The sequence below is a fragment of the Chrysemys picta genome, chromosome 1 (genome assembly GCF_011386835.1).
Source record: "Chrysemys picta bellii isolate R12L10 chromosome 1, ASM1138683v2, whole genome shotgun sequence".
Lineage (NCBI taxonomy): Eukaryota > Metazoa > Chordata > Testudines > Emydidae > Chrysemys > Chrysemys picta.
The window spans coordinates 48,447,393-48,519,481 of record NC_088791.1 but is presented as its reverse complement, the minus strand read 5'-3'; the positions used below and the strand labels follow the sequence as shown (position 1 = coordinate 48,519,481).

General features: G+C 42.4%; 1 protein-coding gene across 1 annotated transcript; it reads left to right on the top strand.

Annotated features, from left to right (window-relative positions):
• Positions 1–14,705: 14,705 nt before the first annotated feature.
• On the top strand, positions 14,706–59,650 carry TES (testin LIM domain protein). Its single transcript, XM_005285746.5, has 7 exons — positions 14,706–15,147; positions 39,495–39,580; positions 50,142–50,394; positions 51,726–52,061; positions 55,317–55,532; positions 56,061–56,219; positions 58,177–59,650. Exons 1-7 carry the CDS (start codon positions 15,121–15,123, stop codon positions 58,366–58,368), a joined length of 1,269 nt encoding a protein of 422 aa, XP_005285803.1. The 5' UTR covers positions 14,706–15,120; the 3' UTR covers positions 58,369–59,650.
• Positions 59,651–72,089: the final 12,439 nt, after the last annotated feature.

Sequence of the window (72,089 nt, the reverse complement as noted above, 5' to 3'; positions counted from 1 at the left end):
GCAGTAGTTATCGATACTTCAGTCATGCTGGAAGGGCATATCAAGTGAGGTCCCACAGGGATCAGTTCTGGGTCTGTTCAATATCTTCATCAATGATTTAGATAATGGCATAGATAGTACACTTATAAAGTTTGCGGATGATACCAAGCTGGGAGGGACTGCAAGTGCTTTAGAGTATAGGATTAAAATTCAAAGTGATCGGACAAACTGGAGAAATAGTGTGAAGTAAACAGGATGAAATTCAATAAGGACAAATGCGAAGTACTCCACTTGGGAAGGAACAATCAATTGTGCTCCTACAAAATGGGAATGACTGCCTAGGAAAGAGTACTGCAGAAAGATCTGGGGGGGGCATAGTGGATCACAAGCCAAATATGAGTGAACAGTGTAACACTGTTGCAAAAGAAAACAATTCTTGAATGTATTAGTAGGTGTATTGTAAGCAAGACATGAGAAGTAATTCTTCCACTTTACTCTGCACTGATTAGGCCTCAACTGGAATATTGTGTCCAGTTCTGGGCACCACATTTCAGGAAAGATGTGGACAAATTGGAGAAAGTCCAGAGAAGAGCAGCAAAAATGATTAAAGGTCTAGAAAACATGACCTATGAGGGAAGATTGAAGAATCTGGGTTTGTTTAGTCTGGAGAAGAGAAGACTGAGAGGCGACATGGTAACAGTTTAAGTACATAAAAGGTTGTTACAAGGAAGAGGGAGAATAACCTGAGGCAATGATGTTCAACCTTTTCAGACTATTGTACCCCTTTCAGGAGTCTCATTTGTCTTGTGTACCCTCTCCCCCCTCAAGTTTTACTTCACTTTAAAACTACTTGCTTACAAAAATCAGACATAAAAATACAAAAAGTGTCACAGCACACTATTACTGAAAAATTGCTTACTTTCTCATTTTTAACCATTATAAAATACATAAATTGAAATATAAATATTTTACTTACATTTCAGTGTATAGTATATAGAGCAGTATAAACAAGTCATTGTCTGTATGAAATTTTAATTTGTACTTACTTCTCTAGTGCTTTTTATGTAGTCTTTTGTAAAACTAGGCAAATATCTAGAGTTGATGTACCCCATGGAAGAGCTCTGCATCCCTCCCCCCACCCCCCAAGAGTACATGTGCCCCTGCTCTGAGGATAGGACAAGAAGCAATGGACTTAAATTGCAGTAAGGGTGTTTTGGGTTGGACATTAGGAAAAACTTCCTAACTGCCAAGGTAGTTCAACACTGGAATAAATTGCCTAAGGAGGTTGTGGAATCTCCATCACTGGAGATTTAAGAGCAGGTTAGACAAACACCTGTCAGGGATGGTTTAGATAACATTTAGTCCTGCCACAAGTGCAGGGGACTGGACTAGATGACTTTTGAGGTCTCTTCCAGTCTGATGATTAAGCTGTTTAGCATGTGGCAAAAGTGGCGAATATCAACATTGTGCAATATACTAACATGATATGTTTTCACAGGACATAATCCTAGTAGTCAAAGTATCTCACAAGTGATTATAATAGTTGGTCTATGTTTTCAAGTGAAATTTGCTGACCAGATCAGGTTGTGCACCAGTAGCAGTAGATTGCATGCCCATAGTTTGTACTTCTTACCGGGTGGACATGAATGTACATGAAGTCCTAATGTAATGCTTCTCTGTGTGTAAACTTTTGTACATAAAATGTAGCATCTACTCTGCCTGGTAAAAGATTTAAGTTGAAATTGCCTAGACATGCAGTACTAGCCTTTGGAATAATCTAGAAACTAGCTTTCAGTGACACTTATGCATAGATCAGTATTAGTGTTAGAGAGGACAATACTCAGCTTCATATTATAAATATGCAAGAGCTATGAGAGAAAGAAATGAACTAACAAGAAGACCAAAATCCACAAACCCCCTGCACTGAAGAGGGATGAACACAATGTTATAGCTCTTGCCAACCATGTCATCAACAATATAACAAACCCATTTGATTGTGAATCACATCCAGAGGTGACTTATGCACATACATGGAGTATATCTAAACAGACATACAAGAATCTCTACTGAAAAAGGCAGATATTGATGAAGAACAATGGAGAGATTTGTGAGAGATGCACTTTGATTCTGATGAGACATATGTCTTGATAGCTTCTTTAGCCCTATCTGGCATCAAAACATTTGCTGACATGGGCAAGAAGACCAAATTTAAGTCTGGCAAGGGACAGACTAACAGTTTATAAATTGTTTTTCCATAGAGGTGTGTCCATAGCAAGATGATATTTCAATGGCAACTGTTCTTTGTTACCCAATAGAACCTGTGCCTATGTCCCTCTTCCATGCTGATGGAACAATGAGGACAAAGTTGAATTAGGGCATCAGCTGGAAGTTCAAGCTGAAAGAATCCATGCAACAAAGAAACCACCGTGTGCATCAGAGATGCCATAGCTTTCACACAAATGATGGCTGAAGACAAGTTCCACAGATTCAATGAATTGACTGCTACATATTTGAGGCAGGTCCTAGAAGGATTTGACAAAGCTAATTCTGTAATCTTAGTCTTTCACAGATCTGACAACAGTAACTATGAAAACTACAAAAGATAACACTGGACATGATCTAAGGTTGTATGCAAGACATACCAGGTGATTGGTGGTTACCCTGAGCCTCCATGGAAAAAGTTTCCTACATGGCATCCAACAAGCAGTCACTTGTAAAATTCCTCTGTGAATATATGGTTCAAAATGCCCTTGAGAGTGTAGTAGCACACCCAACACAAGCACTCCTCATTGTAGGATGGTTTCCCAATAGTGAAGTCCATCACCAGTACAGGAGCTGGAGAAGCCCAAGACTTGTACAGTACTCAAGAGGAAGTGGACAGAAGGATGCTTCAGCCTGCTGTATGTGCCAATATGGCTTTTGGGTCACTTACTTTCAAAGGAATCAGTAATTAGGTCACCTAATACAGATGCTTTCGCCCTTACTGTTCACTGCTTCCAAGAACAGAATACATAGATAACATATTGAAACAGGCACTGTTAACAGCACAACTGACAAGCAAGTAATTTGTGATACACTCACTTCTGACTTCTGCAACATGCTTCCTGCTGTATGTGCATTAAAGATGCGACTCTCATCCCTATTTGGTAGTGGGAAAAGAAATCTGTTTAATGTCAAAACAAAGGGAGCTTACCACTTCAGATATCTCGCCAAATTGGGCTAGTGATGGACAAGCTAGGATTTCTGCAGCAAGGAAGTTGGTAGCAGTGCTGTATGATCAGAGTGAGAAAAAAGGAGACCCATGGAGACCTGTATTGCTTGTGTCTCAATCTAGCCATCAAAGGACAAGCCACTGGCCAAACTCCCACCATGTTAGGACAGTTTTGAAGACCATGTCAGAAAAGCATCTTGGCAAACAGAGATTTGGAGGTCTTCACGCATAGATAAATCAGTTACTGGGTCACCATCGAAACATGGGTGGAAAAATATGGATGATTAACCACTTCCTGTATTCTTCAAGGGCCTAATGGTTTCAGAGCTGCTACAAGACCTTATCTGTGCATGTACCAATAGGGGTTGCTGCACAATCAACTGTGTCTGTAGTCAGAACAATCTTCCCTGCACAGAAGTGTAAACGTGCCAAGGCCATGAAGATTATGGTAACCCCGCACTCTGAGATAACAATGAACAAATTAGGATAATGATGTGAACTAGAAGTGTCAACAGTGCTATTAAATTTCAATGATACTTGCACAAATTGCTAGATTTTGTTTTACCCTTTAAATTGTTGTGGTGTTGCTTTGAGGTCACGAAGAAATTTAATTTTGTGTCTTGAAATAATACAAAAGTAATTAAACTACCTGAAACTAATGCAAATATTCCAAAGTGGTCATTTTATCATGTTGATTACGTCATTATTTATCTCCATTTCTATGGTAACAGCACCACATCATACCTCCTCTTTAAATAGACATAAGCAGCTTTCAAATAATGTTTAATGTGCATATGCGCAGAAAGGGTACATTAAGTTAACCAAATTGGTGGTGTATGCCGCTCACCTATCAAGACAAAAAAAAAAAATCCGCTTGTCCTAGATGAAAGAATGATTGATGAATTTAAGAGAATTAACCCATTTATGGGATCTTGTCCACATATAGACTCATAGACTTTAAGGTCAGAAGGGACCATTATGATCATCTGGTCTGACCTCCCACATGATGCAGGCCACAAAGCCATCCCTACCCTTTCCCTTGACTCTGCTGTTGAAGTCCCCAAATCCTGTGGCTTAGAGACTTCAATTAGCAGAGAATCCTCCTGCTAGCGATCCCTGCCCCATGCTGCGGAGGAAGGCGAAAAACCTCCAGGGACTCTGCCAATCTACCCTGGAGGAAAATTCCTTCCCGACCCCAAATATGGCGATCAGTAAAACCCCGAGCACGTAGGCAAGATTCTCCAGCTTGACCCTCTTTAGCCATTATACTATTTACCTGCCATGGCACGCTGTTCCTTTGACTAAAATCATGTTATCCCATTAAACCATTCCCTCCATAAACTTATCTAGCTTAATCTTAAAACCAGACAGGTCCTTCGCCCCCACCGTTTCCCTCGGAAGGCCGTTCCAATATTTCACCCCTCTGACAGTCAGAAACCTTCGTCTTATTTCAAGCCTAAACTTCCCCACGGCCAGTTTATATCCATTTGTTCTCGTGTCCACATTAGTACTAAGCTGGAATAATTCCTCTCCCTCCCTGGTATTTATTCCTCTGATATATTTAAAGAGAGCAATCATATCTTTGTCTTTAGTACTGATTAGTCAATTTTTTCATTGGTACAACTAGGCAAAATTGGATAGGAAATATATCCAAATAGGGTAGCTGACTGAAAAGCCATTTTTAGTGGATTATAGTTTTATATTATAGAACTAGATCTGACATTTATGTTGTCTTTAATTTTTGGCTAAACATAGGTTTTACACCTAGAGAATGTATCAATTTAAATAAATAAATGACAAATCGTTCATAGATACATAGATTACAAGGTCAGAAGGGACCACTGTGATCATCTAGTCTGACCTCCTGTATAACACAGGCCATAGAAATTTCCCAAATAATTCCTAGAGCATATTTTAGGGGGAAAAAATCCAATCTTCACTTTAAAATGGTCAGTAATGGAGAATCCACCACAACCCTGGGTAAATTGTTCTAATGGTTAATTAACTAATTTCCCAGCTCAATCACAACTATTTCTGCTACATGATTGTTCAAGAAATGGGACTACAAAGGAATATCAGAATACATCACATTTGCCCTTGGTTCTGCATTCATCATTGGAAGGTTGGAACATGCTACTCTTTCAATTTGGGAACACAGAAAATGAGAAAACACTTTAGTGGCCACCTATGAAGAGTTTGGTGTAAGTGACACACCTCATATCACATAAAAACCTCTATGGCAGAGGCAAAGATAGTTTACAGTTCACCAGAGTGGCATCCATCCGTCTAAGCCACAAGACCATCCTTTTTTACCCTGCAATCCACTGCCTCATTCCAGGGATCCAACACACAACCTGGATTCATTATCCAAGCACCATTCATTCTGTATACTGAATGAGGCCATGACCCTGTGAAAAGAATAGTATGTGATCATGGAATCACTTTACAGTAAAACTTATGCACAAAGGGGCCAAATTAAGATCACATCAGCAGCCTTATTTCTGGCATTTCCTAACTTTTGAGTGCTTGGCTTTGCAACCTGAATGTTCTTTTAACGTAGTAGTTTGTATGTAATTTCCTAGGTCTTTAAAAAAAAGCAGACTGAAGTGGGGAAAGAAAAGAAAAAGACCTGAAATTCCATTAGCAGGGGGGTTTAAGAGCACTCCTTACCAGTCCTCAACTCCTCAGCTCACCAGTTCTTCATCTCAATCCTCCATCTTGGTCTTTACCACCACGACCCAGGTTTTGCCCTCACCAGCTCTCCAGGAATGGCTTTTTGACCTCTGTATTCCAGTCAAGATGCATGTGCCTTCCTTCTCCTTGCATGCTTCTTGGTTGCCAGGAGGGGTGCATTGATCATGGGAGATACAGCAGCTGGTAACAGCAATTGCAGGGAAAGTCCTGCTCATCCCCTGGGCTGGAGTAGGCTCAGGACAGAATCTTAGTAGAATTCAGCTGTAACAAGCTCATGCTCAGAGTAGACTTAGGAGGAAAACAAAGTATTTCCCCCATTCTCATTCTGAGAAACAGCTGAGATATTTTTGCTGAAAACAACAAATAAAAAAAAAAAAAGGCAGATATGAGGCAGATACCTGGCATGGAAAGTTTCATCCCAAAGGGATTCCGTATGGCAAAGTTAAAAGCAACTTGAAAACAAGGTCTTATAATGAAAAGTGTTTGGCAACTTTTAACTGCCATTTTCATTTATATGATTAAGGGTGAGGGGAAGGAGAGGAGGAAAGAAACAATGAGGTTGGCCTGTCCTTGGGAACACTGCTTCAACTAAATGTTTCCTTTCCTCATTGCTTTTTGTGTCTTTATCAGCTGTTTTGGTGATAAAGAACTGATGCTACAAAATTATATTTAAAATGTGATGGTTATGAAGCAATCAAAAGGTGGATGGGATAGGTGAGCTCAGATCTTAGTGATTCCTTTAGAGAGACAAGGGAATTTAGATGTCGTTAATAGAGCAGCACATGGACAAGGAGGACAGAAGATATGTGGGAAGTACAAAGCAAAGTATAAGCACATGTTGTGAAAACCCTTATTTTGACTTTATTCTCATCTTACTAACGTATTACAGTCAGTATTAATAGAGGTACGTAGGCACCTACACCCCAGATTTAGGCCCCTAAATCCCAGTCCTGCCATACCCCATAGGCACCAAGTGAGTTTAGGCACCTACGTTTTAAGGGTAAAGGTTCCCTCCACACTTAAGTATCCGCCTCTGAGCATGCACACTGCTGCCTCCCTCTAGGCATCCAGATGCTCATCTCCTAACTAAACCCCAGAGCAAATCACAAACCAAGGGAAGATGGGCATTTGGCTGCCTAGCTCATATGTGGGGACAGATTCAGTAGATCGCCTCTAAGCACACCTATCCAACCAGGTCCCATGTAAAGTCTGGCTGGAGGAGGAGGAGCTGCTCACCATATACCTTTTAGCTTAGTGGTTAGAACACTTTCTGGGGATGTGGGAGACCCAGGTTCAATTCACCCCTCTCTGCCAGAGGGGGAGAAACTCACCTCTTAGGAAGCTGCTCTAACCACTGAGCTATGGGATTTTCTGTTTTGGGGGCTCCTCCTTTTTCCCTTTTCCTCCAGCTGTTGTGTGTGTGAAGCAAAGCAGGCACCTAACTCATCCCCACAAGAAGTGGCATAGGTACCTCCAGGTAACAAGTATCAGAGGGGTAGCCGTGTTAGTCTGAATGTGTAAAAAGCAACAGAGGGTCCTGTGGCACCTTTAAGACTAACAGAAGTATTGGGAGCATAAGCTTTCGTGGGTAAGAACCTCACTTCAGTCAACAGGTTCCTGGATCACTAAGAAGAAATAGGTACCTCCCTGTAGCCCAAATTTATGTGCCTTTCTCTGAGCCAAGGCTTAGCAAACACCCCTCTTGTTGGCATTACCCATTGGTAGCTTAAGTGGCTCCCCGCCTAGCGTGCTGACTTTTGTGGATCACATTCATTGTATAGGGAGACCTGGTATCTAACTTGGCTTTGTGTACTGCAGTGATGTTCCTGTGATTTTCTAGGCATCTAAAAATTAGGTGTTGTGATCTTCAGCATTGCAAATGCCCAAGTCCTTTCATGGAGCCTACCTGCTGTGCTTAACTTAATGCTAGTCAATACTCCCTTTTAACTCAATGGGACTACTCAAGTGTGTAAAGTGAAGCACATACATAAGTCTTTGCAGGATCAAGGCCTAACTAAAGAAAAGGCACAAGAAGTGAGTGTAAAACATGATGTGGTTAGGCTCATGTCTGCTTGAGAGGTTTCTGTGTGTTAGAAGAAAGATACTGAGTAGAGTTGCCAACTTTCTAATCTCGCAAAACCAAACACCCGTCTTGCCCCTTCTCTGAGCCCTCCCTCCCTCACACTCCCCCACCCTCACTCACTTCACTGGGTTAAGACACAGGGTTGGAGTGCGGGAGGGGGGTGAGGGCTCCGACTGGGGGTGCGGTGGGGCCAGGGATGAGGGGTTTGGGGTAAAGGAGGGGGCTCCAGGCTGGCACAGGGGGTTGGGGTGTGTGCGCGTGGTCCCAGCAGCACTTACCGTGGCTTGCAGAAAGCAGATGCCAGATCCTTGCAGGCACCTCCCCTGCAGCTCCCATTAGTTGTGGTTCCTGGCCACTGGAGCTGCAGAACTGGGATCTGGGGCAGGGGCAACGTGCGGAACACCTCCCTGGTCACCCATGTGCCTAGGAGCCATAAGGACTTGGCGGCCACTTCCAGGAGCCGTGTGGAGCTAGGACAGGCAGGGAGCCTGCCTTAGCCCCGGCTCCTCACTGCGCTGCTGACCAGACTTTTAATGGCCCAGTCAGCAGTGCTGACCGGAACTGCCAGGGTCCCTTTTCGACCGGGCATTCCGGTCAAAAACTGGATGCCTAGCAACCCTAATACTAAGTCTGTTTTTTGAATTCATCATAGACCTACAGGTCTCTCCAGCAAAAGGCTTAAGAACAAGGGGCTGTCCACGTCGCCTTTAGAAGCACTTCAGCATATGAGGGATGTGATGAATTACACATAAGCTAAAAAGCAACTATTGCTACCTACAGCAACTACTGATATAATTCCAGTTTTAAATTTGAATTGAAATTTTAATATGGCATGGATGGGTCCCAGTGCCCACAGGATTCTGTCCACCCAGAGCAATCTGCAGGACTGGGGCCTAAATTTGTACTTAAAAGAGGATACCTATAGCTACATTAGGGTAACTATGCCTTACTATTCTGTCATTGAGTCTGAAGAAAGATTTGAGTGTGACAATAAAGGTTAAAGTACTGAATAATAGGTTGAAGGATATGAAAGGAGGGAAACATTTTAGAGTTTACCCTAGATAACTACTTTCATTTTATTTGCAGATGTTTGGAGGGAACTACTCATCATTCTGATCAAAGCTTCTTCTAGGACTGCTCTATGATTTTAGAACTTCTCTGATTTATTGGGCAGAGCAGGGGGCCACTTCTCAGTTGGGAACCTCTTTTTCCAGTCTAGTGTTAGATGGAGAGACTTTGAGCTATTCAGTATTTCAAGTACTCGCTTGGCGATGCATGACCCTGACAGCATTATTAATCCACTTCAAGAAAATGCTCTAATTGTGCAGCCAAGCCTGGAGTTGTTCCTAGGGCTAAAAAAGGAATCAGTATTTAGGAGGGCTGATGCATAGAGGCTGTTTCCTAAGACCTAGCTGGCTGGGTCTGCTAGGGTGTGGCTGGCAAAGCTCACAATAGCCTGTAATACCGAATAGACAGAATATGTAAGTCAATTACTGTTTGTCTTAGCAATTGTAGCCATAAAGCATGATCTCATGTGAGGTGACAACTCTTCTTAAATAGTGTTAAGAGACCTTCTGGCAGTCCAGATAGAGGTTACTAAATAATACTTTATGGCATAAGAATAACTATTTTTCTGACTAGCTGGGCGTTACACTATCCCCTTATGAAAAAAAAAAAAGGCCGTTAATCTCTAAATTACTACTAGTGAAAAAATAAGGGTGCTATGATGAGTGCTGGAGTCACCTTGCAAGGGAGGGAGTCCAAATGTAATCTCTGGTGATTTCATATTACTGTTTTTTGCTATTGAATATTCCTTCAGTGACCTTTGGTCCAGATTATAACAAAGAAAAATCCTAAATTACTGACTTGATTAAAAATCAGTGCATTTCTGAAAGCCAGTTTCTTTTTATTTTGTTGTCGGTGTGCTTTTTAGGGTAAAAGATGCAGAAAACTAGGTAAGTGTTCTGAATAAAGACAAGATAGATGTATATAAAGTAAATACATAGAAACAAGGTAAGCAACAACACAACAAAAAGCACAGGTAAAATTAACCTAGCTGTCTCTTGGTTATTCTCTCACATCTTTATGTGCAGCAAATGTCACTTCTATGCACGGTCAAACAAATGAAACATTATGGAAACTATTATTGTGCAATCAGCTTTTCACAGAGCCAAGGAGTATCTCTGGCCTTATTTGGTACTTTTCTGACATATTTTGGCTAACTTTATTTGTTTAAATTATAGATTGTTTTAACATAGTCAGTCGTGTTCTGGTAGGAGCACTGCACTTCAGAATGTATATAACTACTGATTTTGCTATTAGGAATAAAAGCTAGAGCACTAATAAGTGGACTAAAGCAGCGGCTCCATTTTCCCAATAATTGATCTCTCCTCAAGCCATTACACCAGTAGTTATATTTAAATAGATACAAAAAGACAAATGTCATCCATTTTCAGGGCGGAATTGTTTTCTGAAAACTAAATTAGTGTATTAATCCACGTTGAGGCAAAACAGACATCTGTATTTATGCTACACTTCAGATTATACTTAAGAAATTTTTTTAAAAGCACAACACTGTCATTTTCTATAACATATAAAGCTTTGAGTAAACAGCACAACCAGAGGAATTCAGCTGCAAGTTAAAGTGACACAGCCACTTTAAATGTTTAAATAAAAACTGTTTATTAAATATCAGCTTCACAAGAAGAGAATTTTAAACATTATGAATAACCATTATGACATCATCCTACATCAGATTTAGGGTTGTATTTATAAATGCATCTGTCTAATCTACCTAATGCATCTGGATTGTTACTTATAATGCACTCATTACTTTGGTATCTAGCCCTCCTCAAAAAAACCACACCACCACCAGCCTCATCGCTGTGGAACATGATACAACAAATGCTGGTTATGTCAGAATGACAACTGCCAGCTGGTGCCTTCCACATTGCCTTTTCTCTCATCATGAGATGACCTAAAGAGCCACCATAGACCTAGGTTGCATCTAGTCTATAGATCCCTTCCTAGGAGCAGCTGGCATAATTAGCATTGTGCCATGCTGCCTGCTACTAAAGTTCCAGAATAGAAGTCAATTGGAATTTTGTCATTACTTCAATGGGAGCAGGACTGAGCCTTCAACAGCTGCTGTGATGTGGCCAAGATCCAAAGGATCCCATATTAATCTTCCTTTCCCTGTAATAAAGTCTCAGCAAACAATGGCAGTTGTAAAATTTAAGAACACATTAGAAGACAGACATGTCTGGCCTCTCTGGGAAAAAACAAAACACTTAGCATCTGACAATTTAAGAACAGTTTGTGTGTGAGAGAATATGAGCTGCTTAAACCAGTGAAATAAAAAAATAATCTGCCAAATTATTGGTAAATGTCACATAGGGCAGTTTAACTGTATATATCTAGTCATGTTCCCCCCCCCCCCCCCAAGATTACAGGAAAATATGAAAGGAGAAAATGTATATGGGACTTCCTCATTTGAGCACTTTAGGATGAAAAGCAAAGGCATGACTCTTTAAATGTTTATGTCTGTACCTAACTTAGTTTGGGACCACAATCTAAATTTTCAAAGATGCATACCAACTGCTAAGAAGAATAGTAATATTTTGAATCACACCACTTTTGTTGGTAGCAACTACACAAAAGTCACTGATACACAAAGCAGCACAAGACACAATGACTCCAAGTTCTGTTTTCAGTTGTACTGGTGTAAATCTGGAGATAAATCCATTGGTTCGATCCATTAACTTCATTTGCTCGGAAATAACAAAGTAGAATTTGGCAGTATAACATAATGCACCGTTTCTTCTCATGGGTTCTACTCCAGTAGTGATTGGCCTAGCTAGTGTTTGGAAAAGTTGGGTACAATGTTTAAAATATGCAGAGCAACTACATTTAAACTAACTTTAAAGAGTGTAAGATGAAGCCCTTAGGCTGATTTGCAATACTGCCTCTTATAAGTTGAAATATTAATTTCTTGACAAGTCACTCTGATTCCCTCCGCCCTCTTTGTAAATAGGAACAATTGACGCCTTCCTAGTTTACATCCACTTTCTTTACAAATTTCAAGAGTTCAGAGAGTAGCTATGACACACAAATGTTTTACTTTAAACAATCAGGAAAGGTGGAATATATTGCTTCAGACCTAAATAAACAGAACAGCTGCTTCCATGCCAAGAGCCTTATCCAAAACCCATTTTATTAAATGGAAAGATTCTAAGGGCCCAATCCAGTAAGTGTGCTCAGAGCTCACCTACTGAATTGAGCCCCTGTGAACAAGCTTACACAAAACAGCTGGAGGAGGAGAACTTCCCTCAGAACTTTTAGCCCAGTGATTAGGGAACTCATCCAGAATGTGGGAACCCCCCAGTTCAAATCCCTTCTGCTTGAGGGGGAAAAGGAGTTTGAACAGGGATCTGTCACCTCTCAGGTGAGTGCCCTCACCATTGGTCTATTCTGATGGGGAGGGCTCCCTCAATCTCTCCTGTTGAAGCTTTAAAAAGTCACTGTAGCAGGGGAACTCAAACCTAGATCTCCCACCACTTAAGCGAGTGCTCAAATCACCAGGCTACAGAGGCATTCATACTTGCTTTTTCTTCTTTCATTAATTATCCATAGAGGTACCTACCTCCAGGAGAGGGCTAGCAGCTGACAATCCAAACAAGGAGTCACCTCCCTGCAGTTCATACTTAGGCACTGAACTCTTTGAGAGATGTGTAATTTAGGACACAGCCCTCTCACTGGAATCCCCCACAGGCTCCCATGGGATTGTGTAAGCTACTGCCCAGGTGCCAGACTCAGGCTTTGTGAATCTGGCTGATTTTCTAGGCACCTAAAAGTTAGGTGCCTAAGTCTGGGATTTAGGCAGCTAGGGTGGAATCCATAAAGCTATGTAGGCACCTAGGTCCCCCACTACAACCCACAAAACTCCCACCAAACCCTGTAGGCACCAAAACTCACTTAGTGCCCAAGTTTATTTAAGAAAGAATAGAGACTCCACTAGAAACAAGTGACAGTGATGGAAACAAATGGTTACATCATATTTTATGACTTTGTTTTGTAAAGTAGGCCCTACACTTATTAACAGTTTCCTTTCCTATCTAAGGAAATAGGATTTCCCCCCAAAGTTCCATCTGTTGCAGTGCTGGCTGGTTTCACAGGAACCAGGATCTAATCTTTCACAAAAAACACTCCCACTCAACAATAGATCACCTCAGTGAATGGATATAGAGTGCTTCTTTCCACTCTCAGGAGAGTGCTCTAACAACTGAGCTCTGGGATAGTCTGATGCAGGGCTCTCTCAATAGATCCAGTTGAAGCTGTTCCACTGTGGATAAATCCTTAAATGGTCAATGGACCACAGAGAGAAAGAGTGGGAATGACTCTGTACTCCAGTAGTCCCAGGTATTAGGAGACCATGTGTTGAGTCTCCCCTGTGCCAATCACATTGTATTTCTCTCTTCACCAGGAGAGACTAAGGGAGCCCTTATCAGCCTAACCAAGAGCTCAGTGGTTAGAGAAGCCTCCTGAGAGGTGGGACACCCCTGTTCAAATCCTCTTCTCTGGCAGGGTTGGGGGAATTGAACCTGGGTTTTCCACCTCCCAGATGAATGCTCTAGCCACTGGGATAAAAGCTATAAGATAGGCTCCACCTCTACCTTTGTGTGGTGCAAAGCAGGCACATAACTCTTTCCCACAAGAAACTATGTAGGCACCTACGCACGGAGACTGGTCCTGAATATGGATCACTAGCAGAGCTAGGCACCTCCCTGCAGCCAGGATTTAGGTGCCTATTTCTGAGAAAGGGGCAAGGGTGAACACATCAGCATCTCCATTAGTCTGGTCAGGCATGCTCTTTTGTAGATCACATTTTCTCTCCCCATTCTATAGAGAGTCTAGGTGTCTAACTCTTCTTTGTGGATCACAAGGGTGTTCTTGTGATTTTGTAGGTGCCTACAAATTAGGCAAGTGTTGCAATGCCTAAATCCCTTTGCGGATTCCACCCCTAAGTACTTTCGTAAATCCCGTTGTTAATGGAATTTTTAGAAGTGCCCGGGTGTGTGGCTGCCAAATGCCAATGGAGTTTTATGCACCTACATACCTTGAAAAATCTTGCTCTAAATCCCTCAGTGCCTAACTCCCCAATTTTCTAATTGCCTCTAGGCACTACTAGAATACAAATTATAACAAATACAATAAACAAACCACAAAAGAGCAAAAAGTGATGCCCCAGCCAAGCAGCCTGCAATTAGCCAGATGGCCCAAACTGTAGCATAGACAGAGCCAAAAATCTAACCCTCTGACATTTTCTTTAAACATAGCTTGTGTCATCTTGACATTCAGTTGAGCTGCTTTGTCATCCTCGGACCGCAGTGATTTATCGGTGAAATTCCTTAGAGTGGGGCAAGTTGCCCAAAGGCAGTAGAGCTGAAGGCAGAGGAAATACATTTATCAAAGGACAAGGCAAACCCCAGAAAAAAAAACAGAGCCTGGGAAGTTATCGAACATGTGAGGGCAGTTTTAGAGAGGCGGGCACTGATCCAGTCTCCTGCCAAAATACATCACTAGATTTCAGGCCATTTCCCCTTCTTTGGGAGGAACCAAACTTCCAGGCGGATTTGCCCAAAGCTGGAGAGTTGCGCCAGCAAATACCTTCTCCATGACCTTATCAGCTGACTCAGTCTGTGAATGATTCAAAAGCCCAACTCAGACCCCTCTGCCCCCATCCAACTTCGCAGCTCCTCCCAGACCGGCACCAGGCTCGGAGCACGCTCGTTCTGCCGCTGCGGCTGCGCAGCGCTGAACCGGGGAGGCGCCACACCCCCTGAGTCGGGCCCTTTGCAAGCCCCGGGCTGCTGCTCAGCCGGCAAGCGAGCTGGAGCCCGGTGTGAGACTCTGATTGGCTCGCAGACCAGCGAGCCGCTACACCGGGATTGGCTGGGGAGCTCCTTTGTTCCCTTGCCACTCCGCCCGCGGCAGCCGCGGCCGCAGGGCAGCGGAAGTTTGAGTGTAAGAGCTACTCTGGCTGGGTGCAAGCAGGGGTGAGGCTAGCGCAGCCCTAACCACATCCGCGTGCCGCTGGTGAGCGTCTCCCGCTGAACCTCCGCTCGAGTAGCCTTGTTCCCAGCGGAGAGAGACAATGGACTTGGAGAGCAAAGTGAAAAAGGTACGGGCGGGGTTTGCTGTGCTGTGCTGCGCTGGGCTGCGCTGGGCGGGCTCCTGGGTTACCTGCCCCGGGCGCTCCTGGGGCGGACAACGCTCCAGATCCCCGCTGCTGCACCTCGTTGTTCTTTTCCTATATAGCAGCAGCCCTGTCTGCTCTCCTCGCTCCCCCCACCCCCTTCAGATCCATCGCAGCCGCTGTCCTGTCTGCGGTGTCTGATCGGGAGGGGATAGATAAGCTCACCACACACGAGAATGCATCTGTTTCAGTCATAGCTAACGGGGGGAGTATGGAGTGGGACCCCCACCCCCAAAAATCTTATGTTGGGCAGGATCTGCTTGAATTATGTTGACTTTTCCGTCAAACTGCTGCTGTCTTCTCAAGGGAGTGAGTTGTGCCAGTTAATTGGGGCTCTTTGAGTTGGATCCCATTAGAATATGAGGTGAAGCTCTCCAAACCCAGAGCATGATGCATGGCCCCTCCCTTGTTCTCGCTCAGGTTTGCTAGCTTTGCTGTTAGCCTTCAAAGACTTGTAAATGTGGGTAGTGGTGGTGGGTATGTGTGAAAGTGGTGGCTGGGAGGAAGTTGGTAATTTGTTTCTGTTTCTTAAAGTAGAAGATTATAGGAAGGGTTGTTTAATGTGACCAGATTAAACTTGCATAAAATGAGAGGCACCATCACCCACTGTCCTTCCCCAGCCTCTAAGCCAAAGAAGGCTTCTCTCCACCTGTAGTGGCAATTGTTTAAATACAGAAAATTGCTCTCTAGACCCCAGGCCTATGATCCTGCAGCCCATAATTTTTTTTAATCTGATAGGAAAAACCAAAAAGTTTAGTGCCATATTAGAACAATTGAACCCTGAAAAAATAATACCCGACATGCTAACCTGTGTTCATGTATATACCGTGTATAAAGGGCATCTTCAATGAAATCTTTAGAGTATCCTTAAACTATACTGGCTGAATTAGTTAAAGACCAATTGACTCATTTTGGGAAGAATATTCCATTTTGAGTCAGTTATGGATTTCATTTTCTGTATGTCTTGTCTATTGATGACCTTGTTTTATTGACATGGAAAACAGGCTCTTTGCTACGTGATATCAAACTTTGTTGTGACGTCACAATTATTTGTTTTGGAGGTAAGTAAGAGAAGCAGATGGAGAGTCAAAGTTCTAGTTAAATGCAAATTTCTTCAGTAATGAATTTTGGAAAGGCAGATGGAATATCATATGTGGAATTCTGTAACAAGGATGCCTTAAATAGATTTTTGAGGAGTTGTCTTTTTTCTAGTGTGGTTTCAACTTAACTGATCTATTTAAAAAGGAACCTTGCCATTTCATTTTATCTAGTTCAGCAGTTCTCAAACTGTAGGTTGGGACCCTAGAGTGGGCAACCCCATTAAAATGGGGTCATGACCAGGGCTGGCTTAGACTTTCTGGGGCCCAAAGCTGAAGCCTGAACCCCACTGCCTGGGGTTGAAGCCAAAGCCGGAGGGCTTCAACCCTGGGTGGTGGGGCTCAGGTTACAGGCCGCCTGCCTGGGGCTGAAGCCTTTGGGCTTCAGCTTTGGCCCCCCAGCTCACGGTGGTGCAGCTCAGGCTTTGGCCCCTCCTCCTGGGGTCATGTAGTAATTTGTTGTCAAAAGGGTGTCACCATACAATGAAGTTTGAGAACTCCAGATCTAGTGACAAATGCGTGTGTAATAAACTTAAACCTGGAAGAGTCTTAAATAGTTATGTCAAAACTTGTCTTGAGGAACAAAGGTTGTGTTAAAGTGTGAATGTTTTACATTTTTGCGGTACTGTATTTGGCTAGGTACAGAGATTTATAAATGATTTTATTGCTCTTATCCAAACCTGCAGACATCCAAAATGTTCTTTTGTTTAGAAAAAAAGTGGAAATGATGTTTAAGGCCTTGGCTACACTGGTGCTGTACAGCGCTGCAACTTGCTGCGCTCAAGGGTGTGAAGATGCCCTCTCCCCCCGAGCGCAGCGAGTGCAGCGCTGTAAAGCGCCAGTGTAATCGGCGCTCGCAGTGCTGCACGCTTGCTCCCCTCGGAGAGGTGGAGTACTTACAGTGCTGCGAGAGAGCTCTCACAGTGCTGGCGGCGCAACTACACTTGCGCTTCACTTGGCTGAATTGCCAAGTGTAGCCACGGCCTAAGATTTAAGAAATGTCTGTCTACTAGAAAGAAGCTTACCAAAATGACAAGGGTGTCATGGGACTGTAGGTTAACTCCTCATTTCTGACTCCTCAAGTATAGCCAATATGCCTAACTCTTAACCTTACACTGAGTTAGTGTGTGGTGATGTAATCTCTATGGAAAAATTGATTAATGTTGTATGCAGATTCTATAAAATCACTTAGGCCCTGATCTTGCATTTGACGGTAGATGGGTGCAGCCACACAGATCCATTGATTTTAATGGGGCTGTACAGAATGGCAGAGATGTGCCTGCACAGTCTCTTATATAACTGGAACCTTAATTAGTAAAAAAACCCTCAATTCTTTTGAATGCAGTTATGAAATGCACTCTAAGCCCCTGTAAAATATTTAGATGTTTGACAACCTCAGGGTCCCCACTCTTTCTGAAATATTTCATCTTTGTACACAATGAAGAGCTGGGGAAGAGTAAATCTAAAATTTAAAGTTTCAGACCTGTGTTTTCATAGTTTAGCATATCAGTTATGATGACCGATAGAACCTGATGACACCTACTTTTGCTTAATAGTTTGGTATTGGTTTGAGCAAAATGGTCATGGGTGAACACCTGCTTTAAATCATACAATAGGTAATGGAAATAGTGAAAGATAATTACACACAGGGCTTTTCTGTTTGTTCTGTCTTGTTTTTAACCCAACTTTCACTTCTCTCAGACTCCAAAGCTAGTCTTTCACCAAACACTTTTCTGCAGATATCCGAGACCTACAAACTTTGAAGCTGACACAATAAGAGCAGCATGCTGCATTTTCATAAGTTAACCTTATGAAGTCAGGGATATGGAAGACTCCTCCCAAACATTAATAAGAAACTCTCCATAGTTTGGTTTATCACCTCTCCTCCATTTTTTTAAAACAAAAGAATATATTTACATTTCTCAAAAGAAAAGAAAGTAGCCCTCTGACAGATCAGCAACAGGATGAACTGAAAGCTTCACGGTGTGATCCTGTGTTTAGAAGTAAATCACCAGCCCTCATTGTACAACTGCTTTTCTTTCCCTAATGGGGGGTGGAATAGTGTTTTGATTAAAGTTGTTTTATACTGCCATGAATTTACAAAAGGGCCACAGCCCTGAATTTCCACATTACACAACAAATGAATCCCTGCTGTCTTTCTTACTAATGCCTTCTCTACTCTTTATTTAACCCTGTTTTCTTTTCTCCCATTTCTCTCCAAGTCCCTTTTCACTTTATTTTCTTAACACTTTTATCCAACTGTTTTTGTCTAAAACAATTAATCAAAATTATCAATAATGTCTGTCAGGTTTGCCACCCCAGAGTTGACAAGATAATTGAGTAATCACTATGTCCAGACTGCAGAACATTCTCATTTTTGTAGGGAGAAACTTGGCCTGGTGTCTAGTCAGAAGTTAGAAATGGATGTTTTTGTATCTGGTGCCCTAAATCTACTGTGTAGTTGGTGCACAACAGTAATTCATTGTCCTGAAATAGTTCAGTTCTAAAAAAACAAGGGACAATGGACTGAGCAGAGTGTGGCATGAAAACTTCGAGATACAATGTTGATAGACACTAGAAATGGAAAAGAGACATCCCTTGACAATTCAGTATTGGTTTTTCTATAATATATTGAGTATCTTGTATTTAGTAGCAGAGTAAACATCAAGTGATGAAGCTAAGATGATACTTCTAGGTCTCCTTTCAAGCTCTAAAGAACAAAATCAGAGCCTATAATTCTTCTTCCCTACTCCCACACACATTGTCTTTCCTGTCTGTCAATAGCTATTAGGCAGGAAAGACAGGGATGCAAACCCATGCTCTGAAGTGTCCATAGCCTCTGTATGCTGGAGGCTGGAAATGGATAATAGGGGACGGATCACTTGATTACCTGTTCTGTTCATTCCTGTGAAGCACCTGGCATTGGCCACTGTTGGCAGACAAGATACTGGGCTAGATGGACCATTGGTCTGACTCAGTATGGCCATTTTTATGAAATCTTTCATTGCCTCATTGGACTAAAATAATAAAGCAAATGCTTACTGAATTGCCAAATTGGTTCAAGTATGGGTTTTAATTTTTTAACTGGTTCAAACACTATTTTAGGGATTTGCTTTGCTGTAACTGGATCCTTTTAACAATAGGTACACTGACACAGCTTTTTTAAGATTATATCTATGCTGGACAATTAACCAGGGCTCTTACCCAGGTTTTAGCCTTAACCCCTGTACCATCTATCCAGGTTTGGAGGTGCTTTAAGTCCAAGCTGGCTGTCTGAGTGGGGGCCATGGGTTGAGCCTGGGCTCCACTTTAAGTTGAGCTGGTACCTGCTCACTTTCCAGAGAGGAACAGGCAAAAATAAATAAATAAAAAAAATCACTGAGTCCTATGCACTTCCCAGTTTCTCTTCCCATCTCCTCACCCCCCAGGATAGGCAAGTGTTCTTACAATTAACTGGGAAAGTTCCTAGTGCATCTCAGAACAAAGAACCATAGGATGTTCCCCAGACACTCAGGCAAGTGCACAAATGGTGAGGATGCATTAATGTGGGGTGTCATAACTATAAAGGGAAGGGTAATAGCTCTCCTGTGTACAGTACTATAAAATCCCTCCTGGCCAGAGACTCCAGAATCCTTTTACCTGTAAAGGATTAAGAAGCTCAGGTAACCTGGCTGACACCTGACCCAAAGGGCCAATAAGGGGACAAGATACTTTCAAATTTTGGGGGGCGGAGGGGAAGGCTTTTGTTTGTGCTCTTTGTTTTGGGAGTGGTTTGCTCTTGGGACTAAGAGGGACCAGACATCAATCCAGGCTCTCCACATCTTTCTGAACAAGTCTCTCATTTCAAACTTGTAAGTAAACAGCCAGGCAAGGTGTGTTAGTTTACCTTTGTTTTCTCAAATTGAGAATGAACCTTTTACTAGGGTGTTTACCTCTGTTTGCTGTAACTTTGAACCTAAGGCTAGAGGGGGGTCCTCTGAGCTCTTTAAGTTTGATTACCCTGTAAAGTTATTTTCCATTTACAGAGATGATTTTTTACCTTTCTTTAATTAAAAGCCTTCTTTTTAAGAACCTGATTGATTTTCCTTGTTTTTAGATCCAAGGGGATGGATCTTGATCCACCAGGAGTTGGTGGAAGGGAGGAGGGGGGGGGGGGGATGACTAATTTCTCCTTGTTTTAAGATCCAAGGGGTTTGGATCTGTATTCACCAGGGAATTGGTGAAGAGTGTCTCAAGGCTACCCAGGGAAGAGAATTAGCATCGGGAGTGGTGGCAGCGGAGCAGATCTAAGCTGGTAGTTAAGCTTAGAAGTTTTCATGCAGGCCCCCACATCTGTACCCTAAAGTTCAGAGTGGGGAAGCAGCCTTGACATGGGTAGATCTTTGAAGTGGGGAAGATCACACCCAGGCTAGACTAAAATTCAGGTGTGCTTACTTGAGTTAAGTGTGCTGTATAGATATAGCCTAATATACACAAGCCCAGAGACTACTTCCCCTCCAAACCAAGAGCTGAGATGGAGGATACAAAGTAGCAGGAAGCTGTGCTCTCGATCCACGCCCTTCTCTTTTAAAACTGTTCTGTAGTTCAGTTATTTTAAAATCCTTTGAGGAGAACTGCAGTGGGGGAATCAAGGGGCACAAGCAGTTCAGGATCAGGCTCTGGCTTTTTCTTCTTAACTTAGTAATGAATCTGCCTGCTCTATAGTACTCATTTTAGCTCCCCCTGAACACTGTAAAATCCTTCAGCTGTCTAACTCATTTGGCAATCACTAACTCAATCTTCTTTGTGTGTGAGATTCTGTGATATTACCAATCCATGAGCTCAGACTGAATCAGCACCCCAGAATTCAAGAGATTTGCCCTAAAAATCATGAAATTTACAAACAGAATATACATGGTAGGGTTTTTTAGTCTGTATCCTATTTTCTGAACTACTCCCATTGTGTGTTTTGTGACAATTGCAAGCTAAATTTTCAACCTGTAAACCACAGGTTGAATGTGAGCATACAAAAATGCAGGTCTCTGCTCTCCCCTGCTCCCCAGTGCCTTGTCTTCTCCAGCAGCTGCCATCCAGGCTACAGGGGAAGGGACTTCCTTTGGGCTGTTACCTCCATTAACTCCTCCTCCCTGCACTGTGTTGGGGGAGGGAGCCACTGCTGTCCAGTTAAGAGGAGTTCCTGAGCTAGCTACCTGTGTACTCAGGAGATTGAGAGTCCCCCAAAACTGCCCTGAAATTGCAACACTGACAATATTAACAGTACAACAGTAGTTGGAATAAGTAAACTTGATTCTTCTTTTTAATTTTAATTTCACTTTATAAATATATAAAATGTCCTCTTTCCACTCTACTCCCCACAAAATTACTTTAATTCAATGATGATTTTTTTAAAAGTGTTATTAGACTAGGGATAATGAAAATGCCTTGTATCTAAAGAGGGGACGGAAGATTATACAATAGAAGTAACCTAAAAAGTACAGTACGCTGAATATTTGAGGACATGTTAGGCATATATTGTATTTGCTAGAAATAGTAGTTTGTTTAGTCTTGTTCTACAACTTTAATTAACTATGGGGACATAAGAAAACTGAACAGTTACACTTCATTAAACTCCCTGTTAAGACCTTTGTTCTAAGGCTTTGTCTACACAGGCACTTTGCCAACAAAGCTGCTACGCTCGAGGGGGGGAGGAGGAGGTGGAAGTTGTGTCAGGGGGGAGCTCTCTCCTGCTGACAAACAGCAGCTACACTGCACGCCTTTTAGTGGCACCTCATAGTGTAGCCATAGCCTAAGTCTGAATTGGCTTTGCCCTGTCTGTTACATTGGTGAACTTCATAAAATGAGTCAGTAGGTCATAGTCCATCCTGCATTACAAACAATGTGATCATGCTGTAAGCATGGCTTTCCAGAGGAAAGGAAAAGCGGTCAATGAGTACTATTATTCTGTACATCTTCCATGGTATAGTACTTGCTTTGTAAAAATGTCCACATAGTTTGATAGAAAAAGATCAAAGCACTGCTCTTAAAAATGTGGAATGTCTGCTTCCTCCCCATAAATAGAATGCCAAAATACTCCAGTATGTTGTAAAACTGAATGCAAATGGAGAAACAACTTTGGAAATCTTTAGTAAAGGTATTTGAGAAAAAGCTCAACACTAACTTGACACTTAAAGTACACATGGGAGCAGTTTACTTTGTGTTTTGCAGGGCATGGTTCAGTAATTGCTCTTGAAATACACTTCCTGTTTGTGACACTTCTGTTTGGTTACTACTGCCATGGAAACCAGTTACAACAGAAAGCTCAGCCCAGTCACTATCAATGTAGTGTTTAAAAAAAAAATTAAAGGAAAATCCATTTAACTTTTCAGTACAAATTAACAATTTTGCCTGCAAGGAAAAAAACCAAACAAAGGAGGTGGAAGGGGATGACTAATTCCATTTTTTGTTAATTGATCTTAGAACAATTTCTTTTCTTCATTTGAAGAAAATAAAAATGAAGAAATGCTCACATGGTGCATCCTGACTGGCTGTCTGAAGTGTGTTCTACCGATCAGCAAATCGCTTCTGAAGTGAAAAAGTTGTCCTATGTTTAGGCTAAGATGCTAAATGATTATCTTCAAGTGTGTTTGGAAAAGATAATGAGCAGTTCTTGTTGTTTGGGCCTCATTACTTTTGCTTGTAAGGAAAGATCACTAACAATGTTTGGTGCTGAGATTTGTTAAGAATAATGGTTAACATCCTCCTTTGTCATAAAGAACAGCTCTGTCAGATTCATAATGTTTTTTACAGTTACTGAAACAGAACAAAGCATGAGGGGAACTTGAAAGAATATTTTTCCTTCTTTACTAAATACACTGTTACATCAAGCACCCCCCCCCTTTAGGATTGTATTTAAAAAGTGTCTCCTGACACAATTGTCCAATTTCAATTGATTGCATAAATGATTGTTGTACAAGATGCAAGCTACCAAACTTAAAGTGGGAATAGACTAAAATAAACTGTTGACAGTGATGCTTTTTCTGTATGTGACTAGTTAGTTTTTTCCTATGCCCCCTCCCCACCCTCTCAAAGAGGAGTACTCGGAGAGAAAAAAAAAAATCGCTAGGATCGAATTGAAAGGTGGACAATGGTTTTGTATTGTGTTATGATCATGGTTGTAATTCCCATCTCTCTGACAGCTGGATGTGTATGCAGCCAGCAAATACTTGTACAAGTTGAATAAACACGACTAGCATTCTTTGACAATTTTAAGTAGTAAGTCTCCTTAATAGCTTTAGGCTTTATCACCAGGCAGTGTACCAATGCCTTAATGTTTACATTCTGACTCTTGCATACAATTTTTAGCTAGAGAACATTGTAACAAGTGAATTTTCACTACTTGTATACTAATCTTTTTTCTGCTGCAGCCAGCTCCATGATTTATACTGTTGTCTGTGCTGCTATGACCATCCTCACTAATGTTCTCCTTAGATACAAACATTTTTCTGGCATCTCTTAATATTGTTAAATGGATTTTCTTCTCCCACAAATGCTCCTAAATCATAAGAGTGTAGGACTGGAAGGGACCTCAGTAGATCTAGTCAAGTCCCATGCACTCAATGTAGAACTACATAACTAGACTATCTGACAGGTGTTTGTCTAACCTGTACTTAAAAACCTCCAATGATGGAGATTCCACAACTTCTCTAGGCAATATGTTCCAAAACTTAACCATCCTGACAGAGTTTTTCCTAATATCTGACCTAAACCTCCCTTGCTGCAGTTTAAACTCCTTGCTTATTGTCCTATCCTCAGAGGTTAAGGAGAACATTTTTTTTCTCCCTCTTCCTTGCAAAGTACCTTTTATGTACTTGAAAAGGTATGTCCACCCCTCAGTCTTCTCTTCTCCAGAAGAAACAAAACCCAGTTTTTTCAATCTTTCCTCATAGGTCATGTTTTCAAGACCTTTGATCAATTTTGTTGCTCCCTTCTGGACTTTCTAGTTTTTTCCACATCTTTCCTGAAATGTGGTGCTAAGAACTGGACACAATACTCCAGCTGAGGCCTTATCAGTGTAGCGTTGAAGATATTGAGCAGAACTGGACCCAATCTAAATCCTTGGCAAATTTTTGGTATGTTTTATTTTTGCATACCTCTGTAAAACCATCCTATTTTAAGACAGATTACAATAATAAAACTGTGGCATGTACTGGGGGGCAAGGGTGTAACATGATGCCCTTATTACACATTGTGACAAAGTCCCAAGCCTGTATTGGTGGGTCCTATGCTTCTGGGCAGTTTCAGTGGCCTCAAACTCAAAAAGGCCCCAATGTGACCTCTCTTTCTCCATGTAGCAGCAAGAGTCTCAGCCTTTGGAGTTACTTTCATCACCAGCCAGTATGGGAGATTGGAAGGGAATACCCCACAGTCTCTGTTGCTCTATAGAGCTCAGTAACCACAATTCAGCCTCCTGCCTGGACAGAGTCCTGCTTCCCTTCTCCAGGTGATCTCTGTAGGGTGGGGAGGGAACCCAGGCCCACCCTCTACTCTAGGTTCCAGCCCAGGGACCCTAATGGTAGCAGCTGTTGGCTTTCCCTTCACCACTGACACTGCTTTGATTCCCTGGGCCACTTCCCCCATGGTCCCCTTTTCCTAGTATCACCCTTACCTCAGGATTCAGCAATGCTTCCTCTCCTCCAGCTCCTTTCATCTCAGCCTCCTGAAGAGCACTGGAAGGAGAGCTTTTAACCAGTATAAGTGGGACCTTGATTTGTTCCAGCTATCTCCATTAGCCTAATGGCCTTAACTGGTTAATTGGCATCAGGTGTCTTAATTGGCCTGGAGTAGCCTTTTTTTGGCTATCCAGGGAACAAGTGCCTGCTCATTCTGAAGACTGATATACCTGTCTTCCAGCACTCTCTTATATTCTTCCTGTCTGAATCTGTCACAACATATAGCTGCCACTAAATTTCATAGGCATTGTCTCGGAAGCCTACACCTACGTAGGAAAGCTCTACATCAAGACAGTAACTCTTTCTATTGGTGGGTTGCTCATAAATTGTAGTTATAACTTGCAATCATAAGAAATGGAATGTGAAATCTAACACAACTCTTATCTGTTCCTTGATTTTATTTCAAATTCCATTTCATTAAGTTTATCTACTGTAAAAGCCAATCCAACAATGAGGGTAAACATAATCACCTGATCAAAATAGCATCAATATGGTACTCCCAGCAGCTGAATCTCTTGTGTGGATTTTGTCCTCTTTGTCCATGTCTTTACACTTATTTTAGACATTCCCTAAACTAAATTAGGGTCTGTCAGTGATTTGTTTGTTTTTGTGTGACTTTTTCTACAGTGTTGTGGGGCACTGTGGAAAGTATTTTTTTTTCTTTTTCTCTTGACTCTTCCACATCCACATGGATGAAAAGTTGATGCTTGAAGCAGAAGAACTTATAGTTTTCTACAAAGCTCCCAAGGACGCCTGTATAAAAGAATGAACTTAAAGTATGTTCCCTCGTGTTTGCTTTGAAGACTTGAATAATGTGGATGATTCTTCTCTTAAGAGAAAGCAAAATAATATATCCAAGAATACAGCATATTGCATAGTCTTCCAACATGAAGTATTGTGTACCCTAACGTGACACTTCTCCTTGTGTGGATGCTTTAAGAGTTGAGAAAAAACCTCTGTTTTCATTGGGTTGAGAACTTTGGAGAACGTCTTGTACAACTTGTTAAATTCTGAAGAGATCTGAAAACAATGGAAGTATTTAGGTACCCTTTGTTTCTGGAGATTCTGGAGGTTGAAATTTTCATGGAGCTAGTTTAGTTTAGTTTCTGTGATTCATGATGGCAGCCAAATCAAATAGGCCTCACTGGCTCCAGTGTAAGAGGAGGCTTTTAAAGGAAGAGAGGCACTCAAGAGTGAGAAAGGAAACCTTGCAGTAGAAATTCTCTAGAAATGACATTTTAAGTTATGTCTCTTCTGTCCTTTACCTCCTTCACCTAGCTCTTTCTCTTCAGTTAAGCATAAAGGAAAACAAAAGACAGCTCAGAATTCTGAGCGCTAACCCCTAGGTGTGGGTACTATGTTGGGAAGAGGGTGTGACTCTGACTATGTTCATCTTTAAAGACACTTCCTAATAGCTTGTGCTAGCATTCTGGTGGACTATCTCGTCTCAAATTTTTATTTGTAATAGAAATTTTTAGTTAAATTTCAGGTATCTTGACTACACCTCCTCAGATGAGGTACCACTGGATGATCTGTTTTCTTCTAAGGTAACTTCTATCTCTTTTGTACCCAACTTTAGAAGTGATAACTCTTGGGGCTTGTATTTCATAAACATAAAAAACAAAAACAAAACTAGTAGAGTGGTTACAAATGACTTCTTTGTTTCTAGCACTATGCTACATTGGTCATCCATATTGTGGTGGGTAGGAATAATTACAAACAGCAATGGCAACTGAAAGTGATACTCGATGGTAACAATCTATTTCAGGTCTTAGCATATCACCAAGGCAGGCGCGTTATAATGTATATGAATCCGGAAATGTCAGGATGTTCTGCACTCTAACTTTACCCTTTCATTAGTGACTTTGGTTTATAGGCTACAGATTGAATGGTCACAGAGACTAAACTGCTCTTTTGCCTGTTATGGTGGGACTACCTACTTAAACAGTGAGGCACTGGGGAAACAATGTGGGGAAGCATCCACTGTCCATACTCCTAACTTTGTTTTTAAAAACAAAAGACCTCGATTTCCAGTGTAGTGGCCCTTTTGCAAGTGCTAAAATCTCTTTAAAATGCTGTCAGCCTGATTTAAAATCATATCTGATAAAAAGTCGGTGGGGAACTCTGAAGTCTTTTATGCCAAATTACAGCCTCAGTCAAATATTAGCGGTCTAGTTATAAATCCCTGATAATCCAGGTTAATAGTAGACATTCAGGGCTGCTATAATATATCACGCATATGAACAAACTATTAAAAGCTTGCATACAGCCACTGGGGTTATAGAGTAGCAGCAAGCTTTTGCTAAAAGTTCTGAAATATATAGATGGTCAACTGTGACAGTTGGTTCAGCTTGGAATGGAGTAGAGTAGTCTTTTAAGACCATTGCGTTGTGTGAAGAAATACTTCCTTTTATTTGTTTTAAACCTGCTGCTTATTAATTTCATTTGGTGACCCGTAGTTCTTGTGTTATGAGATGTAGTAAACAACACTTCCTTATCTACTTTATCTACTTTCTCAACACTTCCTTATCTACTTCTCTACTTTTGGTAGCACTTGCTTAGCTGTAACCATTTAAAACACTGTGCCCATGAGTCATGAAAAGGAGCATGAAGCAGATGTTCATTACATTTATACTATCTTCCATACCCAACCTGTCCCTAAATCAGCAATCTTGTTTGAAATACCAGATTTTTTTTGGATAGCTTTCTTAAAAAACATTTTCTTTAACAGCAGTTGACGTGAAGAAACCTTCCTCTGGCAGCATTTCATTTGACCTATCTATCCAGTTTCTTCCATAATTCCATTTATGGAGAAATTGATTCCATCCTCTTTTCAAACTCTCATTCTCTACTTATGTGCATATTCAGTGCACTTTGTTATATTTTTGGATACACTGACAGGCTAGTCTGGCACAGAGTAACAGCGCCACAGGTCCAACATAAAGTGCTATTCAGAAGGTTCAGAAGCATGCCATTTTGAGAAGAGGAATGGAGAAAATGCAATGCATTTCATTAGCTTCCCTGCCAATTTGGGGACTGTTTGAATGCACTGTCATAACTATAAAGGGAAGGGTAACAGCTCTTCTGTGTACAGTGCCATAAAATCCCTCCTGGCCAGAGACTCCAAAATCCTTTTACCTGTAAAGGGTTAAGAAGCTCGGGTAACCTGGCTGACACCTGACCCAAAGGACCAATAAGGGGACAAGATACTTTCAAATTTGGGTGGGGGGGGAAGGCTTTTGTTTGTGCTCTTTGTTTTGGTTGTTGTTCGCTCTTGGGACTGAGAGGGACCAGACATCAATCCACGTTCTCCACATCTTTCTAAACAAGTCTCTCCTATTTCAGACTTGTAAGTAAATAGCCAGGCAAGGCGTGTTAGTTTTCCTTTGTTTTCTCAACTTGTAAATGTACCTTTTACTAGAGTGTTTATCTTTGTTTGCTATACTTGGAACCTGAGGCTAGAGGGAGGTCCTCTGAGCTCTTTAAGTTTGATTACCCTGTAAAGTTATTTTCCATCCTGATTTTACAGAGATGATTTTTACCTTTTTCTTTAATTAAAAGCCTTCTTTTTAAGAACCTGATTGATTTTTCCTTGTTTTTAGATCCAAGGGGTTTGGATCTTGATCTACCAGGAGTTGGTGGGAGGAAGGAGGGGAATGGTTAATTTCTCCTTGTTTTAAGATCCAAGGGGTTTGGATCTGTATTCATCAGGGAATTGGTGAAGAGTTTCTCAAGGCTTCCCAGGGAAGGGAATCCACTTGGGAATGGTGGCAGTGGAGCAGATCTAAGCTGGTAGTTAAGCTTAGAAGTTTTCATGCAGGCCCCCACATTTGTACCCTAAAGTTCAGAGTGGGGAAGCAGCCTTGACATGGTGGCATAGCAGTGGGAATCATTTTAAACCCAAAAGCCAGTAAGATTTTTTTTTTTTCCTTCTAGCTGCTTGGAAAGCAGAGCTGAAGGTAGATGCATATCTTATCTCTCCTTGCCTGAAGGCAGAGTTGTTACGTTTTTTTAACAAGGGCCTTTGTTAACAGAAGTGTTCAATTTATGAGCAAACAGTTGGTAAAAGGAATTTACAAGCTGAATTGTTTTTTTTTTTTCTTTCTACCTCCTCGGGAGTAGCTAGTTAGAAAGTCTCTGTTAACTCAGCAGCAGCCTGAGCTGAGTGCATCCCAGTTTCAGTCAACTGCAGAGGGGTGTGACCCAGCACAAGAAAACAGGAAAATGACTACCAAAGAAGAAAAAGCCAAAGAGGAGGCCCACAAGAGAGCTATGGAGCTGAAAAAAAAAAGAGATGGAGGAGAGAGAAAAAGAGAAGAAGCATGAGCTGGAAGTAGCAAGGGCTAGGCCGGATACATCAGCCAATCCTAGCAACCCCTCTCCAGGTACCCCTTCCCATCCCAGAAAATTCCCCACCTACAAGGCAGGCGATGATATTGAGGCCTTCTTAGAAAATTTTGAAAGGGCCTGCCTTGGATACAGCATCACTCCAGACCAGTACATGGTAGAGCTGAGGCCGCAGCTCAGTGGACCCTTAGCAGAGGTGGCGGCTGAAATGCCTAAGGAACACATGAACAGTTATGAACTTTTTAAAAACCAGGCCAGACTCAGAATGGGACTAACACCTGAGCATGCCCGTCGGCGGTTCAGAGCCCTAAGGTGGAAACCAGATGTGTCATTTACCCGGCATGCCTACCACATTGACAAAAATTGTGATGCCTGGGTATCAGGAGCAAATGTTAAATCTCTGGAAGATCTGGTTTCCCTAGTAAAAATGGAGCAGTTTTTAGAGGGTGTTCCTGAGGAAATAGAAAGGTACATCCTAGATAGGAAGCCCAAAACTGTAACCAAGGCAGGGGAGATTGGAGCCAAATGGGTGGAGGTGGCAGAAAAGAAAAAAACTAGTAGCAGTTGGAGCGAATACCAGAAGGGGCAAGCCGAAACAAAACCTTACCACTGGGGACAACCCAAGGCCCCACCCACATCCCAAGGGAAACCCCAGACGCCTTCTCACCCCACCCCACCAGTCTCCACCAACCAACATCGCCCCGGTGATACCTTAGCAAGGCGATGTTTTAAATGTAATGAACTGGGACATATAAAGGCTCACTGCCCCAAGAACCCCAACCGATTACAGTTCATTACACCACAATCACACCAACAATCCCCAGACCCAGATGCCTCTCTCATACCCTCGGAGCAAAGGGAAACCTTGAGAGTGGGCGGAAAGAAGGTTATCGCTTGGAGGGACACTGGGGCACAAGTGTCAACTATCCACCAATCCCTAGTGGACCCCAAACTCATCAACCCGGAGGCTCCAGTGACAATTCAACCCTTCGTGTCACAGTCTGTAACCTTGCCTACAGCCAAGTTGCATGTCCAGTACAAGGGCTAGTCAGGAATGTGGACTTTTGCAGTCTATGACAATTATCCCATCCCCATGCTGCTGGGGGAAGACTTGGCCAACCATGTGAAGCTAGCCAAGAGGGTGGGAATAGTCACCTGCAGCCAGGCTAAGCCAGCTTTCACCCCCATCCCTGTTCCTGAGCCGTCCACCAGGGCCCCGTCTGTGTTACCAGAGACCCAGACAAAGGTGGTGGAACCGGATCCCCTGCCAACGACTGCAACAGCCGTAGCGGTTCCAATCCCAGAGACCCAGCCAAAGCCAGTCCCAGAACCGGAACTGGCAACGCAACCAGCACCAGAACCATTGCCAGCACTGAGTCCAGCGCTTGCAAACCCGTCTACAACTCCAATGCCAGAGGGCACAAGCGAGCCTGAACTGGCGGAAGCAGCAGATAACCCTACCCAAGAGGCTCAGCCAGAGCCCTGAAATACAACATAGTGCACCAGCGGACAGCGGTTCACAGTCAATGGAAACAGCCCCAGAACCTGCATCGCTTCCAGAGGGACCAAGCCCAAGTGCACAGTCCAAGGAGGAACTGATGTCTCCAGCATCAAGGGAACAGTTCCAGGCCGAGCAGGTAGCAGATGACAGCCTTCAGAAAGCTTGGGCGGCGGCACGGAGCAACCCACCGCCTCTCAGCTCTTCTAACCCAGCCCGGTTTGTTGTAGAACAAGGACTTTTATACAAGGAGACTCTTTCTGGTGGGCACCAGGAAGACTGGCATCCTCAAAGACAGTTGGTAGTTCCCACTAAGTATCGGGTAAAGCTCTTGAGCTTAGCCCATGATCATCCAAGGGGCCATTCTGGGGTGAACAGAACCAAAGACCGGTTGGGGAAGTCCTTCCACTAGGAGGGAATGGGCAAGGACGTTGCTAATTATGTCCGGTCTTGTGAGGTGTGCCAACGAGTGGGAAAGCCCCAAGACCAGGTTAAAGCCCCTCTCCAGCCACTACCCATAATTGAAGTCCCATTTCAGCAAGTAGCTGTGGATATTCTGGGTCCTTTCCCAAAGAAGACACCCAGAGGAAAGCAGTACATACTGACTTTCATGGATTTTGCTACCCGATGGCCAGAAGCAGTACCCTTAAGCAACACCAGGGCTAAAAGTGTGTGCCAGGCATTAGCAGACATTTTTGCCAGGGTAGGTTGGCCCTCCGACATCCTTACAGATCCGGGAACTAATTTCTTGGCAGGGACCATGAAAAACCTGTGGGAAGCTCATGGGGTGAATCACTTGGTTGCCACTCCTTATCACCATCAAACTAATGGCCTGGTGGAGAGGTTTAATGGAACTTTGGGGGCCATGATACGTAAATTTGTAAATGAACACTGCAATGATTGGGACCTAGTGTTGCAGCAGTTGCTTTTCGCCTACAGGGCTGTACCACATCCCAGTTTAGGGTTTTCACCATTTGAACTTGTGTATGGCCGCGAGGTTAAGGGGCCATTACAGTTGGTGAAGCAGCAATGGGAGGGGTTTACGCCTTCTCCAGGAACTAACATTCTAGACTTTGTAAGCAACCTACAAAGCACCCTCCGACACTCTTTAGCCCTTGCTAAAGAAAACCTAAAGGATGCTCAGGAAGAGCAAAAGGCCTGGTATGGTAAACATTCCAGAGAACGGTCCTTCAAAGTAGGAGACCAAGTCATGGTCTTAAAGGTGCTCCAGGCCCATAAAATGGAAGCATCGTGGGAAGGATCATTCACGGTCCAGGAGCGCCTAGGAGCTGTTAACTATCTCATAGCCTCCCCCACCTCCAACATAAAGCCTAAGGTATACCACGTTAATTCTCTTAAGCCCTTTTATTCCAGAGAATTAAACATTTGCCAGTTTACAGCCCAGGAAACAGATGATGCGGAGTGGCCTGAAGGTGTCTACTACGAAGGAAAAAAGGATGGTGGCGTGGAAGAGGTGAACCTCTCCATGACCCTTGGACGTCTGCAGCGACAGCAGATCAAGGAGCTGTGCACAAGCTTTGCACCAATTTTCTCAGCCGCTCCAGGACGGACCGAACTGGCATACCATTCCATTGACACAGGTAATGCTCACCCAATTAGAACCCCACCCTACCGGGAGTCACCTCATGCCCAAACTGCTATACAAAGGGATACCAGGACATGCTACAGATGGGTATAATCCGCCCCTCTAATAGTGCATGGGCATCTCCAGTGGTTCTAGTTCCCAAACCAGATGGGGAAATATGCTTTTGCGTGGACTACCGTAAGCTAAATGCTGTAACTCGTCCTGACAACTATCCAATGCCACGCACAGATGAGCTATTGGAGAAATTGGGACATGCCCAATTCATCTCTACTTTAGACTTAACCAAGGGGTACTGGCAAGTACCACTAGATGAACCCGCTAAGGAAAGGTCAGCCTTCGTCACCCAGGCAGGGGTGTATAAATTCAATGTACTCCCTTTCGGGTTGCGAAATGCACCCGCCACCTTCCAAAGACTTGTAGATGGTCTCCTAGCGGGATTGGGAGAATCTGCAGTTGCCTACCTCGATGATGTGGCCATTTTTTCTGATTTATGGACAGAACATCTGGAGCACCTGGAAAAAGTCTTCAAGCGCATCCGGCAGGCAGGACTAACTGCTAAAAAGTGTCAAATAGGCCAAAAGAGAGTGACTTACCTGGGGCACCAGGTGGGTCAAGGAACTATAAATCCCCTACAGGCCAAAGTGGATGCTATCCAAAAGTGGCCGGTTCCAAAGTCAAAGAAACAGGTCCAATCCTTCTTAGGCTTGGCCAGATATTATAGGCGATTTGTACCACACTACAGCCAAATCGCCGCCCCTCTGACAGACCTAACCAGAAAGAAACAGCCAAATGCAGTTCAGTGGACTGATGAGTGTCAAAAGGCCTTTAACCAGCTTAAGACAACACTCATGTCTGACCCTGTGCTAAGGGCCCCAGACTTTGACAAACCGTTCCTAGTAACCACAGATGCGTCCGAGCAAGGCGTGGGAGCAGTTTTAATGCAGGAAGGACCGGATCAAGAATTCCATCCTGTTGTGTTTCTCAGCAAGAAACTGTCTGAGAGGGAAAGCCACTGGTCAATCAGCGAAAAGGAATGCTACGCCATTGTGTACGCGCTGGAAAAGCTACGCCCATATGTTTGGGGACGGCGTTTCCAACTACAAACAGACCATGCTGTGCTACAGTGGCTTCATACCGCCAAGGGGAATAACAAAAAACTTCTTTGGTGGAGTTTAGCTCTTCAAGATTTTGATTTTGAAATACAACACATTTCAGGAGCTTCTAACAAAGTGGCTGATGCACTCTCCCGGGAAAGTTTCCCAGAGTCAACTGGTTAAAAATTGTTCTTGGAATGGAACATATTGTTAGTTTTTATATAATCAGTAGTATGTCTAAAGATACATGTGTCTTATTAACTCTGTTTTCTCCTAGAGCTCCAGGAAGAAATCACAGCCAGTGTGGAACCGGACGTCCAACACTATCTGTGATTTGGGGGGGGCGTGTCATAACTATAAAGGGAAGGGTAACAGCTCTCCTGTGTACAGTGCCATAAAATCCCTCCTGGCCAGAGACTCCAAAATCCTTTTACCTGTAAAGGGTTAAGAAGCTCGGGTAACCTGGCTGACACCTGACCCAAAGGACCAATAAGGGGACAAGATACTTTCAAATCTGGTCGGGGGGGGGAAAGGCTTTTGTTTGTGCTCTTTGTTTTGGTTGTTGTTCGCTCTTGGGACTGAGAGGGACCAGACATCAATCCACGTTCTCCACATCTTTCTAAACAAGTCTCTCCTATTTCAAACTTGTAAGTAAATAGCCAAGCAAGGCGTGTTAGTTTTCCTTTGTTTTCTCAACTTGTAAATGTACCTTTTACTAGAGTGTTTATCTTTGTTTGCTATATTTTGAACCTGAGGCTAGAGGGAGGTCCTCTGAGCTCTTTAAGTTTGATTACCCTGTAAAGTTATTTTCCATCCTGATTTTACAGAGATGATTTTTACCTTTTTCTTTAATTAAAAGCCTTCTTTTTAAGAACCTGATTGATTTTTCCTTGTTTTTAGATCCAAGGGGTTTGGATCTTGATCCACCAGGAGTTGGTGGGAGGAAGGAGGGGAATGGTTAATTTCTCCTTGTTTTCATATCCAAGGGGTTTGGATCTGTATTCACCAGGGAATTGGTGAAGAGTTTCTCAAGGCTTCCCAGGGAAGGGAATCCACTTGGGAATGGTGGCAGCGGACCAGATCTAAGCTGGTAGTTAAGCTTAGAAGTTTTCATGCAGGCCCCCACATTTGTACCCTAAAGTTCAGAGTGGGGAAGCAGCCTTGACATGCACCATATGTGGTCTGTTGTAGTCAGCTAATGAATATTGACTACAGTTCTATGTATATAGTCCGTCCTTACTGCTGAAGCAAAAGACACATCTACTAAATATTCTTTGACTATATTACTTGACACATGCTGGCAAGTGCAGAGTACACGTGAAGGACAAAACTCTGCAACAGTTTTGTTTATGGATGCTAAATAACTATTTTGGGAGGTGGAATGAGTAGTTCTACTCTCAACAAAGGCAATGAGTATGACCATATAGTGGGGTAGAGACTAGTGCATTTCTGAACATGAATGGAAGTTGTAGCTAGACCAATTCAGAGTGGAAATAAGGCACACATTTTTAACATTGAGAGTGATTAACCATTGGAACAACTTTCTACTCGCTGACCATTTAAAAATCAAGATTTGATGTTTTTCTAAAGGATCTGCTCTAGGAATTATTTTGAGGAAATTCTATGGCCAGTGTTATACAGGAGGTAAGAGTTGATGATCATAATAGTCCCTCCTGGCCTTGGAACCTGTGAATCTATATGAATTTACAGGCTTAACCTCTTTACAGAAACTTCAGAATTTATTTATTTTTTTTGGCCGGGGGATGGAAATGGAGATGGGGTTAAGTATCAAACAACTCAAGCTCTCTAAAGTAACTAGTTCATGAGGACCCTAGGCTGTCCCTATTTAACTCTTTCCATATTTTTATCCATAAAATTGCCTTGCTACTCCACAGGTTATATATCCAAAGATCTTATTAGCCCTTTTTGCCATGGCCGTGCACTGGGAATTCCTATTGTATGGCTTGTTCACTATAACCCCTAAATCCTTTTCAGAGTCACTGCTTTCCAGAATGCAGTCCCCTATTTTGTAGGTATGACCTTCATTACTTGTTCCTAGATGTTTAACTTTCATATAACTGTGTTTTTAAAAAGCATATTCTGTTTCAATGGGCCCATCTCACCAAGCGATCCAGATTGCTTTGTATGACTACCCTGTTCTAATAATTATTTACCATTCCACCAATCTGTGTCATCTGCAGATTGTATCCCCAGTGATTGTGTTACCCTACTAGAAACACATGCTGGCAAGTGCAGAGTACACGTGAAGGTTGGTTGGTTCCCAATTAATGTCTACTTTTTGAGATCCATTACCCATTTCGTTATCCATTTAATATGTGCTTTATTAATAATGCATAGTGCTAATTTTTTATTCAGAATGTCATGCAGTACTAAATCAAATGCCTTACAAAAGTCTAGGTATATTAAATCCACAGTTTTCTTTATGAACTGAACTTCTGATTCTATACTTCGGTAGGTTTTGTCAAACATAATCTTATTTTGCATAAAACAAATGCATAATGCAGCAGAGGTTTGTGAAATATTGTAGGCACCCAGCAATGAGGTGGACTTTGGGTGCTTAAGTTAAATGACTCTCTTGATCAGTGGTGGGCAACCTGTGGCCCACAGGCATGACTCAGGCCATCAGGGTAATCCGCTGGTGGGTTGCCAGACAGTTTGTTTCCATTTGCACGGCTGCCCGCAGCTCCCAGTGGCTGCGGTTCACAGTTCCCAGCCAATAGGAGCTGCGGGATGCGGCGCGGGACACAGGGACGTGCTGGCTACCGCTTCCCGCAGCTCCCATTGGCCGGGAACTGGGAATTGCGGCCACTGGGAGCTGCGGGCGGCTGTGCAAATGTAAACAAACTGTCAGGTGGCCCGCCAGCGGATTACCCTGATGGACCGCAGGTTGCCCACCACTGTTCTTGATCTTTGTTTAAAACTGGGTTTTTCCTTCATTGACTTTGTCTTTCATCTATGATGGCTGATAGTCGATGTGGTGTTTTGTGTAACCATGCTTGTTGGGTTCTGTTTGGTTGGACATGTTAGACTAGCACTAGAATAAGTTATTAATCACAGATAATTCTGATTAGCTGGTCAAGATAAAATGGAGATAATCATGGCTCTATAAAGAATGGTTTGTCCATTTATCGGGTCATTGAGCTATGCAGGAAACAGGGATGATGTAAGTGACCTTTTTTTAAATCCTAAATTCTTTTCCTCCGAGACCGGGCAATCTTCAATAAGGAAATCTTTCTCACATATTTTTCAGATGCATCTATTGTTCATGTCTGCAATATTAAGGCTTTCTTTCAGTGTACTATGTAAACAAAAATGACATGCAAGTAAATGATACTAGATATCCTCTAAAAGCTTCTAATATGAAGGTAAATAAAGTTTATTGGCATTCTGTTTTAAAGCAAGAATAATTTTTGCCTATTTGTAGCATACAGGGAAAGTGATCTTGCTTAGCATTAGTTTGCATTCTCTGCAGGCAGTCTGAGTTAGGACTGAGAAGAATTGGGAGGGAGATTATCAAATATTCATGAAATTGTTCAGAGTTTATTTTAAGTGGTTTTTAAATCCTCTTACTTTTGGAGAACTTCAGTAGTCCAAAGCCACGTATTTCCAAACCTCTCCCTGCCCTCAGGTTGGCTTTCGAAATCCATTTAAACATAACCTAGAGTCACCCTACCTCCCCATCAGACAAGGGCTAGGATTTGCCAATTAAATGATTAGTGAGTTTCCCATCAGCGTGTCTTATCCCTGAACCCCAGTTGGAAGGCCCCCTGCAGGGATCTGTTTTTAGCCAAGTGAGCTTGATGTTAATTTGTCACATTCCTATTTAATAGAGTAGAATACGGTTGAGAGAAGTCCTGTCTATAAATCCATTATCTTCTAAACATTTGCTGAGCTGGGTTCAGGTTAGCACATCCAGCGAGGGGTAACTGACCGTGCAAACTAGGATCCATCACCTTGAACCTTCAGGGTGACGAAGGTGCAGCCATGATCTAAAGGATGCACCTTTGAAATGCTAGTTTTTTGGGGAAAGAAGTAGGGAAAATCACTCCGGAGTTTTGCATAGGAATGTTAAGTTATGGGGCAGTAGCTAACGGTAGAGGACAAAATATGTCCTCTCCCATACTATGGATTCATGGGAAAAGCCCAAAGACCACAGATCAGAAGAGTTCAAGGGTAATAAGGTGACACTAATAGACATTTGATTAATCTTTCAACTGCCAGAAATGGCATTTCCTGTGACATTAGTTTATTTAGCTCCCTCTTGGAAGGCTTGTTCATCAGTCTGACATAAGTGCAGATTTCTCAATTCTAGATATGTTACTCATATCACAAATACTGCAGTAAGAATAACTAGAGCTCTATCTAAGATGGCAAACTGCAACATAAGCTGCTGAATAATTAATTTGAACCATCGACTAAACTGGCGGTTCTCAAACTGTGGGTCGTGACCCTATTTTAATGGGGTCGCCAGGGCTGGCTCAGACTTGCTGGGGCCTGGGGCCAAAGCCAAAGCCCAAGCCCTACTACCCGGGACCAAAGCCAGAGCCAGAACCCCACCGCCCAGGGCTGAAGCCAGAGCTCAAGGGCTTCAGCCCTGGGTGGCAGGGCTCAGGTTACAAGCCCCCTTCCTGGGACTCAAGCTCTTGGGCTTCGGCTTTGGCCCTCCCCCACCCAGAACATTGGGGGTTGGGCTTTGGCCCAGTCACCTAGGGCAGCTGGGCTCAAGCTTCGGTCCCCCCCACTCCTGGGGTCATGTAGTTATTTTTGTTGTCAGAAGGGGGTTGCGGTGCAATGAAGTTTGAGAAACCCTGGACTAAACTATAAAAAGATTTGCTTTGCTTCATTGTTTTAGAGGCATAAGAAATACCATATTACATCTAACCAATAATTTAGTCTAGTCTGATATAGTGGTATTTGACACCACTGCTTCCTTTCTTCCCACATCAAATATACTGCTGGCAATCTGAAGAATGGTGTGTGCACACATGCATTCTAGTGGGCGGAGAAGGAGTATTTTTTGCACTGTATGACAATAAGGATTGATGGTCATTGTCATTCTAGCAAGTGTAAATAAAAATTCTGTTCTTTCAAGTGTCTAGTCCTTTTTTGGAATCTTTAACTCCTTAGCAGTAATCTATGTTGATGATTCCATGAATTACCCTGATATACCTTTTAATTTTTTTTGATAGCTGAAAAATTATTCGACCTTCTAATTTCACTGCTACGTTGCTGTATTATGCGAATGGCAAATATCACTCAATTGTTGGCTTTTATCATACCACTTATTATACTCTCTCCTGTTCTTCTGCATTCCAAATTAAATACGAGCCACTTTTATTCTCTCCATATATGAAAGCATTCCCCTACTGTTTACTCTCATTGCCCTTCTCTAGATATATTCTGTTGTGTCAGAGAAAGGTGGGCCAATGGTAATGATTGAGAACAGAATATGCTACACTGATTACAACATTATTGAGGACGGGGTACGCCGCACTTTTAGCTATTCAGTGGCTAATAACATCTAAGCAATATCCGGCATTATCCTCGTGATGTTGTATTCTTTTATTCCTGACCTCTGACTGAAGTTAATGCATATAAATGTCTTGAGGGAGTTCTTGACTGTAGTTTATATCCTTCATTTGAACATATGTACAATTTAAATGTTTTCTGTATTTACCTTTAAAACTAGATGGAATAGCTTTTATGGCTCTGTTCTTGGTTCAATGACTAAAATGTCATCCTCCATAAGCTGTCATTTGATTATTCAAACTTGTTTTCTTTGACACTTAAGATCTTGATCATAAAATGTAAGGGAAAAATAATGGAAACTGAGATGCAAAATATAATCTCTTTAAAAATAATTTTAAGTTTCATAAAAGCTTTCACTTTACTTTTAAACAGATGGGCTTAGGTCATGAACAAGGATTTGGTGCCCCATGCTTAAAATGCAAGGATAAATGTGAAGGATTTGAACTACACTTCTGGAGGTGAGTACAAGTGTGACTTGGCTAAAATATAAGGCTTGATCCTACAAACACTGATGCATATACTTACTTCTGGGGTATAAGTATAATAATGCTGTTGTCTTCAATCAGACTGCTCAAATACTTTATTGTTAAAGCATATGCTCAAGTGTTTACAGGATGAGGGCCATAATTTGGCAGGTACTTGAGCTGTGCCTTGTAGAGCTGTGCAAATAATAGCTTTTTATTTTATTTTTTTTTTCTTGCTGACTATTTTTTAAAACCAAATATATTTTTTTTAGGTTTATAAAAAATTTGAAGTAAATTTTGAAATGAAAGCTTTTTTGAATGGAAAAATCCAAACTTTTTTAAAAAAATGTCTAAATAAAATGTTTCAGGAGGCAGTTGGAACAATTTTTGGTAAATTCAGCACAACCTCATACTGTTTTGCTTGACCTGAATTTTTGAACTGGGGAAGAAAGGAATTTTGGCTGAAAGAATTCACTCTGCTCTAGTGCCTAGCTTCAGGCATGTGAGTGGTCTTCAATGGGGACTATGGGATTATTTTTGTGTTTAAAAGTTAGGTGCATGCTTAAGAATCCTGCTGAATCAAGGCCATAAATAGGAACTCCATTCCTCTATTTTATACAATGAGAGAAATGGGGGGAAAAAAACACTTCATTTTGATAACTAAATGTTTTGTGCCCCTGCTTCCAACAAAATACATAAGCATTTGTCTGAGATCAGCTGTAGTTAAAATGATTTTAATTTACGTTGAAATTGAGTTAATGTTTGTGGAGTATTATACAATTGCTAACTTAACTTTTGCCATGTTCAAGTAATTTATTTGAAATATTGCTTGAACTTTGATGGTATGCTGTTCCTGAATCCAAGATTGGCTATGACCTCTATTTTCTGTGCAATAAACAGATAGTGGCTCATTAGTGCTTTATGAGGTTTTTTTATAGCATTAGTATTCTGTATTTCTCCTGCTCAGCAAAAAAACTTCCACTTCTCCCATATTATCATTTCCACCACCCGCACCCACCCACCAGAGTCTGGGTTCCACTAAAGCCTGACTACACTTAAATTTTACTGGTATAACATTGTCGGTTAGGAATGTGGATTTTTCTTAACTGAAATAGTTATACTGGTAAAAGCACTAGTTTGGATGCAGAATACTGGTCTTGCATCAATATAGTTTAGTCTACTTCTTGAACTGAAATAAGTGCTTATACTAGCATAGCTTTTGTACTATATAACTATATCACGCTGGGTGGGTCTCTAGGGTAGACAAGGTCTATGACACATTCACTCTCTATTTAGATATTCTGCTGCAGCAGAGAGTAAACTCAGTATGCTGGATTCTGGATCCAAACTAGGGCTTTTACCAGTATAACTATTTCAGTGTATTGCCTTTAACTACTGACCCATCCTTCCTCTCTTGAATGGTCTTAAAAGTGAAGCAAGTAGTCTGTAAAGTGAATCATGCTGTATAAATGGGTACTGAAGGGGGAAAAAAGTCCAAGTTTTGCTGGTAAAGGAAATGCAGACCTCTGAGTATGTGTTGCAGCAGCTCATCAGTCAGGAGGAGGAAACACACCTGAAAATCCATTCAGTTGATCATACTAGTTTGAAATAAAAATGCTCATATTTTAAATAGGATGTAACCACAAATGGACAAAATCTTAACCCGATCAGCTTTTCATTTATGTTAACCTTGAATTTACTAGTTCTCTTTTCACTGAGACAAGAAAATGTGGGCAACAGGAGTGGTGAGGATTGCAGTCTGAGTTGCTGTTAAAGTTGGGAGGCTTAAACGAGATCTCTAAACCCAACCACTCTGTTTTATTCTGCTTGGACGTTTTTAACATCTGTCTGCTCTACTGTCTGAATACATTCAGCATGATACCAGTGTAGTACTACCCTCTACTGGATGGAATTGAATCTGCTCTCCAGTGTTTCAGTTTTAATTGGCTTCCCTTGGTTTCTTGAGCAAGGGTTCCCAAATTTTTTGCTGTGTGACCCCATTTTAATGAATTCCTCCCAGGACCCCAAACAGCATGGAGGACACCATTTTTGAAGAGCAAAATGGCATCCTCCACACAGCATGACCTTGGATGCCCATATTGTGAGGTCATGCCACATGGAGGATGCCATATTGCTCTACAAAATGGCATCTTCTGCACAGCGTGACCTTGTATGTGTGTTATTTGCAAGGTCAGGCTGTGTGGAGGATGCCATTTTGTAGAGCAAAATAGTATCCTCCATGCATCATGATCTTGCGCGCACCATACATAAGAGGTCACGTTGTGAAAAGCAAAAGATACTCACAATGTGAGTATCATCCACATACTAGGGATTGCAGCCACCCCAACTGCTGATGGTATGACCATAGTTTGGAAAGCCCTGCTGTAGTGTCAGGCATGAAAACAATATAACACGCTTCAAAGAGCTGCTGGGGATTCTCCTTATGCTTGTGTGAAAGACCCCATAGGCTTTCTGGAGAACAAGATTGAGAGTTGTATGGCTAGCTGGTGGCAGGCCATTTCCCTTGTGTGGAACAGACCAGGTTTGGAAACTATAAGCCTCTTTCTATCCAGAGCACAGGATGGCTTGGAAGACAGAGGTGAACGGATCTATGTCATAAATAGGGCCTCGTGTATGGTGTGATTGTGAAGCCATGTAACTACAGGTTATTTTCGAATTACTACAGAACTATTTGAAAGTCTAAGCTTTTAAAAAAAACAAACTGTCTAGGCTTCAAGGTTATAATAACTAAGTGTAAGTCAATGTAGTGGTGTCTGCAAATAGCCTACAACAATACTCTTTGTGGCGGGGATGCACCCACTTCTTCTCAGTGGGGTATTAATACTGTATAGTTTTAAGACTTCAAAATTGTCCACAACACTTATTTTTCTCTGAGCAGTTTAGCGTTATCAGGCTAATTGTTTTGGGTTTTTGTTTTGTTTTTGTTTTGGCATTTCTGAACCACTATCAGCATCAGGGTTTTTCTTTTTAAGAGATAACTATTAAAAACCATAGGTAAAATAAAGACTTAGGGTACATCTACACTACAGGGGGGAGTCGATTTAAGATACGCAAATTCAGCTACGTGAATAGCGTAGCTGAATTCGACGTATCGCAGCCGACTTACCCCGTTGTGAGGACGGCGGCAAAATCGACTGCTGCGGCTTTCTGTCGGCGGCGCTTACTACCACCTCCGCTGGTGGAGTAAGAGCGCCGATTCGGGGATCGATTGTTGGGACGCGATAAATCGATCCCCGAGAGGTCGATTTCTACCCGCCGATTCAGGCGGGTAGTATAGACCTAGCCCAAGAAACTGTTAAAGTAAGGCAGCATGGAATCTACTGTTCAAATTAAAATACAGTGTGAATTGATGATAGACTCATTCCTGCAGGGTTTTGCCACTCCTAGAAGGCAAGGAAATTGTGTTGAAATGCAGACTTCTATAAACTTGGCAAAACCTCCCTGCAAGGGGGAAAAAAACTTTATACATTAACCGGCATTCTCTTATATTAATCTTCTTCAGCACTGCTTCTCAACCAGGGATGGGGGGCATGAGCAGGTTTCAGGAGGTCTGCCAAGACTCGGGCTCCAGCCTCGGGTGGCGGGACTTGGGGAGGAAGCGCCATCTCCACCTCCAACTCACCCCAGCAGGTCACCCGGCCTGTGTGGGTTGGGGAGGGGTGCATCTGGGATCGAAAAACTCTGTTAGTCACTCAGGTTACTTTAATTAGGCATGTAACAGCTCAAAAATTTCAAAATTACTGCAGAAGAAAGATCTCCCCCTGCTATCAGAAGGGGTTGCCTCACAGCCACTGGCTCCACAAGCAGGCAGCAACTAGCCAAGGAGATACACCACTGCTCTGTCCTGCTACATCAGCACTTCAGGGAGCAGGGCCAAATGGAAGGCAGAAATCGGGAGAAGGGGGGTATGTTGTCCCACGTGCCCCACCCGCACGTGTTGCCTCTGGTTGGGGGGTCTGCAGGTTTGCCTATTTATGTTTTAAGGGTCCCTCTCTCCCAGTGCTCTGCCACGACCACACAAGCCACGTTAAGGCACTGCTGAGGCTTGCCAGTGTAGACTAGCCCTTTAAGTATGATTACATACTTTCCCACTAGATGGGAGAGTAAGACTGGAGTCATGTAACATAACCTATTACAAGCAGCAGGGGATGTTCTGACTTGCCTTTTGAAATGCAGTCTGAGAATTCACAATGCTGTGTGAATACCAAAAGATGCTAATAGCCTGCCAAGTTCACAAAAAAGCTATTTGGGACCAGTAGTTTCCTCAAGGTCATCTAACCCTTCAGCACCTGGTACAGCCCAGGGTGGGAAATATGGTGGTTTAAGCCACATTTCATATTTTCCCTCATTCTGGGGCCAAAAAGCAGATCCTGAGGCACTTCTTGCAGCTGCCCTGAGGATAGGGTGACCAGACAGCAAATGTGAAAAATCGGGATGGGGGTGAGGGGTAATAGGAGTCTATGTAAGAAAAAGACCCCAAAATCAGGACATCTGGTCACCCTACCTGAGGATGTTTTAAATTGCACCGGCTCCAAGGGTCTATACCAGTAGAAGGGGAACTTCAGGATTTCCTTCGAGACCTTTTCCACTCGGCTTACCCAGAACATCTCATCCAGTTCTAGGAGAACATTTCATCTTGTTTTCTGGGATCGAAAAACTCTGTTAGTCACTCAGGTTACTTTAATTAGGCATGTAACAGCTCTATGCCCACATTGGCCGGGCCCAGACCTGGGGTTTGCATACAAGGTGATACCATAATACCAAATCACCTGTGTCACTGCACCGTTTATATATATTTTTCCTAGCTCAGAACATCTATTCTTGATTCTAACTGGTTTGGACACTGGGCAGATTGTGTGATAATTGCTTATGTCCTCGCCTTATCTACATTTCAAGCTTATCAGTTCAAGGTGTTCCCATTTATCTCAACTAGCCTGAAAACACTATCTCTAGCACACAGCCTGTCACACCCTTGTTTACAGTCTAACCTTGCACTCAAGTTTACTCATGCCCGGCAAGATCTATGCCTACAGGGGGAAGGGGTGTGGAGTACCTGTATTCCCTTTATACTGAGGGCCAGGACCCTGAGATTTAGGGCTGTTAAACCAAACCTGTGCTAGTGAGGGGAAGTGGAGGGCATGCTATGGAACTCTTCTTGGGCAGCTGAATCTGCCAGCTTCAGGTTTGCTCTGTGCCAGGAGCCAGCACAAAGTGGATGTGGTAAACACCAGGATGTGGCCCAGAGTGGTATTAAAAGGTTGGCTTTCTCAACTTCTTCAATCCCCCCTTTCCCTCCACCTCATCCTAACACACACATCCAGGGATGGGGAAGGTGCTGGCAGAGGCACTGAACCTGTTCTTCATGAACTTTTAATTTGTTTTGATCTAATAAACCCATCCTCCATCCCCTGGGAGTAGAAGGGAGGGGAAACCACTTTCCGCAACATGTAGATCTGGTGGGAAGTATAAGAAGCTGATTTCCATTTCTCACACCTCCACTCCCAAACATACACACTGTAAGTGCTGCTGCCAGCTCAAGGATTAGAATCATAGGGTTCAAAGAGACCTCAGGAGGTCATCTAGTCCAACCCCCTGCTCAAAGCAGGACCAACCCCAACTAAATCATCCCAGCCAGGGCTTTGTCAAGCACCACCTTCCTAGGTAACCCATTCCAGTGCTTCACCACCCTCCTACTGAAATAGTTTTTCCTAATATCCAACCTAGGCCTCGCCCACTGCAACTTGAGACCATTGCACCTTGTTCTGTCATCTGCCACCACTGAGAACAGCCTAGCTCCATCCTCTTTGGAACCCCCCTTCAGGTAGTTGAAGGCTGCTATCAAATCCCCCCTCACTCTTCTGCAGACTAAACAAGCCCAGTTCCCTCAACCTTTCTTCATAAGTCATGTGCCCCAGCCCCCATTTTTATTGCCCTCCGCTGGACTCTCTCCAATTTGTCCACATCCTTTCTGTAGTGGGGGACCCAAAACTGGATGCAATACTCCAGGTGTGGCTTCACCAGTGCCAAATAGAGGGGAATAATTCCTTCCCTCGATCTGCTGGCAATGCTCCTACTAATGCAGCCCAATATGCTGTTAGCCTTCTTGGCAACAAGGGCACACTGTTGACTCCTATGCGGCTTCTCATCCACTGTAATCCCCAGGTCCTTTTCTGCAGAACTGCCACTTAGGCTAGGTCTACACTACGGGGGCGGGAGGGGGGTCAACCTAAGATACGCAACTTCAGCTACGCTATTCACGTAGCTGAAGTTGCGTATTTTAGGTCGACTTACCTGGCTGTGAGGACAGCGGCGAGTCGACCGCTGCCGCTCCGCCGTCGACTCCGCTTCCGCCTCTTGCCGCGGTGGATTTCCGGAGTCGACGGCAGAGCGATCAGGGATCGATTTAGACGCGATAAGTCGATCCCCAATAGATCGACTGCTACCCGCCGATCTGGCGGGTAGTGAAGACGTGCCCTTAGTCAGTCGGTCCCCAGCCTCTAGCGGTGCATGGGATTCTTCTGTCCTAAGTGCACGACTCTGCTCTTGTCCTTCTTGAACCTCATCAGATTTCTTTTGGCCCAATCCTCCAATTTGTCTAGGTCACTCTGGACCCTATCCCTACTCTCCAGCATATCTACCTCTCCCCCCAGCTTAGTGTCATCCGCAAACTTGCTGAGGGTGCAAACCATCCCATCATCCAGATCATTAATGAAGATGTTGAACAAACCAGCCCCAGGACCGACCCCTGGGGCACTCTGCTTGATACCAGCTGCCAACTAAACATCGAGCCATTGTCACTACCTGTTGAGCCTGACGATCTAGCCAGCTTTCTGTCCACCTTATGGTCCTTTCATCCAATCCATACTTCTTTAACTTGCTGGCAAGAATACTGTGGGAGACCATATAAAAAGCTTTGCTAAAGTCAAGGTATATCACGGTATATGGGGCCTCACCATTCCCCGGCTTCGTGGCACCGCTTGCCGGCAACCCAGGGTACTGCTCCGCCGTGGTCCTCCTACTCAGAGACCTCAGAGGCAGACTCTTATCACTCCAGCAGATCATGGAACAGGAGGTCCAAGTCTCAACGGAGTCACCAGCCATACCCGACACTGTGGCAGCAACAGTGGCAGCTGTCTGCTCAATGGCCCTTCTGGTCACCCTGGGCTTACCACCAGAGCCAGGGTCAAGTCCATGGTCCGTGATCCAGGACTGCGTCGGTGTCTTTGGCATCCTTCGTGCCACAAACAGCGCCGGCTCCGCCATCAGTGGCACCGCTGGCACAACCAGCTCCAGCACCGTCTCTCAAGGCAATGGCACCGCTGAGGGCTCCAGCTTTGACCCCACCAGCACTATCAGGCTCAGCACTGCCGGACTTGTCGGCCCCGGCACCAGCCACGGTGCCGAATCCCCCATCCGCATCGGCACCACAGCTCGAGTACCATGTGCTGAGGGACCCCAGAGGGACTAAGGGTAGCAAGCAGGGTCCGCTACCGGTCCTCTCATCCTCGTCCTCGCCTGATGAAGCGGTCGTGGGGACATCGACGGCCCTGGCTCTCAAGGACAACAGTGTTCTCCAGCAGCTATTGAGACGGGCCACTCAAAGCCTGGGAATACAGGCCGAGGAGGTGGAGGATGAATTGGACCCTGCTGTGGACATCCTCACTCCCTCCGGCCCATCCAGGGTTGCTCTGCCACTGATAAAAACAGTAATGGACATGTCCAAAAATCTGTGGCAGAGCCCCCTTCTCTGGCCCCTACGGCCAAGAAAACCGAGCGGCGCTACTTTGTACCATCTAAGGGGTACGAACACCTTTATACCCACCCTCCCCTGGACTCTTTGGTGGTCAATAAGGCCAAGCAGAGGGAGCGCCAGGGGCTCCAAGGCTCCACCCCTAAAAACAGGGACACCAAGAAGCTGGACCTATTTGGCCGAAAGGTCTATTCGACCGGAGGCCTGCAGCTCCACATAGCCAACCAGCAGGCCATTGTAAGCCGCTACGGACAAAACACCTGCTTGGCAACGGCTAATTCATGGAGCTCCTGCCTCACGATTCTCAGGTGGATTTCTCCGCACTGGTAGAGGAGAGGAAGTTGGTCTCCTGGGCTTCTCTGCAAGCAGCTCTGGATGCGGTGACTTAACAGAGATGCTTTTTGAAACTTTGCACTTTTAGAGAGAGGTAAGGGATTGACTCTGTGTGCACAAATATGCAGAGGGACAATACGGTTGAGGTCTGTTATTTCTCACCTCTAGTTTGTTTGTTTATTTATTTACTAATTTAAAACATTTTTGCTGTAAAGAAGCATGTTATCTCTGGAGACACAAATCCACCATTTGAGAACTGCAAAACTAAGCATCTTTGATGGTATCTTCTAGACTGAGCACTGAATCCCATTCGGTAGATAGAAAGATTAACCTAAATAATTTATATAGAAGCCCCTGGAACCCCATAAGATTGGGTCCCTAATCCATGAATTATTGGAACTCATTTACAAAACTTTTCTTAAACATTACTTGAATATGTTGTCTCATACTATAGAATTAGAATTTATAATCTCTATTCCATATGAGATATCTTTGAGTTTTAATTAAGATAGCTTTAATGTATAATGTATCTTTAGATAAAATGCTTTTTGAGGAAAAACTTATCAAAAAATCCGATTTAAATAAAAAAAAATCATTGGTTTTTATCCACCGTGCTCTGCAATCACATCAGCCAACTCCCTCAGCACCCTCGGATGCATTGCATCCATCCCTATGGACTTGTACATGTCCAGCTTTTCTAAATAGTCCTTAATCTGTTCTTTCACCACTGAGGGCTGCTCACCTCCTCCCCATACTGTGCTGCCCAGTGCAGCAGTCTGGGAACTGACCTTGTCTGTGAAGACCGAGGCAAAAAAATCCTTGAGTACTTCAGCTTTTTCCACATCATCTGTCACTAGGTTGCCTCCTCCATTCAATAAGGGGGCCCACACTTTTTCCCTGACCTTCTTGTGGCTAACATACCTGTAGAAACCTTTCTTGTTATCCTTCACATCCCTTGCTAGCGGCAACTCTAATTGTGCTTCGGCCTTCCTGGTTACACCCCTCCATGCTCGAGCAATATTTTTATATGCCTCCCTAGTCACCTGTCCAAGTTTCCACTTCTTGTAAGCATCTCTGTTAAGCCAAGCTGGTCGCCTGCCATATTTACTATTCTTTCTGCGCATTAGGGTGGTTTGTTCCTGCACCCTCAATATGGCTTCTTTAAAATTTAGAACCGAGATCTAACCCAACCTTTTTCCACCAAAAGCATCAGATTTTCAGTCCCTTCATTGTGCTTTAGTATTGGAAAATAACAATTGCTATCCTCTTCCCACCCCTCCACATGTGATCTGGAACAAAATAGCCACTGTGTCATTTCTTCAAGTTGCTGGCCCTTGGTCGGGGCACATTTTCTCTCCCTTGCTAGAACCTGGGAAGAGGTTGATATCTGGCAGACTCTCAGATGCTAATTCCTCCTTCACCAGGGACTCAGGCTAGGCAGTCTTCATCCAAAATAAACCTGTTTTATTGTCTTCTGCGGACATCACTTCATGGCAGGGGAATGGGAGTGTCCCCTCAGTTGGCAGACTTTAAGCACTAGAACTATCTGCATGTAGCTGAGGGAACTGGTCTATAAAATCATGAATGGTATGGGGAATGTGAATAAGGAAGTGTTATGTACCCTTTCACATAACATAAGAACCAGGGATCATCCAATGAAATTAATAGACAGCAGGTTTAAAACAAATATAATGAAGTACTTCACACAACACACAGCCAGGGGATGTTGTAAAGGCCACAGTTCTTTGAACAGGATACAAAAAGAGATCTAGATAAGTTCATGGAGGATAGGTCTATCAATGGCTATTAGCCAAGATGGTCAGGGACAAGACCCCATGCTGTGGGCATACCTAAACCTCTGACTGCCAGAAGCTACGACTGGATGATGGGAGGGATCACTCGATAAATTGCCCCGTTTCATTCGTTCCTTCTGAAGCATCCGGCACTGACCACTCTCAGAAGAAAGGATGCTGAGCTAGATGGACCATTGGTCTAATCCAGTATGGCGATTCTTATGTTCTGTTTTTGTGGTAGCTACTTCAGATATAGATTTGCATTTGTCCTCTTGAGCGAATATTGCAATATCTGACCTTGTTTTTAAGCACTTATTAGTAACTCTATAATAACAAACCACTGTGGGCATGTTCAATAAAAGGGAAGTGTGGAAACTGGTAAAGAAATTACCACTTGAGCTTTATAAAGATTGGGTCTTTTAAGGGCAAAGAAGATTACTACAGGAACGATGGAAAACCTCTTTAATTTCAGAAGGGTCACCCAGTTTTTGCTCTATTCCTATTTTAAAAACACTAAATTATTATAGATGTAGATGTACATTTTTGGAAGGCAGCAGATGTGCTTTTTTTTTTAGTGGTTCACTTTGTTGCACGTAACTAACGTGAGATGTGGCCTGCAGTTAGGGTGCTAACTGCCTATATTCCTCCAAATTTATAGAAAAATATGTCGAAACTGCAAATGTGGCCAGGAAGAACATGATGTCCTCACAAGCAACGAGGAAGATCGGAAAGTGGGGAAGCTCTTTGAAGATACAAAATACACAACCCTTATTGCAAAGCTGAAAACTGATGGAATTCCCATGTATAAACGCAACGTAATGATACTGACTAATCCGGTGTCTGCCAAGAAGAATATATCCATCAATACTGTGACATATGAATGGGCTCCTCCTGTTCAGAATCAGACACTGGTAAGAAATGCAGAACTTACTTTCTGCTTAGTGATAACATTTTCCTGGAGTGTGGGTTTGTGGTTTTTTGTTTGTTTGTTTTCTGTTTTGGTGGTTGAGGGGGAGACAGTGGGAATCCACAGGAAGGGTCAACATTTATGGATCTTGTATAGGATCAAGTCCTTGTTTTTGATTTGATTGTATCTCTGATCCTTGTTTTATAGCTCTTAAAATTCCCAGTTGCTTCAAAACCTGATTCTCTCTCCCTCTTTCCCCCTCTACCTCTCAAATAAAAGTGTGCTGGTATTCAGCCTGCCCCACCTATGTCTTCATACGGATCTCAGTATTTTATAGTTTACTGCACACTGTCTGTCTGTGAGGTTTTTACTTTGGAAGTGGTGGGGAAGAGGCCATGTTCTTGTCTAATAGTTAGGATTAAACGTTGCATTAGGCATATGCCTTTAGTAATGGCACTTAAGAGAATTTACAAATGCCCAAATCTGTCCTTGCTAGAAGGACTGAAAGAAATGGGATGTGCTGTTTAAAAAAAAAAAAAAATACAATTTATGTCATTGTTTAAAGTAAACGGAAACACTCAATGCTGCACGTTTGTTACTGTATATGGTAAGAACAAGCTCAGTGTTGACATCTAAAAGAAAAGCTCCCTTCAGTTTTAGCAGCTCAACCAGATGAGACACTTGGATAGCCTTTTGGGGATTTTTATTTTACTTTTTAACTTGAATTGTTGACTTTATGTACTGGAGTGCAATCTGATCCATAGCTGGAGATTCTCTCTTTATGGCCTGCTTCGAACTATGCTAGGACACAGTATCTTTTTTCAGTGATTTGCTTAAAATTACATATGCTAAACCCTTCAGTACTTAACATTCATTTACAGATCGTATTTTTAGTTTTGTACTTGCTTTCCTGAAACTACATCTTCCTCTTTTGCTACAGTTATTTGTAACCAGTTCCGTGCCCTGAGCAAGCTGCCTAATGATTTTTGGTTCAGTTTCTCCATCTGTAAAATACTTAGCTACTTTACATACATGTTGACAATGTTTTCAGAGTGCTATATAAATATTAAGCATTGTTGGAGATTACTTACGGGAGTAAATACTACAATTTTTTTTAATGCAGTAATAGACTTGGAATCAAGCATGTCTTTCATGTTGGGCAGAAGTCAGTTAATCTACTGCATTCATCTTGATCTACTAAAATTTGGGAGCTTAATGTTTATATAGAAGATTTTGCTAGTGATTAATTTGACTGTTGCTGGTTTTAGCCACGTGTTTAAAAAGCTAGATTCCATAATTGAAGTGGCATCTGATATCTAATTCTTCCTGGTTTAGGCTAGACAATATATGCAGATGCTTCCAAAGGAGAAACAGCCTGTGGCTGGCTCAGAAGGTGCTCAGTACAGGAAGAAACAGTTGGCTAAGCAGCTGCCTGCTCATGATCAGGATCCTTCGAAATGCCATGAGTTATCTCCTAATGAGGTGAAGCAGATGGAACAGTTTGTGAAGAAATACAAGAATGAGGCACTTGGTGTGGGAGATGTCAAGTTCCCTAGTGAGGTGGAAGCTAAAGCCACTGACAAGAATAATGCAAATAATGGGGACAGAAGCACCTCAGCAGCTGTAGGAGCAATGGAGGACAAGTCATCAGGTCAAAAAGGATCCCAGTATGTAAGTATAAAGATAGCAGCAGGTAATAGCAAAGGCTACAGGTAGACTGCTGTCAGATACCATTCAAACTACTATTTTAACCTATTGAGCTTGTACATTGGAGGTATTTGAAATATCCTGAAATGCATGACTCTTGGCAGTATTAAATAAAAGTATACCGCAAATACCTCTAAACTTCCTAACTATGTAGACTATTATACCTTATTCTCCTAAATAATATAACAGTGTGGTTCATAAAGAGGTGATCATGGATGAGAATAGTGTTCTTTCTTTATGCTATAAACTAATCTCGTAAGGGGAAGGAATGTTCTTAGTAGTCTATTCTCTCTCTCCTCTTGCTGGGAAGGGAAGATTTTCTGAGGTAACTTAACTTGCTGACTTTTACCTAGAACTAAAAGACCAAAATATTATATATTCCTAATAAAGTAAGTTTCCTCACCAGTCAGACTGTATAACTGATTGATATTTTGACTTGTCAGATTTTCATGTTGAGAACTACATTTTCTATCTCTAGTATGGTCTTCAGTTCTATGCAGTGTTGAAGGGAAGGCATTCATTCCCAGTACTGGTAGTAAAATTTTATTGTCTCAACAAGATCTGAATAAGATCTCTTAGTTGACAGTTCCACAAAAATGAAGCAAATAAATACTACTCTTGTGTTCTTTTACATTCTTATACAAGTATGTTTTAACCATACTTGCTTTGTTAGGATTAGAGATTGCAAACGCCTGCTGTGTATATCTCTGATAAACTTCACTTCTTTATACACAGGTAACTGAGGGTTAGACTGAACCACAGGTGACTTGTTACCAGAATTTAGGACTTTACCATTTACTTTTTACTTATTGCCCCTCCTACCCTTGCTATTGGGGTTCAAAGAGTAGATAGTGAAATTTATTGGAATTCATATTATTCACCTCAACAATTTACAAGGGACTGCTACAACTGAATGAAAGTGTTTTTAGTAACTTCAGAATATCTCAGAAAAAAAATGGAATAATGCATGGAAGGCATGGGGCTGGTGGGGGAGGAATCTGTAACTTTAGAGTTCATTCTCTGTAAGTGTATCATAAGAGTTATTCCTAACATAAGACTAGATTCTGTAGCATTTTGTCTAGTGTTTTCAAAGCTTTTAAACTAAGTGTGGACTGATGCAATTAAGGAACTCTATCTGACCATCTCTGCAATCCTTATTCAACTGCTGCAGCAAACTAGATATTGGTAACTACTTTTTGAAATAAATAACAAGACTGCCATTGCAGTAATGGTTGCTGCTACCGCATGTTAAAATAACGTGCCCATGTGTAGCAAATCACTTATTGACAGGCCATGGTGAAATTAAGCCATAATACAACAAGATACGTCATGAGTCAGAACCTTCTTCTCGTGATACTGCAGCAGCAATATCTTTCGTGTTACAAAATAAACTCTCTAATATTTTCTTAGAAGCACCCCCGTGTGCAAAGTGTGATACCTTGCAACACACCCTAATGATGAACTGCTCTGGAAATACATTGGCTTAAGGGAAACATCACTCACAACCCACTGTGGAGGAGCATTTACAGAAAATGCCCTGCTGCCAGTTTTCTCCCATTTAAATCTCCTAGGAGTATGTAAGCTAAAGCACCTCAGTGTAGCATGATCTGCCCTGGTAAGAAGGAGTCAAATAGTGACATTATGACCCATATATATTTGTGTGTTTCCAAACTGAATTTAAAGGGGGATGGTTGGGACTCTCCCAATACCTTGATAAAACCAAATTTTTACCTATATTAGGGCACACCCAAATACATATTTTCATTAAAATGAACTTTTTGTTTTCTTATAAATAAGAAGTCTTGTAGAGCAGGGAGATTGGATAGTCAGGATTCAGTGAGTCAAACTTTATCTGTCTGGTGCAGGAAAAAATCTTGTGTGAACAATGCCCCTCTTTGTCCCACAAGGGCTAGTGGGTTGTAGGGGAGGTGGAGTACATGGAGGTCCTACTCTGGCTCAAATTGGAACTAATTGGAGATAGTGGCAAGTTTTCCTATGGGAGCAGAAGCAGGCCTGAAGTAAGGATATGAGCCAAAAGAATATTTATTACTTCTAGTGCTTTCCCCTTCAGCTGTTTCCCTGCCTTTTTTTTTTTTTTAATTTGGACTCTCCCTTTCATGTACACTTCCTGGAGATATTTTATTTGAAAGGAGTGAAAAGCAGAGTAGAACATTTTATTGACTTCAGTTTTGGGGAAAAAATGAAAGGAGCCAACCAGAATAGAGGGATTGCAGCAGCAGTGGAGAGTTTCATATTCACAGTATAGCTATTGGAGGGAGGAAAAGAGGCACACCGTGAAACAAAACCAATCAGTGCAGGCAAGTGCGTAAGTGATAAATAAACAGTGTAGCATACACCATCTCTAATGTCAAATTGGCGGACAAAACCACTTCAGTATAGAATATAAATATTAGTAAAACAATATGCCTAGACTTCTTGGAACCTATTTGTAGTATGATTGTGTTTATACTCTTCTCTTCCTTCCCCCTGCCCAAAGATAGATAATTGGACAACATCCCTGAGTGGCTCAGCAGCACAGGAGTGTAGGCTTAACACAAAGATTTTTGAAATAAGAACAATATGTGCCTTCTATGTTTGGCAGATACAGCCACTATTTTATAATCTCTTCTCAATACTTAAAAGTATATGGCCTTATTCTTATTTTATATGATCCAACTATTGGTTTCACTAGTTATTCCTCATTCTCACAAAGAGTTGGTCCATAGAATACTAGATTAGCTAATGCAATAATGGTCACTCACCTTTTTGGTGCTGTTCTTGACTCTGCACAGATTCATAGACTCCAAGGCCAGAAGGGACCACGGTTATCATTTAGTCTAACCTCCTGTATGACACAGCTTACAGAACTCCTGTAGTAACATGTACTAATTTACTTTCATACTATTCCATGAGCTGTGTGAAATTTTCTGGTGGTCTCAGTCCAGTTCTAGTGGATAAATATACACATTGCAAAAACCACCCTCCAGTGAATTAGCTTTGGTGCTATGCTAGCATCTTCTTGTATTATTGCTTAATTAAACCTATTGTTTGACCTGAGATAAAACTTTCTAACCTTGACCTTGGGAGTAACTCCACCTCCTTAATTTTAGGCTGGGAAGTTAGGATTTACTGAAATACAAATTGTGGGATTTTTTTTTTATAGATATATTTTATATATCCTTTTTTATATCTAACTTAATTTGGATGGCTTCATTGTAGTCCTGCTACCGCTGCAAATTAAACATGAAAGAAGGTGATCCAGCTGTTTATGCTGAGCGTGCTGGATACGACAAACTGTGGCATCCCGCTTGCTTTGTCTGCTGCACCTGTAGTGAACTTCTGGTGGACATGATCTACTTCTGGAAGAATGGAAACCTATATTGTGGAAGACACTACTGTGACAGTGAGAAACCCCGATGTGCTGGATGTGATGAGGTAGGGAAAGCCCCCAGTCCCCATCCCGTGTTCATATTTAGAATATAGTTTTTTTACTGCAAACCAGTCTTTTCTTCTGAAAATAATTGAATATTAACAAAACAGTGCTATACAAAGGGATGAATGATACATTTTAATTATCAATTAAATGAGAGATGACATATATGTGGAATACAATGCAGTTAGCTTGGTCTTGTTTAAGTCTTTCTTGCTAAGGACGCTAGGTGGAGTGCCTTGCTAAATTATACAAATATCTTAATGTAAAATGCAGAGAGCAGACTGATTAATGCCATTGGAATCTACTACATTAACAGCGTCATTAGAGGGTCTCTGAAACAAAGCCAAGCAAATGTAACTTTAAATGTGCATGGAATATACACTTAAATGTGCAGGAACAATCTGGATTCAGAAATAGTGGAATCAAATGACCAATTTTGGAAACCTGGCAGCATGCCTTGTTAGTGGTATAAAGTTTCCTAGACAGAAATACTGTTCAAATCATACATTTGTGGTGTTTTTCCCCCGTAGCTAATATTCAGCAATGAATATACCCAGGCAGAGGGTCAAAACTGGCACCTGAAACACTTTTGCTGCTTTGATTGTGACTGCGTCTTGGCTGGGGAAATCTATGTCATGGTAAATGACAAGCCTGTCTGCAAACCATGCTATGTGAAGAACCATGCTGTGGTAAGATACTTCACGTTCTCTTGATTTGTAAGAAATGAGAATGACTACAATAACTTCTGATGGTACAGTATACAATCACATTCTCATCCATGCTATCTAAGGTATGAATTGTTTCAATTTGGGTCAAAGTCCATCAGTTGTCTTCTACTTTCATTTGATACTGAAATAATTTTCTAATTTGTGTATATATAGAAGCAGTTTAAAAGAATGCAATATGTTAACCTACTAGACAACTTACAGAGCATTTAGTATGTAAACTTGAACCAAGACTTCCTAGAAACTGAAAGATTTGAAAATGGGCTAATGATGATTTTGTGTGTGAGGTAATATATCTTTTAATGGACCAGCTTCTCTTGGTGAGAGACAAAAGCTTTCAAGCGTACAAAGAGCTCTTCTTCAGGTCTGGGAAATATATTTAGCTTTGACACTCTGAGTACATTTCCCAGATCTGAAGAAGAGCTCTTTGTAAGCTCAGAAGCTTGTCTCTCTCACCAACAGAAGTTGACCCAGTAAAAGATATATGACCTTCACCACCTTGTCTCTCTAATATCCTGGGACCAACACAGCTACAACAACACTGTATACAATAATGACGACTTGTGTAACTTACTAGGATAGCAGGATGGTTTTAAGATATAGGAGACATTAAGTCATTTGGCTAATATAAACCATGGCTACTACCATTTTCACACTTTCACACTGTCAGTTTCATCACTACACCATCAGTGGCTTTTTATCTCAGATGTCGTCATTACCTTTCAAGTATTACTGATTACACATAAAGTAATAGTGCAGATCATCATGAAGTAGGAAGTGAGTTCCCCAGCAGGTCAGATTGACTAGGCAGCCCTGCTTTGCCTTCTCCTCTGAGGCTATAAACAGCAGAATTGCTCACAGTTAAGTTACTGCACTGCCCTTTCTAAGCAACACATTTATTCTTGAGGTGAAAGAACCTACACACATGCTAATAAGCTTACCAAAGCTCACTCCAGTTCCAACGAGGGGTGTTCTGTGGTCACAGGTTCATAACACCTGTTTGCTTTGACCAAGAATGTTCATGACTCTAAGTCACTCCTTTATACAGTTTGGGACTCTGATTTGTTCTCGTGTAACAGATGATCAGTTGACAAAGGCCCCCTCAGGGCGGCGTTGCCAAAGGCTGAGCTCTTGTATAACTGGAGAGGGTACATTGTTTTAAACAGTCCTCTGACGCTCCTAACACTTTCCAGGGTTTACATTAGTCAGGTCTCCCCCCACAGACCTTACATACAATCCCACAATAATACAAACTCATTTGCATTTGTAATACAATGAACTCCTAAGATACTTAGACTTAATTCAGTAAGGTTTGTCCAGAATACTGCAGGAAATTGCCATATCTGTCACAACAGGAGCTACTGACCATACTGGATTGTGTTACGGAAATCAGTGGGTGAAAAATGCAAGTAATTGCAGAGGTCAGTGATGGTGCGAGGTAACTTCCCCTACGCTGGCTATGCAATTCATTAGGTCTGTTAATGCTGTGTTGTCAGTGGCAAGCTGTTCCAATAATGACAATGACCCTGGACATGGCATTTAATATGGTGCCGTGTACAACATATAGCACAATGAGGACTTGTCCTGGTTGGCCCCTCAAGTCACCATCGCTATATAAATGTTTACATTTAGGCTCTATTGCAATGGGTTCTTTAATTTATTTTTTTATTTTAATTTTTAAACACTAGTGCTTGCTCGTACGCTTATTTTTTAACAGGTACGCTGACTACTTGAAACCATCTGATAGCCAAGTTAGCTTTAAAGCTTCCTTTTGGCCTAGAAGAGTTCTTACAGTATTTATTCCCCTTTGTGCATCTGTCATTCCCAGCCAGTAATTCCTATTGCCTTCCATGAGTCCTATCTTCTCCTCAAATTGGAGAGAGAATGTGTTTATAATTTGATTGCTGTTTTCACTCATCAGGTCTGTCAAGGCTGCCATAATGCTATTGATCCAGAAGTTCAGCGTGTAACCTACAACAACTTCAACTGGCATGCCACAACAGAGTGCTTCCTGTGTTCCTGTTGTAGCAAGAGTCTAATTGGCCAGAAATTCATGCCAATAGAAGGAATGGTCTTCTGCTCAGTAGAATGTAAGAAAAAAATGATGTCTTAAGAAGGGGAATATGTACATGAAACTAAGTATCCCCATGTTTCACAGTCATTGCATTTCTACTGTAAAATGCAATATCTGGGCATTTAAAAATTGGCATATTCCCAAAGACTCTGAATGAATAACCAAGAAACTTGCTCTGTAACTTACTTTCTTTAACTATGAGTAATACTTTGTGAAAGTTTCATATTTCTCTATTCTTTATGGTATTGCTTTAGAGCACTTAATGCTAACTTTTTCATATCCCAGATATGTAGAAAAATATGATGTGAGCTACATACCTGAAGAGCTGTCTTCACCAAGAAGACTTTCCTTTATCCTTCTCTTGTAAAATGTAGGATAGAAAACAAGCTTAGAACTAACAGAGCATATTTCCTGGGTGTGGCTCTTTATGTGAGTGATACATACAGGTTTCTCACTTCAGTTAGGGCAGTAAATTAATTTAATGGTTTTAAAAGCATTCCTGCTTTCATCAAGCAATTTGCTAAAGCCAAACATTTTGTCTAAAACAAAAATGCACCCAGATTTATAGAACAACTCAATAAAAGCGGAATGCAATCTGTCACTTAATCTTCTTAATTTACTCTCCCTGAAAACAACTTAACTTTTTAGTTGGTGTACATGAAAACTAAAAAAAACTGTTGTCAAGCTGGAATATATGAGTGAGGATTCATTCTTCTAGTTCAACAAGAGTAGGCCAGTCTGATTTTTGAGCATATCCTTTCTCCTCCTCTGTAAAGAATTTTAAACTGGCTTTTCCAGTATTTGTGAATGCCCTTTTCCTAACTTGTGCAGTTTATCAAGGGGCATGGCACAGAATAACACATCTATTTTATTCTGAGAATCTGGCATTCTACGAAAGGTGAATAACTTTACATTTTGAGTGATCTGAATTTTTATCCAGAAGTTAGTGGCATATGTTGTAAATTCTTAGCAGCAGCAGAACCAAATGGATAGTTTTCTACAAGACCCTTTCAGTATTTGTATTTGAACAAAAACTTTACAGCTGCATACTAACTTTACTTACTCTAGAACTCAAAATGGATTAAATATTGTGATTATTTTGGGGAGAGATCTGATGGAGAGGGGCTAAAATTTACATTTGTTTACTTTCTAAGAATAAATTCTATGCTGAAATGTCTTAATCTGTGTAATACAGGTGCCAAACATGAATGAAAGAGATGTTGGTCTTGTAAAGAACTATGCAAATTTTCAAATTCATCTCTTTAAAAATTACACATCATGTATGTACCTTAATGCTCACAAATAAAAAAGCTTTGCTCAACTTAAGTTGCATAATTTTTATTCCACTCTTTTAATTGCTGTATTATGCCTTTACTGCAGCAGGGGGAGTTAATGTCCAGGACAAAAAAAAAAAGTCTTTGGGTAACGATTTTAAGCTTCACACTGTTCTGAAGATAATACTTGTTCCTGTTGTCTTTTTATGCACTTTAGAATACAGAAGGGAAAGGTCTGTTCAAACCATGTACTGATCATGATCTTGATATGAATTTATACAACTTTGTTCAAATACCACTAGTTCCAATTTTGTATCAAAGGTCTTGTGCTTAAGGCACAGGACTGGGAGCCCTGAGGGCTGTGATTTCTCTCAGCTTGTCTGCTGAGTGAGAATGATGTGCTAGAACAGCACAAAAGCATTGAGGCCTTTGTAAAGTGCTTTGAGAGCCAATGAGTGTGCTGCAAAATACCACAGTTGGAACTACATGAACAATAACCAATTTAGTATTGCAGTCTAGCATAGGGGTTCTCAAACTGGGGGTTGGGACCCCTCAGGGGGTTGCAAGGTTATTACATGGTGGGTTGTGAGCTGTCAGCGTCCACCCCAAACCCTGCTTTGCCTCCAGCATTTATAATGGTGTTAAATATAGAAAAGTGTTTTTAATTTATAAGGGGGATCACACTCAGAGACTTGCTATATGAAAGGGGTCACCAGTACAAAAGTTTGAGAACCACTGGTCTAACAGGACACAAACATAGGTTCCCTGGACCCTTTATTATGGAAAATTGTACAACCGTCTCTTTGGGCTTGAGACATCCTAACAGCCCAAGAGGACATACCTAAAGTGCATGTCCCTGAACTTATACCACCGTGGACTGTGATCTTGCAAGCTAAACAGGTTCAGGCTGTGTCAGTAGCTAGATGGGAGACATCCAAGGAAAACACATGTGCTATAGGAAATGGTGAGGGTGATTCCCATGAACAACTCTTTGAATTAGTACTGAACCAAAGACCTGTCATGCTGGTGGAGGCACCATCTGTTGGATGAGAATAAAACAAGGTCCAATTGCTTCTAAAGATGTAACTGCTGCTTTTTTGCAAGTGTTGGGTGAATCTGCCGTGATGTCTGACCAAATTCCATTCTAGTAATAGCATGTGATCTCCCTAAATGATCCTTTAATTGGCCAAGATGTTCACTTTCTGTCCTTCAACTGTCGTGTGATTTTGCTGTTCCCAGGGTAATGGCAACATTCAGACATCCCAGAGGGACTGGTTGTAGTGATGATTAAATGATACAGTTTCACACCTTGAGGCTTATAGATGGCACTGTGTCTGAGTATTAGACAAAACTGCCAAATTGAGGCAATACACGTTCATCTTCTCATTGAGTGACTGACAGTCATTAATGAAATTTGCCAAGCTGAAACCCAGTGTTTTGTAGTAATGAGCTCATTGCTTTCTCAAGCATGCCAGCCTGGCTCTCTTCTCTAGATAGCCTAAAGGCATGCTGCTCTCTGATGAACCTACTTCTCTCTGCTTCATACTTCTGGGATGCCCATGCCCGTCTGGGTCCCAGGTGCTTCCAAAACATAAGTTGATCTACCTACCTGTTAGCAGTTTGGGTGTGTCTACACAGCAAAGAAAAACCCACAGCTGGCCTGTGCCAGCTGACTCGGGCTCAGGCTGCAGAGTTGTTTTCATGGCTGTGTAGACTTCTGGGCTCGGCCTGGAGCCCAGGCTTTAGAACCCTTCTGGGTGGGAGGGTCCTAGAGCCTGGGCTCCAGCTTGAGCTCAGAAGTCTACACAGCAATGAAAGAGCCCCACAGCCTGAGCCCCGTGAGCTATGCTGTCTAGGCATACCTTTTGTTGTATTCAGGGCTGAACTAAGCCGAGCTGAGGCTCCACTCCTGCATGGGACCCTTCCACTTCACTATAGCTATGCCCCCATGCACTGTGATCCAACCCCCATCCCATCCCCAGGAACAAAGACCTGGCCTTGTTGTTTGTGCCTTCGTTGGCTCTCAGTTGGACTACAGCAATTCGATATGCCTGGGCATGAAACTTCCAACACTTAGGAAACTACATCTAGTAGAAAATATTGCAGTTCATCCCCTCAGCAACTCAGGCTACCATGAGCCCATCACACATGGCCCACCACACTTTGCACAGGCTTCCGATAGACTTTTCAAATCAAGTTCGAGGTCTTAGTTCTTATCTTCAAGGCACTCCAGGGCCTGGGTCTAGGATACCAAAAACACTGTCTAAAGCTCTGGGACGAAGACAACAGTCAACAACTTCACCCTTCCGCCACAATGGAACTCAACCATAAAAGCCAAGTTCATCTGTGCAGGAGCTAGAACCTTCTCGGGAATGGTCTGAGACTGGAACGAACTTCCCCAGAACCTAAGGGCCATCACAAACCTTGCTACTTTCTGCTCCAAATGCAAGACGCAGTTCTTTGACCTTACCTTCTCTGTTATAAACACACAGCACCAGGTATATCTATCTAATGCATTTTAAAAATAAACAAACTGCTGCCAAAACAAGACTTCATTGCACATGCTTCTCCCTTGGGGAGGAAAGGATGAGAGAACAAACAACATATGACAGGTGTGTAGTCACAGTGCTTAATGTAGTAATGAAGGCGCTCAGACTACAGCCATGAGTGTGGTGCAAAAACCTATATAAGAATACAAGGCAGTAGCAGGAGTCACCTGTAGAGAGCCATCTGCTGGGTTGGTGGGGAAAGGGTGGGCCTCTCCCTTTCTCGAATACATTTTCAGGCAACCTAGGATCTGTCCTGGAAGACAGAAGATTTGGGCTCTGTCAAGTTCCCTGTATGTGAATGTCCCTACTGTGTAATGCTGGTGTGGCACCAATGAGGGCTCCATACAGAGTTCTCCATTGTGATGATAGTGGTGGGGCCCTCGGAGCAGTGAGTTTGAGATTGCAATCCAATAAAATACATCCAAGGCTAGGTTAAGCCGCATGCTATCAAATAACTATTTTAAGTAATGAAACCATCCGGTTTACTGGTGGTTAATGCCACATCACTCTGGCCTTGATTTTGCCATCCTTACCCCACAGTCATAAGTAATTACATGAGTAGTCCCAGTGGCTTCAACAGGAATACTCATGTGAATGGGTGCTTACTGATGGCACAAGGGTTGCACAGTTGGGACCCTTTGTGTATATGGTGGGTCCTGAATGGACAACTTACTTCTCTATACTGCGAAGAAATTGCTAGCTCTTGTAACTAACTTGTACTATATGCATGACTGTGTTCCAGCCGTACGCTATGGGAGAAAGTGCTCAGATTTCATGTTTTCTTGCCCTTGCTCAGGAGCACTGGTGCTGCCATCTTCCTTTGTAAGCTGGTTAGGTTAAGTGATTTTTTTTTTCCAGTGCTTAAGTACTGAATTGGCATCTGCTTATTCTCTTACTGGCTTGAATTTCTCTTACTTCCCCTCTGCAGGTCTCCTTAATGCACAGGCAAAGCTACTGATGCCTCTAGGCCTTGTGATTCTGCCTCTACTTAATTAGAGTAACAGTAAATAAAGTTCATGTGCCACCAATTAGGAGGACTTTATTTACTAAGAATGAAGCCAGATATTGTTCAGTTTTGACTTGAGGCTGCGCTTTGTTGTGGTTTACCTTGTATTCCGTGTGTGTGAGCATCTAATGAAGCTTGATGAATACACTAACTTTTCACTCAAAATAAAATTAAACATTAGGATAAAATACAAATCATACTCACTAGTTGCACTAGATGAAATAACAAAAGTTTAATTTTTCTTTTAACATTATTCTGGACCATGGCACTGTAAATTTCCCTGGTGTTCTACAATTGCGCAGCAAATACAAACTTCCAGGGTCCATTGCTCCAGGGCAGCCCACCATGCAGACTGCCTCAGTCAAGAACTCCAGGGCTTCCAGGATCCAGGGCTGCTTGCCAGGTGAGCAGGGGCTACTTTATATTAGCAGCATTTAAGTGGCACTATTATTTGTAAACACACTTGCGTAACAGTATATTTGACTGAAGATGATGACCACTCAGCCATATCCGCATTGAAATACAAAATGCACTGATTTAAGGGAGACAGTGTTATCTAGGGGATAGAGCACTAAGCTGGGACTCAGACTGATCTTGAGCAAACCACTTCAACATCCTGTGCCTCAGTTTCCCCATCCTTAAAAGGAGATAATGATGCTTACCTCCTTTGAAAAGAGCTTTGAGATGCATGGATGAATTGTACTATATCAGAGCTAGGTATTATTGTTTATTATGTGATATGAGGAGTTTGGCTCTAAATTTTAATTTTTCACTCTGGGTTTATATCCTTTTTGATACCCTTATTTATAACCTAATATGGAAAGTTAGTGATAATGAAAACATTTTTTTTTTAAATGGTGGTGCAAATAACACAACAGCATCTTTTGCTATCAAAAAGGCTTCACAGACTTGGAATTCCAAAGCCCTGATTTCTGTTGTTAATCATCTGGATAAATATTACCAAAAGGAAACGGGCTCCCTCTTGCTCATTACATTTTTCTCTCTTCCTTAAGTAAGCCTCCAACCCACAGGCAGAGGTGCTCAAGTTGGATCCCACTCATTATAGAGAAGGTCTACAGGCAAAGTGTTTTTTGAAAGGGCTGCTTGACTCTGAAACTTGCTCACACCTTGGTCTGAAACAGCCTGAATTTGTTGACTTCCAGGCATTCTGCAAAAGACAATAACCCTACCACCAATGACCCTATCCTAGACTTTGGGCCACCCGCAGAGACTTTCCCACACTGTGCTCAGTACATGCTGGAAAAAGACTGGAAATGTAAAATCTGTTGCTGATGGGTGCAGAGCACCCACAACTCCCATTGATGTTAGTTGGAGTTATGGGTGTCTCCGAACCAAGCCTTTGGTGAGCATTGTGTGAATATTTATGCAATGCAAATTTCATTAATCCATCTTCTAGCTAGCTATGTACCTCCCAGTAATCTGCAATGCCAGACTTACCTAAAACCACAAAATTTCATAGGCTGTTTGACTGCTCTCCCCCCAAAAATTGGTTAATTTCCCCTATAATTAATCCATGCAAGTTCTTGTCTTTTTAGTATGGTATGTGTAAAATATCTAGCACACTGGAGGTCTGATCCCAGACTAATAATAATGAAAGAGATGAGGTAGGTGAGGTATATTTTACTGGACTAATTTCTGTTGATGAAAGGTACAAGTTTTTGAGCTACACAAAGCTCTTGCTTCCTTCCCTAGATGGAGGAAGAGCTCTGTGTAGCTTGAAAGCTTGTACCTTCCATGAACAGAAGATGGGCCAATAAAAGATATTACCTCACCTACCTTGTCTCTCTCATATCCTGGGACCAACCTGACTCCAACAACACTACAAATAATAATAATGGTACACACTTCCATCTCTCTGCTATTTGCTGTGAGATAGTCTCTACTGTAATTAGGTCATCTTCACATGTATGAGATCTTGCCTATAACTTTCCAACATTTGTTATCTTAATATCATTTGAGTTTATAAAGACAAACACTTTAAAGATGGTCATGGTTAAATGCAGTTAAAAATGGGGAGAAGGAGGGAATCATGAAAAACTTCAAAATAATTTTTGTTTCACTAATTTTCAAGAGGAAATTATTTCCTGTTTATGGAAAGGTTTCTGAAAACTTTTATCATTTTTTTGCAGAAAATATATTTTTAATAGGTAAGTTTTTGAAAGATTATTTTTTAATTTTTAAAATAAATCCTATTGTGATTAAACTGACCAATCAAAAGCTGCAGTAGCAAAGAATTCACCCCTTCTCCACTCTTTTTTTTTTTTTTTTTTTTTTTAAATTGTACTACTGTATAACTTTGGGTCAGTCACATAATAGGATTTTGTTAAAAAAACCAAGCTCTTAAAAAATCCTGCTTCAAAATAAAAGACAACTAAAAATAAAAAGTTTCAAAAATTGTTTTTCTCAAAAATGTTGATATGAAAAACTGCAGGTTTAACCAACTAACTAAATAAAAAGCATATGGTCCATCATCTCTTGTCAGACTGTGGGAAATTCTGGCTCCACTGCTGTCAATGGGGATTTAGCTATTGTTTCCCATGGGGCCAGCATTTCACCCAGTATATATAGAGACAAATAAAAACACGCCTCTTTAAAGTTCCAAATGAAGCATGTAGTGAAGTATTTTGAACAAATTTTAAAGCAAGTTTTAAAAAAACATAATAGAGGGACAAAAATCAGGCATAATGACAAGTAACTAGGAAATCAATAAACTGTTAATCAGTTCTTTAGAAAATATTTAAATAGCCTTCCAAAATAAAAAGCCAGCAACACGGTGTGTAAGAAAGAAATCTGCATCTCCCTGCATTCCAGGAAAGTGATCAAATAGAAAATTTGCTTTCTATTTTATATTTAGCTTTCAGAAGACTTTTGTAAACCTAAAGCTGTTCCATGGCTTTAGTTTGCTAATGGTTTGGGGAATACTTTCTAGCCAATGTTCCCTCTAATTTTTCCCATCCAGGTGTGGAATGAATTTTGTTATGTGCACCAATATGGAGGTGATGTGTGGCGGGAGTGGGGCCAAGGGGTTCGGAGTGTGGGAGGGGGCTCAGGGCTGGGGCAGAGGGTTGGGATCCAGAGGGATAAAGGCTCCAGCTGGGGGTGCAGGCTCTGTGGTGGGGCCGGGGATGAGGGGTTTGGGGTTCAGGCTGTCCCGGGGCTGCTGTGGGGAGAGAGGACTCCCCGGCCCTCTCTCCCCACAGCAGCACCAGGGCTGGGGGAGAGGCATCTCTCCCCCTACCACTGCAGCTCTGGGGCTGGGAGGGAGAGGTGTGTCTCCTCATCATGCCCAGGGGTGGGGGAGTTAAGTGTGTGCCCCTCGGTGGCCTCCTACACAGGCACGCACCTTACAGGGAACTTAGTTCTGGATGCTGGTATTCATATCTTAAATCCCTTATTTAAAAACAAAATGAAAATCCTAGCCTATTCCAACTCAATCTTCCAGAATACTACAGTAGCATTACTGGAAACTGAAGCCTTTGGATCATTACTGTAGAGTACTTTTTTTTAAGAGCTAAGGAATGAGGTGGCAGCATGGTTTTAGTAGAGTAAGCCAGTGGTTCTCAACTAGGGGTCCACATACCCTTGGGGCTACGCAGAGGTCTTCCAGGCGGTACATCAACTCATCTAGATATTTGCCTAGTTTTACAACAGGCTACATAAAAAGCACTAGCGAAGTCAGTACAAACTAAAATTTCATACAGCCAAAATTAGAAAGCAAGCAGTTTTTCAGTAATAGTGCGCGGTGACACTTTTGTATTTTTATGTCTGATTTTGTAAGCAAGTAGTTTTTAAGTGAGGTGAAACTTGGGATATGCAAGACAGATCAGACTCCTGAAAGGGGTACAGTAATCTGGAAAGGCTGAGAACACTAGATTAAGCAGTGTGACTGGAAACCAGAACTCCTGACATCTAATCCCATGCCCCCCTTCACTTCCTGTGCTAACTCCCTGTTCCTCAGTTTAGCCCTGTGTAAAATGGGCATGATAAATACATCACCTCATTGTAATGATTTGAGGCTTGATTCACTAAAACCTGTAAAGCTTTCTAGAAATATACAAAATTGTAGAAGTACAAAGGATTATTACTATTATTAAATAGGGCTCCAGTCCTCTTTTACATGTTGTTACCTTCATTTTTGCATTTCCATACATAACCACAAAACAGAATCTGAGGTTTATATTTATAAAGCCTTGTAATCATTCCGTGAAGTTCAACAAGTTTGGCAGTGCTCTGGAAACTTAAGAGGTAATGAAAGGTTACCAGCAGGAATGCAGAGCTTCCTTGTATGGTAGTAGAGCGTAGAACCAGTACATTCTTCAATAATACAGTACAACTCTTGTCTTTGGGGTGGGCCTTGATTGTGTAGCTCGGACTGCATTTGAAATGCTCCGTGGTGTAAACATTCTAACAACACAGAGGTTCTCTTAAGCATCTGTAAATAGGCCAGCAATTTTGAGGAACCGGGTGGAGTCTGGGGAAGGAGAAAGAAGGAAAGCTTATTTTGTTCTGATAGTTGTAGAATTTACTGCCCTAAGCTCAGTTCTGCTATTAATGTAAGCAGTTTAAACTTGCCTTCATGCACAATTATAAAATGTGCACTTGAACAAACTTGGAATGTACACTGTGTTCCAGAGTGGTACAGGGTCACGCCACGTGCAAACCTTTCCAAAACTGGTATCCTAAACAGCTGGTGATTTATTACCACTCAGCAAGGAGGGTTTCTATAGTAATCACATTGTGAGTGTGTTTGGTGGAATTACTTTTTTAACTGGATTCTGCTTATAGTGGAGAGGGGAGGAAAAAATCCTTATAGAGCAGTGTTTCCCAAACAGAGGGTCCTGACCAGACTCTAGATGGGTTGACAGCCCAGTGTAGAGGGCAGGCCCCTGAGAGGGGTGGGGGTTGGAGAGCAAGTCCACCCCACACTCAACCAACAGTCCTGCAGGGCTAGGCCTGGCTTCCTGGTCCAGCAGTTGTGACCTGTGCATGGGGTGATGGAGGGGCAGCCAGGCCAAACCTGAGTGGCACTGTGACCCTGTGTGCTAGGTTGTAATGCCCCTTGCTCACATTTGGCCTGGCCTCCCCTTTGTCATGTCCAGGTGGCAATTCGTGGAGCGGGGAGCTAGGCCCAGTTCTGAGAGCTAGAAGCTGCCTCTGCAGGGTGAGTGTGGGGTAAGCTCTCTCTTTAACATCCACACACCCCCCAGGCCTTCCTTCTGGGCCAGGATTAGGGTTGTGGTGCTGGGGCAGAGCGTGCTGCTCAAGGTTGTTGGTGCCCCCTTGACCTTGCAGGGTGAAGAGGAGGTGGCAGTGGTGGTAGAGGAGAAGGTATACAGTATATATATAATGGTGCATTGCAAAAAAAGACAAAATGCAGTTGATGAGCCACTGCAAAAGTTTGGGAACCATCGCTGTAGCGTATAGCTTAATAAGGCTTTTACTAAGGGCTTGTCTACACTTACTGGGGGATCAATGAGCGGCGATCGATGCATCGGTGGTCGATTTAGCTGACCTAGTGAAGACCCGCTAAATCGACCGCAGATCACTGTCCTGTCGACTCCTGTACTCCAACTGATCGAGAAGTGTAGGGGGAGTCAACTGGAGAGCATCTCCCATTGACATCGCGTAGTGTGGACCCCGCGGTAAGTAGATCTAAGCTACATCGATTTGAGTTATGCTATTCTTGTAACTCAAATTGCGTAGCTTTGATCGAATTTCCCCTGTAGTGTAGACAAGGCGTAAGTTTGGTCATCAACCAAAAAGTAAGTTCAGTGGTAGTGCATGAGGCATATAGAGGATAGGATTTTTTTTTTAAAAAACTCAAACATACTTATTGCAAGCGACTACAGCATTAAACTTTGAGGCATATCAGATGTGCTTATGTTGGCATAACAGGCTAATTGGTCACTTAAAGAATTAGCAGTGTGAGGACGGGGGGAACCAGATACTCTTTGGCTCTGTCATTAACCCCTTTCACCACTACCCACCTTAGAAAACCTTTCTTCCTTAGTGTCCCCATTTTAAAAATAGGGATGACAACACTTAATGGAATCTTCTGGAATTAATTGACATTTGTAAAATACTTTAAAGATGAAGTGTTGGGTATTATTTAATTATCGGCAGAATGTGTGCTAACACCTATCATTAAAGCTGCCCAAACATTTTCATTTTAGAGGATCATTTTCAGATGTTTTAACTCTTCATGCTTTTATCTTTCTAGATGAAATTTGCTATCAGAACAGGTGTGAATTTGAACAAAAAGTTCTGCAGTTTTTGCAAGCAAAGAGTGAGAGAATTCCTGTTGCCATTGAAAAGAGAATTTTTAAAAAAGATCTAGTGCCTCACTGTCAGGGACTGATGCTATAAGTTCAGAGATATGCCTATGTGCCTTTTAGTGCTCTGAGAAGATTCAGTTCTGAGATTTAGCTGAGTTATGAAGGGTTAAAAATGTACTTCATGCATGTCAACTATATTTGTTTTACAATAACCTAAAGATGTGCCAATGTTCCACTGGCACAGCACATGTGTGCATAGATCAGTGGAATGGAAACTTCCGATGAATAAGTGATCTCTCAGTATTTCACCAGATTTCTACATGTGTTTATGATATAGAGGGGTCTGTGGGAGAGTGAAGGGGTCCAAAGGAAAACAGCCTTTTTCTAAATGATGCTGCATGCGGAAGGTAGCAGGCCTCCACCGGGTCCTACCTTCTTTCAATCAATGTGTGAAGGTGTATAGGGAGAGGGAGGCAGGGGTGAGAAGAAACTCTGCTTCACTACACACAGTATGTAGAGTGCATACAGTGGTCTGAGAAAGTGTACTACCTCCTCCTATGGAATATTTGAAGGTGCATAACGAAGGAATAGAACCCTTCCCTGACTGAGTATACATATGTTAGGCCTGGTCTACACTACGTGGTTAGGTCAAATTTAGCCGCATTAGGTTGATTTAAAAATGCGTTCACACAACCAACCCCATTCCGTCGACTTAAAGGGCTCTTAAAATCGACTTCTGTACTCCTCCCCGGCAAGGGGAGTAGCACTAAAATCAACTTTGCTGGGTCGAATTTGGGATAGTGCAGACGCAAATCGATGGTATTGGCCTCCAGGAGCTATCCCAGAGTGCTCCATTGTGACCGCTCTGGACAGCACTTTGAACTCTGATGCACTAGCCAGGAACACAGGAAAAGCCCCAGGAACTTTTGAATTTAATTTCCTGTTTGGTCAGCTTGGCGAACTCAGCAGCACAGGTGACCATGCAGAATCGTAGACCCCAGAATCGTAGAGCGTAGAATGTTTCTATGCTCCCCCTATCATCTCCGTTCCTGAGGTTATCACAGATTTGAAGGCGAAAAAACGCACTCATGATGACATGTTTTCTGAGCTCATGCAGTCCTCCTGCACTGATAGGGCATAGCTTAATGCATGGAGGCATTCAGTGGCAGAGGCCAGGAAAGAATTAAGTGAGCACGAAAAGCGGAGGCAGGATGCGATGCTGAGGCTAATGGGGGAGCAAACGGACATGATGAAGCATCTGTTTGGGGAGCAAACAGACATGATGAAGCGTCTGTTGGAGCTGCAGGAAAGCCAACAAGAACACAGACCCCTGCCTGCATCCACTGTATAACTGCCTACGCAAGAACGCGAGGGAGGCTCCAGGCACCCAGCCACTCCACTCCAAAGGATTGCCCAAGCAACAGAAGGCTGTCATTCAAACAGTTTGATTTTTAGTGTGGCTACAATAAGCAATGTGGCCTTGTCCTTCCCTCCTCCCCCACCCCACTCGGGCTACCTTGTCCCTTCTCTCATTTTCTTTTTAATTAATAAAGAATGAATGCATGGTTTCAAAACAATAATTATTTTATTTCGAAGGGGGGAGAGTGGTTGGCTTACAGGGAATTAAAATTAACAAAGGGGGCGGATTTGCATCAAGGAGAAACACACACAATTGTCACACCAAAGCCTGGCTAGTCATGAAACTGGTTTTCAAAGCCTCTCTGATGCGCAGCACACCTAGCTGTGCTCTTCTAATTGCCCTGGTGTCTGGCGCGAAACAATTGTCTGCTGTAGCTTTCACAGAGGAAGGGGCAACTGACAACATGTACCCAAAACCACCCGCAACAATGTTTTTGCCCCATCAGGCATTGGGAGCTCAACCCAGAATTCCAATGGGCGGTGGAGACTGCGGGAACTGTGGGATAGCTACCCACAGTGCACCGCTCCGTAAGTCCATGCTAGCCACAGTAGTGAGGACACACTCCGCCGACTTAATGCGCTTAGTGTGGACATACGCAATCGACTATATAAAATTGATTTCTAAAAATCGACTTCTATAAAATTGATCTAATTTTGTAGTGTAGACATACCCTTATTATACAGGCAGAGGGAACTTCTGTTTTCTAGCAAATAACTGCACATCATGGAATCTGTCTTAATTTTGTTGTTGTTGTTTTTTAAAAACCTAGTAAATTCCACACACAAACCTAAATTAAGAGTGATAAAAAGTGACGTGCTCAAAAGTCAGGCAATGACAAAGTTGCATTCTCCTGCGCAAGACAAAATCATTGAGAAAATGAAAGTGAAATTCATTTTAATTTTTGTCTAGTTTTCTTGTCATCTTAAAAATCTAGAGTGGCCACCATAGGTGCTGACTTCCTCTCTGCCCAGGGGGTGCTCAACCCCCTACCCCCTGCCCCAGGCCTGCCCCAACTCTATCCCTTCTTCCAAACCCTGCCCCGCCTCTTCCCTGCCTCCTTCTCCAAGCTCACCCCATCCCCATTCCTTCCCCTCGCTCCCAGCACGTCCTGCAAACCGCTCAAGAGCTGTTCTGCAGCATTCAGGAGTCGCTGGGAGAGAGGGGGAGGAGTTGATCAGCGAGGTCGTTGGCGGGCAGGAGGTGCTGGGGGGAGGC

Coding starts and splice junctions, on each gene's coding strand:
- TES (XM_005285746.5), top strand. CDS start 15,121: ATGGACTTGGAGAGCAAAGTGAAAAAG. Junction 52,062..55,316: donor GTCAAAAAGGATCCCAGTAT/GTAAGTATAAAG, acceptor GCTTCATTGTAG/TCCTGCTACCGCTGCAAATT. Junction 55,533..56,060: donor GATGTGCTGGATGTGATGAG/GTAGGGAAAGCC, acceptor TTTCCCCCGTAG/CTAATATTCAGCAATGAATA.